Raw genomic sequence first — 72,089 nt, forward strand, 5'->3', positions numbered from 1 at the left:
GTCTGCCGGTGGAGTTTCTGTGTGAAGTTGTGGTGTTGTCTGCTGGGGATGGGAAGTGTGGTTGTCGTGGTGTTGTGTGTCGTGGGGAGACTGGTGAAGTTGTGGTGTTGTCTGCTGGGGAGACTGGTGAAGTTGTGGTTTTTGCTGTAGTAGAAGAGACAGTAGATGCTGAAGTTATACTCCCTTCCTTCAGTGTAGATGTTTGACTTGGTGCTGATTAGACAGTAGATGAAGAAGTTGATCTAGTACTGCTGTTTGTTGTGCTGGTATGCTCTGTGGCGCAGTGGTAAAAGCTTCAATCAAGAATAAAGATTTGGACTTTTAAATTTTAAATCGTATTTGAAATCCTGAACTTACATAACATGATGAATAATATGTAATTGTTTGTGTTTAACCTAACACATGTTGTGTGCAGGTTGAAATGTAGTCAGGACTATACATTTTCAGCAATGAAGATTCATGTATTTCTTCAAATATACATTTTCTACATTTCTTCAATAGAAATCATAATGACCAACCTGTAGCTGCTGAGACTGAGGATGCTGAAGTTGAGAGACCATCTAATTGTGTAGATGTAGTACTGCTGCTGTCTTGGCTAGTTGGCGTAGCAGCAGACATCATGGAGGCTGAGTTTGTAGTAGTGCTGCTTGTTGTGTTGTATGCTATTGGTCAAGAGAATTCCGATGACGGAGATTGGGGGGGGGGGGGGTTCTGTGGGTGTAACTTTACTCGTGCTTGGTGGTGTTGTGTCAAAACCTTTTGGTTGCTGAATTTGTACTGGTATTAAAAATTGTAGTGGTAGTACTGCTATCTGTTGTGCTGGGTCCTGGAGAATTAGTCTATGGATGATGTTGTGCTATTATCTTCTGGTGAGATTGTTAAAGGAACATCATGTAACTTTTCCCACTTCAATCCCCCTACAGGTTCTTTCCTTGGAACTACAGCTTGTGCTACGAAGTTACATGATGTTCCTTTTAGAACTACATTTGCACTTTTTGCACTTCATTTTGCACTTAAAATCTCTAATCCTAAACTGAAATAACAGTGTTTTGGGGTTGGTAGTAGCTCAGTCCGTTGGGAGTTGGGTTGGGAACCAGAGGGTTGCTGGTTTAAGTCCCCATACGGACCAAAGTACAGAGTGTGGATTGGTACATTTCTCCATTTATGCATGAATAGGTCCTTATCATGTGTGTGTATTTCCGGCATGTGTAGTGACTTCTAACGTAAAAGAGTGTAAATTGTAATTTCCCCACTAGGGACCAATACATAGTAAAAATGTAATCATTCCTATTTTTCTGTGTTCACTCTCACTCACGTTGCGTGCAGGTTGAAATGTAGTCATCACAGCAGTCGCCAAATTTCAAGCAGGCCTCATCACAGTAACATTGTCTGGAGCAGGAGTTGTTTTTACCAGAGCAACACAGCACGGGTGGACCTGCACAGCCTGAAGAACACACAGCACAGCTGTATACAAAATCACCACTGTACTCATTTATTACTGTAATTTAATGCATTACATCCAAACCATGAGACTAACTTACTAAGAACTTAAAATGTTTTCTAAAAGATATCACATGTCAGTCAGTCTTTTAGCTTTAAACAGTAGTCACTGTCAGCAGCACCGTAATCACAGAAAAACACTGGTTAAAAAAAGGAAATAAAAAATATTGATTCTAGGAACAATAATCATTTTTTAAAAATTGTTGCAAAAACAAATGACATCGAGCTAAGGAGAAGGTTGGAAAGCATCACTCCAAGTCAGAATGAAAGGGGGTAAAAATGTCTGATGCATCTTAGATGGATGCAGCTGGGAAAAATGAAAGGGATGTTGCTGATTATTGTGGGCTTGAGATGGAGGCAGAATGTGTTCCACTGGTGGAATGGGAGCAGGAAGCACAGTGTATGAGGTGGTGTTGTGGGTATTACCTGTTGGAGCTGCTGGTTGAGCTAGAAATGAAAAAGGACATTGACATTTCATTTGACTGCAGAAAAAACAAATATTTAAGTTAAGCATTTGATATGTGATGGTGGGATCTGTGATTTGTGAATCTGTAACAGTCCCTGATGCAAACAGAAAAATTCAGATTTAAGAAAAAATTGTCAATACACATATGATGCTGGCTTGGATGCCACAGAGAAGTCGTACAGCAAAATTTGGCATTGGTGGTATTAATCTTCCCTGTTAAATGGGTTTCAGAACACTAGATTCAGTTTCATTTACCCTGCAACAGGTAGAGAACGGTCTATTTCCAGGCGCTAGGCCTGTAACAATTAGGAAATAATTGTCTAACCGTAATTTGTTTACAGCGTTTTACTTTGGAGCAAGTACTTTATCAAACCGTATGAATGTGTGGCACAGGATAGGAACTTAACTAACAATGTAACGATCAACAAGCCACTGACACCTGATGATTGATTGAATCAATAAGTTATTATTTTGTGTCACCAGCCATTTTCATGTTATAACAACATTTGCAGCACCCTGAGCCTTCTTGCTAAGGACATTTCAGCCCAGAGTAATTTTATTCACCCTAAAACAGGTTCTGTTTTTTTTGCAACTTTCTCTGTCTCCCGCAATACAAAAGACGTCGCAACTTTTATGCAATTTTCTTTGCTTCCAAAAGCTCCCCCAAAATTAAATATTTTGGTCCGCAACAATCTCAAACAATGCCGCGAAATCCTGGAGGGACTGAAATGCTACAGATAACACGCCACTCAAGTGTTAATTTCGGTAATATTATAGGCTACTTGTAAAATCTTAGTAACGCGAGTTACAGCGCATTTTAACGCAACATTTAGTGGTGTTTAAAAAAAAAAAATGTATTGCATATTTCTTCACATTGAAGCAAGGTGCGGTCTCTAACTGTCTATGGGTGCGGCTGACGCTATGGGCTGACGGATAGCAACATGGCGGAAATTAATGTTTAGGCTTGCTACAAGTAAATACCATTGCATTTTATCAGCTATAACTATACCTGTAGTGGAATGGCTTCGAATGACGAGCAAAAACGCTTGTCTTTAACTGCGACCATTTAGTGTTCAATATGTTACAGTTTAACAAACAACAAAGTGAGCAGACGTTCATGTTTTGCATCTAGCGTCTCACGTTCATCTCAGTAAGCTAGCAAGAGTCAATGGCAAGAGTCCACAACAGACAATTTTTGTGTAGACTGCTTCAAAATAAGTCACTTCCTGTGATGGTTTGCAGTAAAACTAAATTACTGTTAAATAAGGATGTGTACCTTTTCACAGAGCTTTAAGTCAAGTACTGCAAATAATGTAAATAGTGAGTTTTAATTACACTACAATTTACAGTTTCCTTTAGATTACCTTTTATTTTTAAACTGAACAACATTAATTTATTTTTCAAGTGCTTTAAACAAACATTTTACAACAATGCCGTACTTCACTACAACTGTAAGGTCCTTTTAATTGAGATTTTTCATTTTCTTCTACTTGTCTATTGTATGTTCTACATATCTTTTTTTATAGCTTTAGTTACTTTGCATATTCATATACAACATGTTATAAATCTATGATGTATTCATATTGAGAAAGATGATAATTTATTGATCCGGTGGGGAAATTCACACTCTAGCTGCCAAACTTATTTTGGTGGAAGTAACTCAAAAGTAATGGAAAAATTGTGTAACGCATTACAATTCAGAGACCGTAATATTGTAATATAACGTATTACTTTCAAATGACAGTACCTAGTAATCTATAATGTATTACATTTTGGAAGCAACTTGCCCAACACTGGATATTAAATGTGATGTTTCACTCACCATCATAAAGTAGGAACGCCGACAGGAGAGCGAAGTACGATGTAAACCCATCCATGACTCTGTTTGGCTGCTGAGTGTAAAGGCACAGGTTTCTTTATGTAATAATTAAAACTTAATTAGAATGGAGATATTTTAAGACGGCAGTTACCGACACAATACTGGATTTACAGGCAACACAAGTTTGTCTTTGAGAACAGTGAACAGTAGAAAACCTATTAACACACTGGCTTTCAATTACATGTCATTACACATCACAACATTTCTTTCCAACAGTAATCGGATAGTGATGAATTATCCATTTGTAGTCATGCATAGTTAGTCAGTTAGTGCTTCTTGACCTTTGAATTCCACAAGTTTGTATTCTAACCCAGGCCGCTGCAAAGGACTCTGCCTACATGGGGCCCACACTCTACTGAGCCATGCCAGTGCCATGTCTCATCTTTACATCCCTGGTACCATCTGGTTTCATCCGGTCATTGTGTCGGTCATTGTTTATTTCTATTTGACTTACTCAACTTAGCTAAATAGTGTCGTTGTCTTGGAGCAGGGTTTTCTTTTTCATCCCACCACTTAGTAGTAGTGGTGGTTGTTGTTATTGGTGTTGATGTTATTGGCCGCTTGGTCTTGGTGTTGAGACATTTGAAGTTTTTGGGCCTAGGGTTGTTGCTGGCTTTGTGTTTCACAATCAGTTGCGGCAGCTGTTAATGTGGCGGCCATTGTTGTAAAGGTAGTTGATGGTGGCTGGGTTTCGTTGAAGTAGTTTTTTGTGTTTGTGTAGCAGCAGCTCCACTGGCACTACCTCAGGATGTTAAAGAAAAGTCATCTTATCTTCAGGAAGAACTTTTAACTATCAGTCTGGTTTTACAAGGAAGTTCTACTTTAACTACCTTTTTTTTTTGGTTGTGTTTTTCATAATCTGTAAGTGTGATTGTGCAGATGTCGAACTGGCAAAGAGTGTGCTGAAAGTTCTACACCAACTTTCCTTGGCCTGTGTCAGGAGGCTAATTACCTCCTGTGGCGTGTCCTGAAGTAGGCCCAATCATTATAGTAGGAGTGGAACCCCTAGGCCTCAACCAGTCAAAAACATCTGTAACAAGTTGACTCCACTGACGTACAGTACAGGCCAAAAGTTTGGAACCACACAATACTGGATTTACTGGCAACACAAGTTTGTCTTTGAGAACAGTGAACAGTAGAAAACCTATTAACACACTGGCTTTCAATTACATGTCATTACACATCACAACCTTTCTTTCTAACAGTAATTGGATAGTGATGAATTATCCATTTGTAGTCATGCATAGTTAGTCAGTTAGTGCTTCTTGACCTTTGAATTCCACAAGTTTGTATTCTAACCCAGGCCGCTGCAAAGGACTCTGCCTACATGGGGCCCACACTCTACTGAGCCATGCCAGTGCCATGTCTCATCTTTACATCCCTGGTACCATCTGGTTTCATCCGGTCATTGTGTCGGTCAATGTTTTATTTCTATTTGACTTACTCAACCTAGCTAAATAGTGTCATTGTCTTGGAGCAGGTTTTTTTTTTTATCCCACCACTTTGTTACTGGGGTTCATGCCACAAGAACTTTCACCTTTTGTTTATGTATCTTTTTTTATTCTATCAAAAGTACACAAAGGAGACGGGGTGTTGACAACAACACTGTTGGCATTTAAACACCCGGTGTTTAAATGCCAACAGTGTTGTTGTCATTTCTTAGAATTCCTTATGGGGCCAACAGAAACTACACACTATAGCTTTAACTGCCACAGACCCAGCTGTAGTTTGGGGTCCAGTAGTAGTAGTGGTGGTGTTGTTATTGGTGTTGATGTTATTGGCCGCTTGGTCTTGGTGTTGAGACATTTGAAGTTTTTGGGCCTAGGGTTGTTGCTGGCTTTGTGTTTCACAATCAGTTGCGGCAGCTGTTAATGTGGCGGCCATTGTTGTAAAGGTAGTTGATGGTGGCTGGGTTTCGTTGAAGTAGTTTTTTGTGTTTGTGTAGCAGCAGCTCCACTGGCACTACCTCAGGATGTTAAAGAAAAGTCATCTTATCTTCAGGAAGAACTTTTAACTATCAGTCTGGTTTTATAAGGAAGTTCTACTAACAAGTTGACTCCACTGACGTACAGTACAGGCCAAAAGTTTGGAACCACTTTCTCATTCAATGCTCTTTATTTTCATGACTATTTACATTGTCGATTATCACTGAAGGCCTCAAAACTATGAATGAACACATATGAAATTATGTACTTAACTAATTAGTGTAAAAACTAATTACTGAAAACATGTCTTATATCATAGTCTTATATTCTTCAAAGTTGCCACCCTTTGCTTTTTTGATAGTGCTGCAAACCCTTGGTGTTCTCTCAATGAGCTTCATGAGGTAGTCACCTGAAATGGTTTTCACTTCACAGGAATGAGAAGGTTTTTCCTAACTTTTGGCTTGTAGTGTAGATCTTGTTCAAAATTGCAGTTGAGGTGGCATACTGGAAACCAATATCAGACATATTTAGTTAACTGATAATCATAAAACTCCATGTGGAAAACATGAATCATGGGACCCCCATCACCAGGGGAGTACAAGTTCTTCTGCTGTACCTGAATGTGGTGGTGGTCTGTTATCTGGAGCCTCAGTAACATTGTCATTATTAATTAAGTCGGTTGTTGCTTCCACTACGGGAGGTATGGTGACATTTGCAACAGGGGGCTGTTCACACTGTTGTTAAACGTAAATGAAGTAAGCAGTAGTTATAAATTATTTTAGTATTGTAACTTAAAGCCATTGATTGGTTTCCTTAATTTTATTTTTATGAGATGTATAATAATAATATTAATAAAACATTTTATTTGTATTGCACTTTACATTTCAGCAATCTCAAAGTGCTACAGAGCTTATAATTATGCGATTAATAAAAAAGTTAATTATTAAAAGATTAAAAGATCAAATTCAGTACATAGTTAAGAGGAAAACCTATACATTTATTAAAATCTTTTTTGTTTAAAAGCTTCTGTAGACTGTGGGGCCCTCAGGTGTTTAGGGAGGGTGTTCCATAGTATCGGAGCAGCAGATGAAAAGCCCCCATCACCCATGCTGCAGATCTTGGATCTGGGGGCTTGGAGGGTGTTTGAGGGTGCATGAGGAGGTCTGGCGGGTGAGGAGTTCCTGTAGGTAAAGGGGGGGCATGTCTGTGAAGGCACTGGTGGGTGAGGAGGGAGGACTTCTATTCTATTCTGAGTGGGACGGGTAGCCAGGGAAGAGATTTCAGGATGGGGGTGATGTGATCGTACTTGAGCACCCTGCTGGATCCTGGCAGCAGCAAGATGGCACGCCTTGACTCTGACTTCATAGTGAATGTTTTATTCAAGTGTCCAGAACAAAATGCAATGATGTTTGACTCATCATTGCAGAGTGTAAACCAATCCATGACTGATTGGCGAGGGCGTGGCCAACAGTAGCCGACTCTCCTGAACACAATCATTTTAGTGTCTGCCAAAATAAACTATGCTGTTGTTAGAGTTCTTTGATTTTTTCTTTTCATACTGATTTTTTTTACGTAAGCTGACAGATATTGAGTTACATGACAGCCTGTAGATAAGTACTGTGTATATAAATGTTTTTGCAGCTACACTTGACTAACATTGCCAAAAAATGTAGCCACATTGCAGAGATTCCATTACTCAAAGTTGAAAATCTCCAAAGTACAAATATTCAACATATTATGATGAAATGTCATCAATATTTGAATAACCATTAATGGTAACATTATTATACAGTATTGACACATTCAGTTTGTAATCATGATTTAACTCCATTCAGTTTTATTTACATAGCGCTAAATCACAACTACAGTTATCTCTTTGCGCTTTTCATAAAAGAGCAAGTCTAGACCGGACTCTGTGATGTTATTTAAAGAAACCCAACAGTTCCCACCAAGAGCAAGCACTAGGCCACAGAGGCAAGGAAAAACTTCCTTTAAGAGGCAGAAACCTCGAGCAGAACCATGGCTCAGGGTGGGTGGTCATCTGCCTCGACCGGTTGAGGGTGAGAGAGAGAGAGAGATGGAGAGAGATGGAGAGAAAGACGGAGAGACGGAGAACAGTAGCAGAAGGTGTCGAGCAGGAACATGGAGGCAGCAGGTGACTCCAACCACAGATCCAGAGCCAGAAACTCCTGCAGGAAGCGATAGGAGGAGAGAGGAGAGACTCTGGGGGCGAGAGAGCACAAGTCTCCGGGAAAGGGAAGTAGTCGAGTTAGTAACATGCATTAATGGAATGTGGTTGCATACAGATGGAGAGAAGGAGGAAGAGAGAGGTTCTCAGTGCATCATGGGAAGCCCCCCAGCTGTCTAGGCCTATAGCGGCGTAACTAAGCAAGACTTTCCTGAGCCAGCCAACAAGCTCGATATACACATGATGTCATGTGTGTATCCAAGCGCTCATAAAATCGGTGCGTGTGTTGACATCTAAGCACTGCAAAAGAGTTATAACTTCTAAAAGGGCCCCGAACCACTTAATATGCAACTCCACTGAATAACCTATTGCTGACTTACAGTTTGTTTCTACATCAGAGGAAGACATTGTACTACTACATTTACCAAACAGATTCAGATTCAGAATTTAATCACAAAATATTACAAATAAAATGTGGAGTTATCGTCATGGCAGTGTGTTACCCATCCGACCCGTAATGAGAGCTTATCAGCAACAAGCTGCGGTAATCAACCAACAGAAGCAGGCCGAGTACAGAGACGACTCACATTTGACTCAGGGACGCAGTCAGCGGCACTGGACTGTAAGTGTGTTTGTGTTGTTGGGGGTGAAGATGTGACACTACTAGTGTCCAGAGTTTTACCGGTGGATGATGCAGTAGTACTGCTTGTTGTACTGCGTTCTGTTGTTGAAGACACTGCGGATGGTGGAAATGGTGCGCGGGGGGGAATATCTGTGGGTGTAGATGTACTGCTTTTACTTGTTGTGCTTGGTGTGTTGTCAGAAGCTGTGGGTGCTGAAGGTGTATTGGTATTTATAAGTGAAGAGGTAGTACTGCGGTTTGTTCCGGGGGTGCAGGAAAAGGTGGAAGGCAATGCAAATATTGTATAAAATTAATATTTGTTCATCATTTTACGTCAACGATATTGCACGTTGATATTGCCACAGTCAGCGTGTAATGACGCCGGTGTTGTCTTGTCATTATTAACGAATATAACACTTCAGCAGAGGGGTTCATTTCCAAACAGGCTTAGTGGCTTGATGGTTAACTTTGAAGTATGGATATAATTGCGGGGGGGATTTTTCCCAGGGTAATGTTATTATTAGTTATTAGTTACGTACCCAGGGTGGGTCTGATGAAAACTGCGGTCTTCACCCCTGTCAGCTCCGAGGTCGTCTCACATTGTCTGACCTTTCTACTGTAATGGGAAAATTGCTTTTAAGCATGATTTCATATGTTCTATAATATGCATGTGTGATTATTCATATAATTAGTAGTAGGTAGTAGTTTTAATAGGTAATGGTGTTGTTCAGCCCGTTGTCACAGTACAGCTACAGCCACACTGGTGCTCCCATTGGCTGAAACGGGGGCCCTTTCTCAGGTGGGTTTGATGTGTCTGATGGTTGATGAGCAGCCCTCACAGTTCAGCTGGAGAAGGATCTGGGAAATAACCTGTGAGAGAGAAGACACTCACTGATTAGGTAAGCGACAGAGCTACAGTACGTATAATGTTTTTTCTCATACTCTAACTGCACAATGTATACAGTGCTTAGCATAGTGAATACGCCCATGCTAAAGTTGACTAAAAAGTGGAATAAACAATCATCTTTTGGAAATTGATCTTAATGCCTTCATTAAAAAAAAGAGGAAAAATCCAACCTTTAAGGAAACCAGTTTTCTTTGTAAATGAATAATGTATCGTGAATAAATAAATGTTCTTCCTTAAAATACAGGGTGCATAAGTAAGTACACCCCTGTGTTAAATCCCATAGAGGCAGGAAGATTTTTATTTTTTAAAGACCTTAAAGGTTGGATTTTTTCTATTTGTTTTAACTAAGGGATTAAGATCAATTTCCAAAAGAAGATTTTTTTGAATTCGTCTTTTTAGTAGACTTTATCATGGGATGTTTCACTCATGCTAAGCACTGTATGTGAAGGTTGTTTGTGCTTACATTGGATAAAGCCTTAAAAATCACATCTTCAGTGTCCTCATTCTGGCGTAAAACAGAAGCTTTCAGGTGAATAGTCACTGTGTGGGTGTCTGTGGAGATAAAGTTGCAAATAAAAAAATATTTTTTACAATTTAAAATTAAAGCTATAGTGCGTGGTTTCTGCCGACTCGTGACAAAGTAATGACAACAAAACTCTTGAGTTGAGTTGCGTGGATGTATTAGTCCTAATTAGCACTGTAACAACTTATTTGGCAGTGGCTGGAATGTAACAGATGTTCATTAATATCAAAAAGTTACGCACTAGAGCTTTAACTACAGAACAGAAGTACAGAAGTCCATGTCAAGGTTGAATCTGTGTTTTTGTTGAAAAATCCAGATTTTCTCCCACCTGCTGGTGAAGTTGTGACACTACTAGTGTCCAGAGTTGTTCTGGTGTCTCTCAGTGTTGTCCCTGCTATGAGGACAAGGAAACTATTAGTAAGCACGCCCAAGGAGATGAATCTCTAATTCACTCTGATTCAAGCAAAAAATTCAGATTTGACAAAATATTCCCAATACATTTTCAGCAGTGACTATTCAATTCATGTATTTCTTAAAATTTCCATTTTTGACATGGCTTCAGCAGAAATCATAATGACCAACCTGTAGCTGATGAGACTGAGGATGCTGAAGTTGAGAGACCATCTAATTGTATAGATGTAGTACTGCTGCTGTCTTGGCTGGTTGCTGTAGCAGCAGACATCACGGAGGCTGAGTTTGTGCTCACATCTGATGATGATGCAGTAGTGTTACTTGTCGTACTGCGTTCTGTTGTTAAAGACACTGTGGATGGGGGAGCTGGGGGCATATCTGAGGGTGTAGATGTACTGCTTTTATTTTTTGTGCTTGATGGTGTTGTGTCAGAGGCTGTGGGTGCTGAAGATGTACTGGTATTTATAAGTGTAGAGGTAGTACTGCTGTTTGTTTTGCTGGGATTTGGAGAAATCAAGTCTGTAGATGATGTTGTGCTGTTATCTGCTGGGGGGACTGGTGAAGTGGTGCTGGTATTTGCTGCTGGAGGGACTGGTAAAGTTGTGCTGTTAACTGTTGGGGGGACTGGTGAAGTTGTGCTGTTAACTGTTGGGGGGACTGGTGAAGTTGTGCTGTTAACTGTTGGGGGGACTGGTGAAGTTGGCCTGTTAACTGTTGGGGGACTGGTGAAGTTGTGCTGTTAACTGTTGGGGGGACTGATAAAGTTGGCCTGTTATCTGCTGGTGTTGAGCTGCTGCTTGTTTGGCTGGTTGCTATAGCAGCAGAGACAGATGCTGAAGTTATACTTCCTTCCTTCAGTGTAGATGTTTCACTGGGTGCTGACGAGACAGTGGATGAAGAAGTTGATCTAGTACTGCTGTTTGTTGTGCTGGGTATGCTCTTCGGCGTAGTGGTAAAAGCTTCAATCAAGAATAAAGATTTGGACTTTTGAATTTTAAATCATATCTCACATCACATCATGCAGACAAAACCAAATGTATGCTTTTCACAGACCTTCGGAACAGGCCACTGAATGTTCCCTCAGTGGTTACTCTTGATGGACGTGAAATACAGACTGTTACAACTTATAAGTATCTTGGTATTGTTATTGATGACTGCCTGTCATTTAAGCCTCATGTTCACTGTCTAGTGAGAAAGTTGAGACTAAAATTGGGTTTTTACTTTCGAAATAAGCTGTGCTTTTCTTTTACTGTTAAAAAACGGTTAGTGGCATCAACTTTTTTAACTGTGCTGGATTATGGTGATATACTATATATGCATTCATCTGCTCAATGCCTTCAGATGATTGACGCAGCCTATCATGCATCGTTGAGATTTATTACTAATTGTAGAGTTCGTACCCATCACTGTGAGCTGTATTCTCGTGTAGGGTGGTCTGCCTTGGCTACACGGAGGCTTTGTCATTGGTATACATTTATATATAAGGCTATTCTTGGTGCGCTTCCATCTTATTTATGTTCACTTCTTATGGAGAAAAGTACTGGTCATTACTCTCTCCGTTCTCAGGCTGTTGTCTTGTTTTCTGTCCCACGTGTCAGGACTGAGCTGGGTAAAAAGGCCTTTGCTTACTCTGCTCCCTTTACATGGAATTTGCTGCAGAAGAACTTGAAACTTAGTAAATTGGTTCCTTTGAGTATTTTTAAGCTGAAAATGAGAAGCTTTGAGTTGGACTCCCTCACATGTCAATGTTTTAATTGAGATTTTATTGAAAGTGCATATTTGGTTTTCATGTGTGTGTCTTTGTATGTATGTAATGATGTGATGTAATTTTGATGCCTATCTTGGCCAGGTCTCCCTTGCAAAAGAGATTTTTAATCTCAATGGGTATTACCTGGTTAAATAAAGGATAAATAAAATAAAATAAAAATCCTGAAATGACATAACATGATGATGATAATATCAATTTTTTTGTGTTCACCCTCACTCACGTTGCGTGCAGGTTGAAATGTAGTCAGGACAGCAGTCGCGATTTTGCAAGCAGGCCGCATCACAGAAACATTGCCTGAAGCAGGAGTTGTTTGTACCAGAGCAACACAGCACGGGTGGACCTGCACAGCCTGAAGAACACACAGCACAGCTGTATACAAAATCACCACTGTACTCATTTATTACTGTAATTACACTTGTTTTTTCAAGATCATGAGATCATATTCTAAAAACAATACACATGTCAATCAGCCTGTTTTGTTGACTTAGCGATACCATATTAACAGAAAATATTTAGGTCAATCATTGATTAATAAGCAAAAGCAAATTAAGAAATCAAATTTTTCCTCAAGTGTAGATACAATAGTAGTAGTAGTTGTAGCTAAGAATCTCTAGATTCAGGGGTCTGCGAGATATTTGGGTGGTGCCTGGAAGAGCTGTTAGTGCTCAGGGGAAGGTTGGAAAGGATCACTCCAAGTCAGAATGAGGGGTGAAAATGTTTGATGCATGATGAGATGGAAGAAGAGTCTGTTGCACTGGAGGAATGGAAGCAGGAAGCACAGTGCATGAGGTGGTGTTGTGGGTATTACCTGCTGGAGCTGCTGGTTGAGCTAGAAAATGAAAAGGGACAATGGCATTTCACTTTATTTGAATGCAAAAAAAACATATAAGTCACGCATTTGCGTGAGATGAAAGAGGAGGAGTCTGGCTCGGATGTCACAGGGAAGTGATACAGCAAAATTGGGCATTGGTCGTGTTAATCTTCCCTGTAAATTGGTTTTCAGACAACTTGGTTCTGTTACGTTTACCCTGCAACAGGTAGAGAACGGTCTAATTAAGGAATTCCTCAATGGCTTGACAACAATGTTTTCATATAGGCTAAATGTCTGGCAAATCATTTTTTTGCCATTTTTTCACATTGTAGTTTTTTTTTCTAGGGGCGAGGACCCAAATAAATACAACCCTCCCATCAGTGCTCTTTTTTACCATCCATCACGCTCCCAATGCCTTTCTCTTTATACATCCATGGCTTTTCCCCTGTCCTCTGCACAACACAGCTGTTGTTCTGTTGTGTAACCTTGTGCGAACCACTTTTTTTGTTTCCTATTTACAGAGCCAGGGCTGTGTATGAATACCGGATTGTTTTTTTAGCACACACCCAGAACAGTCACCTGGCAGTCCATGAGGAAACACTGTATTTGCTGAATTTGACACCAACATGTATTGGATTACAATCGCTGACTGCACCTTTGGATAAATAGAAGTTTACCTTCTAAAGGTGTCTCTTACTGTCATCAAGACCTTACCAAACCTTTACATAAAACAATTACATACTTCTTTGCCTCTTTTCCTAATTTAAAATTGTAAAGGTACTTTGTGAAGTCAAACGTACTTTATTGTCACATACACATACATGTAGCGAAATTCGTTCTCTGCATTTAACCCATTCCTCTGGACCAACTCCAGATCTGAGCCAGTGAGCCTTGACCAGGGGCTGGAGAACCTAGTACATGTTTTTGGGTGGTGGGGGAAACCAGAGCATGAAAGTGAAGGAGTCTCCCCACGCAAATATGGGGAGAACATACAAACTCCACACAAAACGGCCCGGAACTACCTTGATTTGAACCCAGAACCTTGTTGCTGTGAGGCCACTGTGCTAACCATTTGGCCACCGTGCTAAATACACAACAAAATAAGAGGATTTAATTAGTAATTTGTTATTCGTTTTTGTAGGGGTAACTCTCCCAATGTGGTCAGTACAATAAGCACTGATAAATTACCTCTTACTAACATGTAATATAAGAACAGGTGGCTGCTGATCAACAATTTTAAATGTCTAGGAGTTATGAACCAAGTCAATCGGCTAATAATAAAAGCAAGAACCCAATGCACAATGACCTGATCCACCAGAACCTTAATTTTTTATGGAGCGTACTTGTACTTGTGAGACAATTATATAATTTACGATTATATTTTGGAATAATCTAATCAGCTGAGTCATGTAGTATGGAACATTTGTAATCGTCAGAAATAAATTAGCTTTTTACAATCAGGTAAAAAAACATTCAATTAAATAAATCCAATTAAACTAGCTAGTAAAATAATCAACTACTTTGTAACTGTGTATCCCAAGTTAAACACATTTTTTTTGTATTAAGAGATAAGTATGCCGTGGCTTTACTTTATTACAAGATTTTACATGTAATGATGTTTCACTCACCATCATAAAGTAGGAACGCCAACAAGAGCGAGAAGTACAATGGAAACCGATCCATGACTCTGCGTGGCTGCTGTTTGCAGCAGGCACTCTCTCTTTATACAGACTCTCTCCTGATGAGAATAATGCTATTGTCTTCCAGGGGAAAAAAAATAGTTACCTTGTCTTAAAGAATAATATCATGTTACAGAAGTTCTGTAACACTTCATTGTGTAATAATTGGAACATAGACTGTAGCTATGTCAAGAATGCAGTTAGCTACAGTGACTGGACTGGAAGGATTAGACTGATGGCGACAAAACTCTAACCACAGTGCCTGTTTATTAGAATAATGAACTGAAGAATCAATAGAAAACCCACTAACACACTGGCTTTCAAATACACATTATGACAAGTGCAAGAAACATTTTGTATAACCATTTATTTATTTCCAACAGTCTTGACAGTGATAAATAATCAATTTGTAGTCCTGCATAACCATGAATTTTCATACAGTATATGCACATCTGTAATTGTATGTCTTAAAATAAAAAGTATGCTGTTGGCAATGACACAAACAGTAAATCCTGATACATAGTACAAATATTTTTCGAGAAAGTTATAATGTTAGAGATTTCTTAAAAGTATACATACACAGCTTGATTTGCCACTGATTATGCTTATGCCAAGTCATGTTTGGTAGCTTAGGTTTAGGAGAGGATACCTTGTCTAAGGAAAAAAATGAAATCAGCCTTTATTTTTGTCTGTTCTTATTGTTACGGTGATATGTATTATCACTGCGGAGTTTTCTTGAAGACTGCCATAGTGATGTTTCTACTAGTGGTCAAAACTTCCCCAGAATATTTTTAAGTGCCATGTCACATCTTTACATCCATCTGATATTCACACTCTCCAGCTATCCCCAAACTCTTGAACACTCCGGGCCCTGGTACCATCTGGTTTCATCTGGTCATTGCGTCTGTAACCATCAAAGTTCCCACACAGACCCCCCACCTTCCTTTTATAGATGTGTGGTAGAATGATCTCTGCAGAAACAACACCAACAACACAATGTTATGTAATTCCGTGTATGACTCTCCTTAAGTGAAATTACTACTACTAATAATAATACTAACTAATTCATCAACATGGGCTTGTATGATAAATTGTGATAAAAGACTTGTTTAATGAGGTGGGGATTAGTTACCTGCTCGGCTGTCTCCGTTGAACTCCACTAAGAGGCCAAAGTCGGTCTTCAGGTAGATGCGAGAGGAATGCTCCCAGATCTTTAGACCAGCAGTCGGTGAGGCGGGAGTATTAGTTCTCCTTCCATCCACCTGGAGGGAGACCGAGTGGGGGATGTGTTAATCTAGTGTGCATTCTTCTATGATGATGTATGTTGTGTGCCGGGATTCAAGAAGAGATACATTTTTAGCCATGGTACCACGTGCACTCTTGGGATGGCTGTTCAGACTGAAATATGTCGACAGCTATTTGATGGATTGCCATGGAATCTGCCACAGACATTCATGGTCCACACAAGAGGAATGTTTCTGATTTGGTGATCCCCTCTAGCGCCTCCTATGAGGTTGCATTTCTTTACTTTCTGTGAAATGTCTCCTCAACTATAAGATTAATTGCCATTATATCTGGTAGAGACATTTATACATCTGTCAGGATGAATTATAATAGCTTTAGTAATCACATTTCAACACACCCCTCTCTTTGGGTAAAACTATGTAATTGGTCGTTTCTGACCAAATACCTGCAAAACTAATGGCATTTTAATCAGCCTCAGCTGTTCCTTAGAGTTCCGTAGAGTGTTCATCATGGCTAATGTTATACCATCTCTTCACCAGCATGTGGGCAATAGTGTTGTGAGCATGTTGGCATGCTGACTTTAGCATTTAGCTGAAAGGTCCATTGTAATTATGCCGTGCCGTGCCCTGCTATACCATAGCCTACTACAAACTACTATTTCTAGTCAGTGTTCCATTATTTTCACTGTGACTGTTATTGTCACTATTCATCACCCCCCATTATAGAGTGTGTTCTAGACCTACTCTATCTGTAAAGTGTCTTGAGATAACTTGTTATGAGATACTATAAATAAAATTGAATTGATGACAACATCACAAGGCCACAAGCATGGCTGTAGACTCGCAGTCTAGTTTGACTATTTTATTTAAAATTCTGTGTGTCCGAGTGGTATTTCAAACATAAGTTTCACTTTTAACAAGTAACTGTGACCCTGGTGCATTTTTTTATATGGATCTTCTTTGAAAAAATAATTATGTTCATAATTGTATGAGACATTTAGAAAAGATAAGTTATGGCAATGTTCAAAAATGTGTTACTGCTTTTATACAGTATATGCCTAAGCTTTGGTACCAGTGCTGTTCTTTCAATATCACATGCAATATACCGCCTGCAGTCCTTCTTAAAATGATATGACTTGGACTGCTTGGAGGATCTTAGTGGATACACACATAATAATGTCTGACTGCTTTTTAAAACATTTTCTTTCTCTTTCTCTTGCATCCGCTCATATACACGTGTAAAGTGGCAATAGGAAAATAAGATACTGTAAAAGCATAATTTGACACAGATCATTTGCCGCACTGCTGTGGTAACACTTCACAAAGAAAATATAAAGGAACACTGGTTGTTTCCCTCAGCGCTTTTCCAAATGTCTATGGGTGGTCAAAATATGATGACATTATCCCATGAACAAAATACTATGTCTGCTGGAAAGGAACCACAGGAAAACGAGATGAAAGCAGTTAGCAGTGTGTTGGTAAAAATGCCTTTGATACTCACGACCAGCCTCCGGTTCTTCTTGAACTCCACAGTGTGATCATACACTATGATTTTAAGCTCTTGTAATCTGTAGTGTTTCTTAAACACTTGCAATCTGGGATATTCCTCCGGCTCTTCAATGTCGTCATCATATTTGTTCTCTTCTTCTTCATTATATTCTTCATCGTTATCATTATCTTCATCATTATCTTCATCGCTGACTCTGCGACTGTGGTCTTCTTCACTGCTACTGTCTCCATGATATTGACTGTCTTCGTCATCATTTATGGTATTGATGCCCTCGATGTAAACATGTGGATAGTTATTTGGCAAGTTTTTGGTCCGGACCAGCACATATGACAGCTTACCCTTAAAGCCATGCTTCATTTTGTCAAAGGTTCGGTACTCAGGGTCTCTATTGATTGTGCACTCACTGAATCCTGTGGAGCAACAAGTGTAGAGCAATTTCTAAATGAGTGAACAAGATCTAACAAGGTTTAGATGCATCATAGAGTTAAATGTTGAGATTTACAGCACCTGTATACTTGCAGTAATAACCGCCCTCGTTCTCTTGAAGGCAGATAGCATTTCCATCACACTCGTCTTTGTCCTGGCATTTAATCTTCCCCAGGCCATCTTTTTTCTCACATTTGCATTTCTGACTGCAGTGATTGGTGTACCACACTTCATTAAACTGACGAAAAAAGAGAGAGTCATCATACGGCTAGGACATCAACGTCCACATGGACCATTTTTGCAATAATCCTCTGAGGTCTAATTTCTAAAGGTGGTGCATGCACAAAGCGAGGCCCAAAAAGTGTGTACGCCACTTCCCATGCAAAGGTTGTTATTTAAAAAAAAAAAAAAAAAGCAAATTTGACTGGAGAATGTGTGGTCATCAACGCAAACTCTGACCCATATGTACGCACATTTTAGAGAAGCAGATGTTGTGGTGGTGAACTGAAGTCACACTGCAGAAACTAAATGTTGGAAGAATGATAACTCCATTCATAAAAAAATAATTGTGTGCACATCCCACCTTCTGGCAGGTGTAGGACAAATGAAAAATACTGAAGTGAAAAAAATGTAATGTCCGCAACACTGCTTTAATCTCCAATATTTAATGAAGGCAATGTTTTGACCCTGCTTGGTCTTCTTCAGGCAACATTTTTCATATTAAATATGGGAGTTTAAACCAGTGTTGTGGACATTGCATTCTTTTTCACTTTAAGAAAGATTACTAATATTTTCAAATATTAATGCCTTACACGCATAATTTCACTCCATCCCAAGCTCCACGTTATCATGTAGATTAAATCCAGCAGTGCTGTTTGAGCTTGTGCTGAGTGATAATGGTTCTCAAAACACCTTTAAAAATCCAACTCAAATCTTAGATCAAAATTTGTTCTTTCTTTTTGTGGGGGACATTTTTTGACCTTTTATTTGATAGGACAGCTGAAGACATTAAAAGGGGAGAGGGGATGACGTGTAGCAAAGGGCCACAGGTAAGAGTTGAACCCTGGCCCCCTGTGTCAAGGAGTAAACCTTTATTTATGGGCGCCGTTCTACCAATGGAACTATCTGGGCACCCATTAACATTTGTTCTTAATATTTAATCGGCGCTGTCTCACTGTCACATTGTCCACTACGGGAGCGCAGGAAGAGGAGATTGCCCTACTGACGGCCTTAGATAACTGCAGATCACAGTGTAAATAACTAAATGTCTTTCTTTTATACCGTGCATATATCATCAAATGTCAATGCTGCATGATGGCACTGCTAGAACTGCAGGAGGACTATGACAATGGAAGAATTTTGAGAGTAAGAGACTTCAGCGACCATGATGATGACTTGCTAAAATGCTGATTTAGATTCCCTAAAGCTGTGGTCTTGGATCTATGTTCTGAATTAGATCAAGAAGTGTTTATATAAAGATTCTTTTATATAATATTCTTCTTATTATTATCTTCAACTTCATCACTAAGGCTTGTCTGGATATAATATATACAGTAGTTCTGTTAAATCTTATCATTTAGGTCAGGTATATTGAAGCTGTCCCTGTGTTCCATAATGCCTGCCGTTTTGGAAAATATTACTAATAAATACATACTGATCAGCATTCATGAGGGGCTTTGCTTTGACTATTTATGGTTAAAAATGGGCGTGTGCAGGGTGGGATAAGAAGCTGATTCACGGATGCACACTTGTTTGTCATCTGTGGTTTATAAAGGGAACATTGCTTACAGATGTGCGTATGCACTGTTTTATAAATCGTAATCTTTTTTGGCTTTCGTACACTTTTTTAGTAAGAATCCCACAGTTTATAAATTAGACCCCTGGTAGACCAGGTATTTCATGCTGTATATGACTTGTGTCATTGATGAAGAAGTTTTGTTTTTTTGTCACTCACCTTATATTTAGTGCCGTTCCTGTCCATACATCCACATTGTTGGATAGGCACACACACCCTGAATTTCTGCACAAAGCCTTCATTACATACACACCCCTTCACACAACCATTATTGTCACTGCAGCGGGGTGGACCATTGAGGTATGTACAGGTTGGGCTGCAGGCCGGGATACAAGTAGTGTAATGACTGTTCTGTGGGCAAGGGTGTGCTGGGAAGACAGAGTGGTAGAAACAGAGTTAGTCATACACCTATCTTATCTTACAGGTGAGTTTTGCCACTGATGCCTAATGTGAGGTAAAGTATTCATTATGGGAAACCCACTCCATGTTTATTTTTTATTTAGAGAAATACAAACTTTGCAGTTGGTGTTTGAGGTCTAGATGTTGTTGTAGATTGTGGTGTAGCTGTATTTGTAGGCTAAGGTCTACCTGTTGTTGAATGTGGTTTATTGGTTGTTGTAGGTAGTGGTACGTCTGTTGTTGTCGGTTGTGGTCTCCATGTTGTTGCAGGTGTGGCTGTTGTGGGTTGGGGTTTAATGGTGGTTGGCGGTTGTGGTGTAGCTGTTGTTGGCGGTTGTGGTGTAGCTGTTGTTGATGGTTGTGGTGTAGCTGTTGTTGGCGGTAGCGGTGTAGCCGTTGTTGGCGGTTGTGGTGTAGCGTTGTTGGCGGTTGTGGTGTAGCTGTTGTTGGAGGTTGTGGTGTAGCTGTTGTTGGCGGTAGTGGTGTAGCTGTTGTTGGCGGTTGTGGTGTAGCTGTGGTTGGCGGTTGTGGTGTAGCTGTTGTTGGCGGTTGTGGTGTAGTCGTTGTTGGCGGTCGTGGTGTAGTTGTTGGAGGTTGTGGTGTAGCTGTTGTTGGCGGTTGTGGTGTAGTTGTTGGCAGTCGTGGTGTAGTTGTTGGAGGTTGTGGTGTAGCTGTTGTTGGACGGTTGTGGTGTAGCTGTTGTTGATGGTTGTGGTGTAGCTGCTGTTGGAGGTTGTGGTGTAGCCGTTGTTGGCGGTCGTGGTGTGTTGGTTGTGGGTTGTGCGTGTTGGACGTGTGGTGTTGGAGGTTGTGGTGTAGCTGTTGTGCGGTTGTGGTGAAGCTGTTGTTGGAGGTTGTGGTGTAGCTGGTTGCTCTGAAGTTTCAACTCCTGGGTGCTCTGTTGATGGTGTATGGGGTCCAGCTGTACTTTGGGCTCCAGTTGTGGTGGTTGTTGTTATTGGCGTTGATATTGATGGGATTGGTAGCTGTGGTGTTGTTGTTGGGACATCAGGATTTGAAGTTTGTGGGGTTACGGTTGTTGCTGGCTTTGTAGGGGTTTGTGTATCACAATCCGTTGTGGCTGCGGTTGTTGTGGTGGCCGTTGGAAAGCTAGTTGTTGATGGTGTCCAGGGTTCTGATGAAGTAGATGTTTGTGGTTGTGTAATAGTTGAGCTGTTTGTTGGAGGAAGCTCTGGATCTGCTGTTGCAACTGGATTAAAGGTTGTGGGAGCAGGGGTTGTTGGTCTAGTTTGGTCTGTAAACACATTTCACATTCAAGTTAGTCTCAGTTTCAGAAATTGTGTGTGTGAATGAATGTCAGTAATAGGACAGCATTACCTGTGCAGGGCCCACGATGAAGTGATACATCATCTACAGAAACATCAGACTGATCGTTGGAACCTCTTCGCCCCTCAAATATGATCTAAAATGAAATGCCCTGGTTAAGCACAGTAATCCTGTTACAGCATGCACATTCATTAAGTCCAATTACACTAATTTATAATTGCAGGTGTTACGCTATTAGTGTTTTGCTCTGCAAGTTTCTAACATTAGACAGGTTAGGAGAATAAACATCTCACCTGGAAAGCTCCAGTTGTTGTGATGTCTACCTGAGCCAGGTGCCACATGTTTCCTTGGTCATTTCGCTTCCACCAAACACCTTCAGCCTTTCTATTCTGGTACACGTAGACATTGAGGCCCATTGTATCTGCTGAGCCGTACATATGGTACCAGAACTGCAGACACTGTAGACCAGATTCAGAACACTCAGAACTGATGAGACGAGCCGTGTCTCCATGTGTCGCACTGCTGGCCTCAATGTAAAGATAGTACCCATCTAGAAGAGAGGATTGAAATGATCTAAACTGTCAGATACATTAATAGTGAGTCATGTTTTTTTCCTTACTGTTTACCGTATTTGTCAAAATTAATAATATTACATAGATAAATATTATATTACCCCCAGTGTGGTCAGCAGAGGGCCCAGTCATCAGGGTTGGGGTGGAACCACTTTGCCATGTCCAGTCAAAAGCATCTGTGATCATCTGATTCCAGCTACAAAGGTTGCTGTTGAAGCTACAGTCTATATTGCAGACTAAAACAAAAATTGGGAAAAAATAAATTTAGACAATCAGTAACTTCAGGTACTATCATAAACTGCACATTCACTATACATACTGTAAATGTTAATTTGTAACCACACTTCAGCTTTCTGATACAGAAGTAAGTGACCCATAAAATATAGCTTCCTTTGCACGTACCTGGGAATGAGGGGAAGATCTCCGCAGTTGTTAAAGGAAGTTCAGTTCCGATAACCACGCCAGGGAAACTACCTGAAGGAAGTGATTTTATTTTACAGAATGAGATATCTGATATGGTCATAATTTGAGACACTCATTTATTTGCACTATTTGATAACTATTTTGTGCTCCTTCTTTAGTTAGAGATGAATGTCACCTAAACATGAGCCAAAGTTGATGGAAATGTCATCAATGGCCACATCTGATTGAGCATCTGAGCCTCGAATTCCCTCCACTATGATCTGAAAGAGGTAATAGAAAAATATGTTTCACTATATACAATAAGATCATCTTTTAGGCCCATACATTGTATGTACTGTATATTGTGACTTACTTGGAATGGATCAGACACTGTGATGTCAATATTTCCTAGGTGCCATTCAGGTCCTTGGTTGTTCATCATGGACCAGAGCTTGACAGATTTATTGGCTTTGGTCAGGTAGATATTCAGGGCCATGGCTGTGGCTGAACCATCCATATGGTACCAGAAGTGCAGGCAAAGCGGGCCATTGTAATGGCATGTTGAGCTCCACAGACGAGCTGAATCTCCTTGGGATGCACTATTTCCCTCAATATACATGTAGAAACCAGCTAGAGAGAGAAACGTTAAAAGTAGCACAATAAGCCTGAATAATGAATTACCAGTGCAGCAACACAATAGATGTGATAGTTTGACCAGATGATGGGTTTTACCTCCAGTGGTGTGATCTTGGTTTGGGCCAGTTAGGCTTGATGGCGTGGGTCCTGATGTCTTGTCCAATCAAAACTGTCTTGTATGAGCTGTACCCACCCACACAGATTTTTTTCAAAGTCACAGTTTATGGGACAGACTGTAAGAAAAACAAATAAACACAATGCAATGATAAGTATTATGAGCTAATTATGTTTAGGATTATTAAAGTACATAAAATATATAATTTTAAAACAATATATCCAGAAAAAAGTATTATTTCACCCAGATGTAGATAATTACAATAGGGTCATTCAAATATTGTCAATACATTTATAGATTAAACTTCTGTAAACCTCTTAAAAGCAAACATAGTAATATGTTATATGGTTTTGGTGAAATGTATTTTAAAATACTCATTATTACTTGGATATTATGCCACTGATTATCCAAACCAGTAACAAATGAATAGGGCTGTAACGATACAACAAAGCCAGGATTTGGTTTGTATCACAATTTTTGACCCATAGCCCCCTTGCCCCCCCTACACCCCCCCCCCCCCCCCCCTCCTCCCACTTGCTTTTAATCCGTCTTTACAGTAAGCTAAATTTACCAGAGGAAATGGGGATAAGGCTCTAAAAGGACTAATAGTTAATAGTATTTAAAGATGTGGTGGCACTGGATCTAGACGGGACCTCGCGAGTCGCGGGGTGTGTTGGAAGGGGTGGACCTGAGTGTTGCAATTTCGGTTTCACGTTGCATCGTTACAGCCCTACAAATAAACCTTCCCAACCCTGAATGCTCTTACGAGTCTCATCTGGTGTTGGAGAGGTAGGAGTTGGAGATGCAGTTGCAGTGGTTGTGGGGTCAGCTGAAATGGGGACAACAACAAAACAAAAAGCCAAACAAACAAACAAAAAAAAAAAAAGGAAAAAAAAAAAATTAGTTTACGACCTCAGCCTTTTTGGCTTTTTGGCACCCTAGGAGATATTTATCATTAAGCAAGCCCCTCCACCATCTTAACAACCTACTTTTTCCAACTTTGCTTATATTAATGTACAAACAAAAAAACAAGGGAAAAAAGGATTGACTGAGGCAGGGCTCTAGGCAGTTGGCTAGTTTGCTCATGCAGTGAGCCAGCCCTGTGCCATAGTCGAAACACAATAAAAAGCAGAGTTTTGAAGATATTATTGGGACAGTGAATTAATAAGTAAGAAATACAGGACATGTAAGAGAATGTATTATCATATATTCAGTGCTAATAAATCACCACAGTTTATTGTAAAAAAAAAAAAAAAATAGTTTTTAGTCACAACCCGATATCATTACACACACTCAGAGTATTCACACTGCCATCATCACACACTCACCACAGGCTGTGTCCGTCTCCCATTGGGGAAGCTCCACTCCCTCAACCTGGCATGCTGCTACATAGGACTCAAGAGATTCACATAGGGTGTGTTGGTCACCATTGGTAGCACAGTAATCATACACACAACTATTGAGGTAGGTGCTTGGGTGAATGACTTTATGGCAGGGCTTGAAGACATCCTGTAGTAGGGTCTCACACTCTTTGTAGGCCACATTCTCCTCCTCATAATCACAAAGTCTGGGATTATTTGGATGGGAAATACACCTGGAGGACAAAGTTTAGACAAGTGAATAAGGTTCTAGACTTTAGGCTTTATTGTGCTCCATCAAAATAAGGTTAGGTTAATAAGATGTATTCATAATTAAAAATACTAAAAATGTTGCAAAAAATAACTTCACCTGCAGTTAAAAAATTTTTTTTTCTTCCTTTTGGATGTATTACAATGTCATAACATTCATTTATGTTGTACTAACATTTTGTGCAGATACGTTTTTATAGAATAATGGCTTACTCGTTATTGCCTGGAACCTTCCAGCTGTTACCAAACTCAAATGGCCCAGTAGCGTTTTGGCCTCCTGGTGCTACGAAGTCATCGTCCTGCCGTTCAGAGTACGTGCCACAAAGTCCACACAGTTCATACTTGTAGAGCTCATCCACCTTCAGGAAGAGTCTGTTCTGCGCATCTATCATCATTCTGAGGCCAAAGGTTGTTTCCAAAATAATATAATTTTTCTTCATGTAGACCCACACCGAGCCGTATTTACCACTGGCGGAATAGGGCAGTGAGACATGGCTGTTATTCACCTAAATAGAAGACAATACATTATTTCAAGTTTATGTGGAATGTCTTACAAAAAACGTAGCACTTATGTCTTGTTAGTGCAACCAATTAGCTACCAGCCAGCTTTTTATTGCAAAGTGAACTGGGTCAGCTATTAGTTTTGGTTTTCTTGTAAGCTTCAGATGAGAAATGCGGTACTTCCTCCAATAACCTGACACAGAGTAACGACTGATCCGATAAACATGGGTGTGTTGGTACTAAAGTCATTAACCACAGTCATTAATGAATTACAGCAGATATTACAGGACAATGACACTCCAAATCCAGTAAATGGGCCAGTTGTAGGTCACAAAACACATTTGCAGAACAGCCTCTTTTACATGTACATGCTATAAAGGAGTTTGTTTGGCAAGGAGTTTTCATGCTTACATAGACTTCTCCACTCTGATTCAGGGTGAGGTATAGATCGTCGACCTGGAGAGCCACAGCTTCCAGCTTGGATCGGGTGAAGTTCTGAAGAGGAGGATGCATGTTGTGTCCAATCACAGAGAACTGGACTGAGCTTTCTCCTCCGCACGTTGTAGTCAGTGTGTAACTGCAGCCACCTTGAAAGTCATATGCCAACCCATCAAAGGTGATATAGTGTGGATCACCATACACGCTGCAGGTGGCTGGTTTGAAAGGGAAGCATCCTTTGACCCCATCCTTGACCTTACAAACCTCATTGACGGTGCATTGCATTGTGGTACACTCCAGGCCATTGTTACCCATGCACTGACACTGCTGCTCACACTCTCCCTTTGAGAATATTGCTCCTTTCTGCAGGCAAAAGGGAGTTGTGTCAATACATTCCTGCATTGTGGAAGTGAAAAGGTGAATATGAAATTGTTCCCTGTTCATCTACATGTACCTCACTTACCTCATAGTGTTTATCATTATACCAGCATCCACAGTCCTCTGCTGGGACACACTTCCCCCCACTGAGTTGAAAGCCAGAGTCACACTCGCATCTTTCCTCACAGCTTCCACAGGAGCCAACTATATCCAGACTGGAGCACACTTTGGGACAGCCATCAGCACATGAGTTATAGTGGCTGTTCTTACCACACTGAAGGGCTGAGAGGTGTGCAAGAGAGGGAGAGGAAAGAAGAGAGGGCATGAACTTAACTGTAATTGTATTATTACAGTCATTATTTGCAACCATGTCCCATATTTAAATAATGGGGTAATGAAATTAAAGCAGAAAGCAATTAATCAACATACCGCAGAATGTAGAGTTCCTCCACATGGGTACGCCGACTCCAGCCTCCTGGCAGATGTCAGCGTAGACCTGTAAGGTCTTACACAGCACCGCTGGGTCACCACGAGTAGAGCACATGTCGACCACACAGTCCCTGAAGTAGCTCTTTGCCCCAAGAACTGATAGGCAGTCAGCGAAGGGCCCAGTGCTAGAGATGAGGCCTCCACAGTACAGCTCACCAGCATACTTAGCCTCCTCCATCGGGTCACACTGATGAGGAACTAGAATGGTTTCACAGGAGGAGTTGGTGTGCCCAGTCTGCCAGCTCTCAGCCAAGGCTGTAGCATCTTGCGCATTTGTTCCATCAGGCTTTATGAAGTCATCTCCATTGCGGTAGTTGAAGTTTCCACACATGCCACAGACTTTATCAGAGTATGCGGATGGCAGGGTGACATGGACAGCACCACCGTTGTCCAATGAGACAGAAAGACCAAAACTTGTTTCCAGTTCAACGGCAGCTGGGTTGCTCTTCATGTTGATAGTGCCACCGCTGAGGCTCATTGGAAGCTTCTTCCAGACCCATTAACCTGAAGAACGGTACAAGTTTTAGACTTCCTTATCGGCTGTATCTGAGAGTTTGCATAAACATTCTTGGCATTCTTGAGGTATTTCTTTGGGAATTGATGAGGCAGATAAATCTAGGAAATTGTGCCACTGAGCTGCACTTAACGATGAAACCAGTTTATTAGTAAAATGGGTTGCAGATATGATCCATTAGGTACATTACTTAGCTCAACACTCATTACAGCATAATGCCAAGTTCCCACAAAACTGAATTTGTACAGACAGCACTTTAGTAATTAAAAATACTCCTATTAGCCTCAAATGTTTGACGTCACACAGAGTCACAGCTTAACTGAGTAGACTATAAATAAAGTATTAGAATAAAATTAGTTATTGGCCACGTGGTTCTAATTTCTAAAACGGAAGCTATGAAACATAAGATAACTCTTATTTGGATGTTTAAACATCAGAGGAAACTGGTCTCCCTCTGTATGGCAGAATGACATTTTAGCTTTTTGGGGAGATATGTTTATACTGTATATTGGCAGATGCTACACACAAATCAGCAATCGATAACATATGTGCCTTCCTAAATTTATATCCATTTTAAGGTGACTCACCACAACCCGATGTGTTTTCCTATTCAGCATGGACACCTGAAACTTCCCCACATTCACAATGACCTTCTGAACCGTTGGCAGAGATGAGTTCCCGTTCTGCTTATTGACCACTTCCACACTGAACATGGGCAGGGCCTCAGAGGGTGAACAGGTCTTAGCCAGCATGTAGGTGCAAGGGCCCATGAAGCGGAACAGCACCCCATCAAAAGTGCTGCATTCTGTGTGACGGTGTATTGTGCATGTCCCAGTGGTGGAAATCCCACTGGAACTTCCTGTTTGAGGACCACAAGTTTGACCCTCAGGGCACTGAAAAGGAGAGCAGGTGAGCTGGCCAGCAGAACAGAGGCAGCGGGTGGACTCATCCGTCCAGAACTCTGTGTTCAGTTCACACTGGGGTCCTGCGGGGGATGGGACCGAGTAAACAAACACTTTATAATCACAACACCATCTGGCTAGGAATAACTAAATAGTAACATTGGTTAATTGATTAATTATTATGTGTGTGTATATATATTATGTAAGGACCATTTTTTAAATTATCTCAGTTATCCAACTTAATATTCATGTATGTGACATCGTTATTCAAAAGAATGAAAAACATTCTTGCTACCTTACTAAGATTGTGAACATCTGACAAATAACTTGGATAATGTCTTACATCTTTAAGATTTAGAAGGGTTTTGTGAATCTTTTAGATTTTCACTGACAGTAATCTGGCGGAAGTGTTATGACAGTTATGGTTTATTGCATACACTATGTTTACTGGATATAGTATGATTTTTTTTTTCTTCTTTTTGGTAACACTTCATAAAAAAGCATCATTAATAAAAGGTACTTTGAAGAGGCTGCAACTTCCAGTTGTTTTCATAGTTGATTAATTACATTTTCTTTGATTAATTGATTAGTTTGGTCTATAAAATGTCAGGAAATGGTGAAAAAATGATGATCAGTGTTTTTCAAAGCCCAAGATATTACTGTGATAGAAGAGTGAAGAAACTCAAATATTCACATTTAATAAGATTCAAACCAATTATCAAAATAGTTGCCGAATAATTTGAAAGTTGACAACTAATTGATTAATTGAGTGTTTGTAGCTCTAGTAAATTGATAGTTACTTTTGTTAATTGTTTTACTTTTCAGAAACCATGATGATTAGTAATGTTTACTAATTATTAGTAATGTTACAATGTATGTCTTAATTAGTTTAATGTAATATAATATCTATCTGTAATTAGTATAAATTAAATAGATAGGTAATAGTTTGTCAATGGTTAATACTTCTTTTGCAAAACATCTATTTACATTATTTGGATGGATATTATAAACTTGCAACTAATGATTATAACCATTAGGGAATAATTAATAAGTGGTTAATAAACCAAGCATCTAACAACATTAATTCGGCCCCAAATTGTGTTAAATATATAAATGGGATCATTATTGTTTATATTTGCACTGATAAATGCTATCTAAAGAATATTTATAGATGCTTTACAGAATAAAATCACAATTAAGAAGTTATCATAGCCATCTGTTGAAACTTTGTAACAGCCACCCAAGTAATGTATTGACGGTTTACAATTTATTAAAGATTTACAAATCATTGGGTAATCATTACCAACTACTTAATATACATATCAAATGGTATGTTTTGCACAACGCAATGTTAAATAACATAAATTATAACAATAATTATTAAACATTATTAATCATTTTATTGTTAACAGTAACATAACTATTAACTTAAGTTTAAATAACTATCAATTTACCATTTATTAGTGATGGTTATTATAAAGTAAGTAGGCTTTAGTAAATCTAGAGTATGAAAGAATATTTACCACATGAGCCTCTTCTTACGCCTATCCGGTTAAATATGAACTGCCCTCCCTCCATGGACACTGCTTCGACAACAACCTGATAAAAACACATATCATTTATTAAAATATAAACAATATGATATTTTAATTCCCCAATACAGTTAATTATAGGTATGTGGTTATATGCCTTTATACCTGAGACGTTGGTTCAATGACGTTCAAGGGGACGAACACTTGTCTCCAAACATCCCTGGGGAGGGCAGGTACGGTCCTGATTTCCATCAGACCAACACTGCTTTTAAGCAGAATGCGAAGTTCTGACCTATTAGCTGCAACCGGCGATAAATACCAAATCTCTAGACAGGCCTTTCCCTCGAGCTCCAGTGGACCACTTTCTAAAGTAGTCATTACAAAATCGTCTGTAGGTGAAAAGGACAACAAGAAAATCTTAAATGCTTTCATCCAAATATTCAAAAGTGAGCAAACTTATGTCTTAAATACATGTAGCTTCAATGTAACATCTCTTAAGGACAAATTCAACAGCAATGACCACTCTATTATGTTTAATCCCACAATATAAAAGCTGTAACAAATCTTTCAAGTGGTATCATAACTGTAATCACATCAGAAATGGCAAACATTCACTCATCATTGTTATTGTAATAAAAGAGTTATGGTGTGGTGCAATTATCATTAAATGCAAAATAGCAGTTTAGAGTGTTTTGTGGTGTATTTGAACCTGAAGAGCAGGCCCTCTACTTTGATTGCCCCAGGAAGAACACTAGGCTATAAAAGATTATTAGCCTGCTTTAGATCAATTAGTGATATGCAGCATCAGGAAGGCACACAGTCACAGCCTGCCTGTAGATTAAAACACTACTGTGGACCAATGTTCATAATCCCCATCAAATGGGTGGGACAAAATTAAAGGTTCCTACAGGCATGTTATCTCTTAACCCGTTTTCACACATGATCTCCGGACTATGTCCAAGGAATCAGCTACCGATATTTTCCGGAGTTTCCCTTTCACTCTACCACACAGCAGGAGATTGACCGTGTCAGATGCTATTCCACTAGAGTGCGGGTACCCGAACCGAGCCCGATGGTACCCGACAGGCCGGGCCGGGATCAGACGGATATTTAGAAATGATGTTTGGGTTCAGGTCGGGCTCGGTCCCATCAGCGCAATAAGGCATTTGCTGTAAAATGGGGCTGCGGCTCCTTTAAGAGAGGTGTGAGGAGAGAGAGAGAGAGAGGGAGAGAGGGAGAGAGGGAGAGAGGGAGGATGCAACTGGAGCAGAGTTGGTGGAGTTTTTATTCATTTGCTCACCAGAAACCGGATTTTAGCCCCTACAGTATTCATTTCATAACGTGGGCCCTGTCGTCCTGGTTTTCTGACGACGGTAGGAAACGAAGCAATCAGGAAAGATTAACAAATTGAACATTTTAAATTAAACCGCTTATTAACGTGCACTTCTTTCCCCGTGTGCGCTGATAGGAATGCCTTCCTACAGTTGCCTAACAAAAACAGGCTTTCCACACAATAACGTACATGTGTCATAAGTAGGAAAAGAAAATGAGATTAAAACTTTGTCAGGCTCAGACGTAAATATGTTAATGTCTGTTGGGCTCGGGTCGTGTTCGGTTACTGGTCTGTTGGACGTGGGCTGATGTTGATTACACTGCATCACAGAGCCATTTGGATTTTGGCGTTTCTTCAGTTTGTCTGGGGATTTTGGTACCGGCCCTTGTCTACAAAAGTTCCCCAATCTCGTTGTCTCTCCAGTTAGACATTTTTGGTGCTATCTTCATGTCAAGGTAGCCATACCTCTTCTATACCTCTGATGTTTGTTTTCTTCATCAACGCCTACTCACTTGCTGTAAATTATCACATTTTTGACTTAATCAGAGATTACACAGACTAGGGAGAAGACAGTGTAAAGAGTGGTTGATATCCAATCCAAGTGATTAGGTCATTGGTGTTCTCAAATACAGCTTTGCCAAATAATGTCTAGATAACGTTAGGTTTGCAGTGCATGTGTGAAAGGGGCTGTAGTGTCAAAGTGAATTCTAACTGAACAAAACTGTAACCTGGCTTGATGCCTTTAAAAACATATATTTGGCTTTCAATTTCATCATTAGACAATAAAATCCATTGCTGTGCTTTTTTGCAGTAATAACCTGTACCTGTTATTTGTTGGTTCCAGTCACAGATCCGATTGTTGTGTCTGTCGTAGAAACACTTGTTAACATATTCTACGAAAGAAAAGAAAGGGGTCAAATATAGTAATATGTAGAGCAGTGATACTCAAACTTTTTTCAATAATGTACCCCTTTTGATTGTTTCTTTAAGCCAAGTACCCCCTGACCAGCGCTAATCATTTTTGGTAGGAACAGAAGTCTACATAAAGAACAGTACAGCGCTGTCTGCGACAGATTTACTAAACAGCCTTGTAACTGATAAAAACAAACATTTAAATGCTAATGAGAAAAGGACTAAAAAAGACGAAACCTTGGAAAAAGATGGTAGGAAGAAGGAAGTGAAGCAGTAATTAGAGATTTTCCGATACTGCCTAAAACGCTGGTATCGGTATCGGGAAGTTTACACTAATCCTATATCACGTGAAAAAAAAAAACTAAAGAAAATGTACGTTAAGGCAGTTAATAGATGTTCTTTTTCTGTTATGACTGACTGTCAAAATGGATAATAAAAGAAAGTTCTGTGGTGTTCATTGTTTGTTTAACCTGAGCTAGACCGACATCACCTATAGAAATCATATCCCATTCATACAGGGAGAGTAGGATACAGTTATATTAAATATATGACACACTGGTATTGGATCAGTACTCGGTAACGGCTGATACGCAAGTTCAGGTATCAGAAATGGTATCAGACCATCTCTAGCAATAATAGGTTGAAAATAGTATCAAAAACTTCAAAAACAGTGACATAAAATCAGAAGGAAGGCAAGAATAGGTCCAAAGAAGGCGACACAAATGTCATATTTTTTGTCTACATAAAGAGGATCAATGTTCTGGACAACAACCTTGTAACCATTAAACATTTTGTTTAATATCTCATGTACCCCCTGCAGTCTTCCAGAGTACCCCTAGGAGTACACGTACTACATTTGAGAAGTACTGATGTAGAGTATTCATGTACATTCTCTCTGTCTAGTTGTGTAACCCTTGTGTTGTCTTCCCGGAGACTGTGAAGTTGTTGTCCTTCCGGGTTTTTCTACGCTTTTTGAAACATTTTTGTCACTTTTTTAATAATACCTGTTTTTTGGGGGAAATTAAGGATTATTTGGACTCATAGTTCAGAGGAGGTTGAGTGGATCACAGTTTGTTTCAAATGCTATAAAATTGAAAACAAACAAACGCCCACAGTTCAATGAAAGCGATCATTCATTTTACGTGGCCTCCATACATCCACACGTTATTTTGGGGCAATTTGGTTCAAAGAACCTCATAATTCTAATATAAAAAATGGTGAAATTTGACCCAAGGACAACACAAGTGTTAAATCTTGTGGTTGTAACAAATGGAATATCTACCAGTCGTATTAATTGTAAAACATCCTACCTAAATTTGGCATCCAATCTGGTAAAGGAACTAATGAAAAGTCATTTTCAGCCCTGGAACAGATAAACAAATATCACAGATTCCTTTCAATTGTTTTAGCCACAAATTAACAAAATATCTGATTGACTTAACAACAAAACTTTAACACAAATTAAAAAAAAACGTTCACTTTCCACTTATTAAAAGTGTTACAATCAGTAAAATACTATTTAAAACAACACATCAGCTAACATTGACTAGTTAAAAGCTGAATTATCTCGACACCCACCTGCACTGAGTCCATGTCTGAGTTAGAAAGAGTAGAGTCACTGTGACCACCAAATCTGTGTGGATGCTCTGAAGCATGGCTGATCCCTCACCGGCAGCTTCTCAGCTGCTCTCCCGTTGCTAATACTCTCCCTCTCTTTGATGAGTTGAAGAATGAATGAATGATGAGCAGTAACTGTTGTGGAGCCTCTCTGTGGAAACGCAGCTCATGTGACCCTTCAACTGCCAGCACAGAGGTGTGGGACCCTCTTGTGTTGTTCTCAGAACAGAGAGGCGGGTTTTAAAGCATTCCTTAGCCCCACCAACTGACCAGGTAACCTCAGCAGTGGGTGGAGAAAGCGCACTGGTGGACAGAAAGACGGGAAAGGGGTTGGACTGGATCCGTGGTGTAAAAATAGTCTTAGAGCAATCGCAGTTACAGTAAATATTGATAGGCAAGGTCTGCGTTTAGTGTTGCTAGGTCGTAAAAAGCACTGAGATCATTGTAAACTTCTCCACACACAAATGCTTGAAAAAATAAAGGAATTGGTAATAAAGTGATGGATGAGAAACATTTCTGACTAAGCAATTGAACGGCTTTTATGGACTTTTATGGACTCGTTATTATGAGAGTTCTACTGCTATAAAGGTTTGATCGATGATAATGTTTTGATGGTTGAAACGACAAATGGTAAAAATGAAGACTGCAATTTAGAACTAGTCAAATTTTACACAGGGTACAAAAAGGTAGAAAGACAGAAAAATATGGGGTTGTATTTTGACCATAACATACCAAACCATACATGTATATAATCTCTTTAGTAATATATTATGAACTAAATGTAGTTTGGATTTTATGATAAGAAAAACCGAAATGTTGCAACTCCCCTCTGCTGTTCTTACATATCACCATACTTATGCCATGATACGATACATGATATTGCGATTTTAAACCAATTGCCTATTCTGCAATATATTGTAATTTATTACCTTTTTCCAACTTCTAATTTTTTACAATTTCAAATGATGTCCCCAAAAGGAAACTTTGTCAACATCTGTTTCATCTAAAAAGATACATTTCTCTGTTTGTTCATATTACTTCAATTTTATTGCTGCAAAATGGGATTGTCAAGCAGACAAACTGACCAACGCATATATACATATATACATATATATATATATATAATAAAAGATTGATACTTGGCGTCTGTGTATGGATACAGTATTGTCACTGAAAATATCGCAATACAATGCTGTAGTGATCCCCCCCCCACTCCTACTATTGTACACACTTACTGTACACTAAGCTATTTCTCAAACACTAGAGGTTCAAAGGCATGCTTGCATTATAAGAAGAGGGTAACTATTCAAACAGAAATAATATTTAAAATGCATGCATATAAGTCGCTATTATAGCCTAACCGATAACCCAAAACACTGTTTATTCTTAAAGAATTAGCTTCAAACAAGTTTGTCTTGAGACATTACTTGGGTAACTTTTTTACACAGAGGTATTTGATAGTGTGTTCTGTTCAGACAATCATGCAGTAAAATGTAGAAAAAGATAAGTCCCCTACTCCTCACACTTAGCAAAGATAAGACAAAAAGATGAGACATTGTGTCAATTTATGCAATCCATAATCTTGAAAGCACAAAAGGCATGCGTACATTGTGACCTGATAACATTGTTGTAAAAAAATATACAGGCTTCGAAAAGGGTCTGCTAGAGTATACTCAGTGGATGTCAGCTGGAGAGCAGCTCACGCAGTTAGAACAGTGATAAGAAAGACACTTTGTATGCGAGATGCTGTTTGATCAACCTATTATGACGAGCCCTATTGGTATGCGTCAATAGAGAGTGTGGCCCAAAACAAATATCAGCGCTCTTTCAAACAGTCCAAGCTAAAAGAAGGTCTTTGTTGTGGATCGGTTACACAATGTTACACATGTTGGCAAAGAGTGGGAAACTCAGCAACTATCTTAACTTTAGAGATAATCTACAGTAAAAAGACACCAGCCTGATTTCTAACAGATAGGGTTTATCGCCGTGTGTCTCGGGTTTATAGGGCAAAACCAACTTATCAAATAGTAGTAAAACATCAGTAACACTGTAGTGGGGGAGATGGAGCATTTAGGGGGACATCGCTCATGTGCCCATGCTTAGAACTGGGACTGTTCATTATACTGTAATTCATTTGTTTATTTGGGGATGCATATACAGATATTTCCTAATTTTAGCAGACAAGTATTTGCATTGCAAAAGGCAATATATAACTGAATGAAGTCAAGCATATTAGCTGCCTTGGAGTGCATTTCTACAGATTTTTGACTAGACATTGCCGAGCCAAACCTTTATGGGTCAATCTTTAAGTAACTCACTTCCTGTGCCATTCATCACACTCGCTGGGTCTCACACATCATCACACACCTCAGGTATCTAAGGTGTGTGATGACATGTAGACGGCTGTCACTTTTCGGACCAGTAAACCTGTTTACCGCCTGCCTGCTCTCGTTAAAATTACTACAGGCTTATGGAACAATGTATGTGTTGGTTCAAAGCTTTAGATAGAAAAAACACACAAGAGTCCACATTGTGGTTTACAGTTCTAAAGAACACTCATATTAATACTAGGCGTTGGTGCCCAACCAATATCTCTAATGCCCCCCCCCCATTAAAAAGCAGCTAAAGTTGAGCCTGATAATGAATGACATATTTTAGGATGGCCATGATAATTACTGGAATGGAGTTGTGTGTCTTATGATTAGACCCACCTTGAGGTCCAATGCGTTAATGTCTCTTTATCAAGATTCATACCCAGCTCTGAGGAAACCAACATCATGCATCTTATCGGTAACCAAGACGGTCACCAATGTAGCAACCAATCTGCCACACCAAAATCCAAAATAGGTAAAATACAATTATATACTTCATGATAACCTTATCAATATACCCTTGTAAATTAAAACTGAAAGATGACATAATCAGAAAATGCTGCTCAATTACATACCTATAAATCCATAAATCTGTACTTGTCCTCATACTTCACCTCCTGCATGTCTTCAGTCAACAAATAAAAAAGGTCATTAATAATCAACCTCGCCCACAGTAAGTGGGAGAAAGAGCAACAAGGGGCCAAGACCAAGTGCAAAGCAATATACCGTGGGCTTTTACAATGATGTCACACATGTCCTGATCCAGGATTAACCATTAAAAAGCCGGTTTGCTCCTTGAATCTGCTAACTTTACTGTTTTATAGGTAAAAATAGAACTTGAATGTGATGTCTTTTTTTTCTCAAGGGGATATAGAGACTTTCTGCAGAGTGTTCTGTTTAACCCTTGTGTTGTCCTCAAAACTTTACTTTACAAAACCTTTATTTGACGCCACTTTACTTCAGTCTACCTTCTTCTCATAGTCTACTGTTTGCCTGTTTTTCTTGTATTTACTTGTTTGGTTGTTTGTTTTTTTGCTGTTATGGTTGAGAATGCTACTGTAACAAAGGAATTTTCCCGCTGTGGGATGAATAAAGTAGTATCATATCTTATCTTAAAATGTCAAATTTTTGTCTGTCAAAAATGGACAAAATTTTGACATTTTTGTCCCTTTTGCAGACTTTTTTTCCCCCCCACTAAGACCACCTTACTACCACTAGTTTTACACTACCTTTTGGAATTTATGGTCAATAACCCTCATTTATATAGAATTATACCTAATACTCGAGTTAAAAAGCAGAAATTATGAATTATTTTGACTAATAGTTAAGATCAGAGGAATGAAAGTGATTAATTGTATTTGCAAAGAGCATTGTAAGGAATTCATTCTATTTTTTGGTGGAGATTTGGTTAAAAAAAAACATATTTGAGATATAGACATTTTTTAAAGGGGTCAAATTTGACCTGAGGACAACAGGAGGGTTAAATTTAGATCCACAAAATCCAAAAGTTGCATGGTCAACGGGAAGACAAAACAAGGGTTAAGAGAGCAAGTGCAGCATTACATATTGCCTAATTCAAAAAGTGAATAGGCAAGAGTCAAGTTACATATTTTAAAGAGCGGCTTCATGTACAACAATCTGTAAAATCTCACTTGGGATGTTCCACTTGCACTAACAAGATTATCATGAACAGTCTTATTTTGGGGACAGCTATAGAGTGAATGTGTCAGTGGGTGGGAGTTAAGGGGCCAGTATGCTTCAACAGAAGTGCTTGTCAGATGGTCAAACCGCTTTCCTAATTCCTTTTTTTTAGTCCTAATTAATGTCTGCATTTAAAAAATAGTTATATTATAGTTAGTTTTTATTATTAAAAGGATGAAGAAAGGTCTTTGGGGGAATATCAGAAATGCTCCTTTTCACCTCAGCCTCAGCTGGAGGAAAGTGCAGGGGCGTCGGACTGGGGTGGAAAAGGGGACTGAGTACCCAGGGCCCGGGATTTTTTAAATGCTTTAAGCAATTATTTAATACGTTAGAAACTTTGAACACAATACACAGTGAAATACAGTCAGATAGTATGGGCTAGACATAAAGTCAGACTCACTGCTGAAGCAGAGGGATGTGCTGCAGCTGAGCAGCCAATTAGCTATCTAGCCTGCCAACTGACATTAGCGCTTTTCTACAGTGAACGTTTTTTTTTCAGTCGCTTGTTTAACAAGCTAAGGTGCAGGACAAGACGTGTGTTCATGTCTGTGTTAGATAAGAAGGAGACTTTAGCAGGGAAGCGTATGTGGTTGTTGTTCAAAGTCTGTGGCTCTTGTGTTGTGTAGCTCTGCTTTTTTACATACTGCTTTTGATAGAGCCAATCAAAATTTGTTTAGCTGTATCAAATAAGGCTCGATCTATGTAGACAAATACTATGCATTATACATTCATGTACATTTTCAAAGGAGAACATATGACATGGGATTTGCAGAGCAGATTTGAATGCTTCAGAAGAGACACAAAAAACATGCAATTTAATTTCAATTGGAAACAACTATTTCTGTCATGTAAAGAAGTTCAACGCAAGACATGGCTTTCAGGAGAGACTAAAAATGTGCATTGAAACCACTGTATTCCAATTGTTATGCCCGCATCTCTACAATGTCTGGCCTCTGAACTCACACATGCACTGACTCCACTCCACAACCTCCCCCCGGCCCCAGGACTTTCTTCTTCCCTCCTACGGTGCAATACTGTTATATAAAACCTTAAAGGACACTGGAATCTGTGCAATTTCATACAGTCCAATATTTAATATTTAACCATCTCCTTTCATTACTGTGCAATATTTATTTATTTATTTATTATTTAGTACTCAACCATTTCATTTCATTACTGTGCAATATTTATTTATTTGATAATACTTATCTACTACTCTACACAATGTGTCTTTAGATCTATTTTATATATGTATATAGTTGCTCTCAGGACTCAGGACTGTGCACCAGGTCTCCCTCCCCCCTCTTTTTTCTCTGCACTACCTATACTTTCTATTTTATATTCTTACATTTTATGTTTTTATATTTCGTGTCAACACTGTAAAGGGGTTGCTTCAATCTCATTGCACAGGTACTGCACTTGTGTATAATGACAAAGGCATTCTATTCTATCCTCTAACCCTGACGTTGTGTGGGGACGTGGGACACATGGCCCCAAGCCTGTTAGACCCTCGGAAAACCTTTGCCCCTTAATCTTGGAAAATTGTCCCCCACCCTGTCCCTTCAAGCATTTCTCTGACCTTTGGTCAGAGTTCAGTTTATACCAGGCTGGCACCTAAAGGTCAACCCTGCTGAAAAACACAAAAATCAATCAACAATGCAGCCTGTCATCTACCAGTAGGCCAGACAATGGCATATTCAAATCTTCCTCCTAGTTTGCTTGTGTCTTCACGGTCTGCAGTCCCTAGAGATGTCCTCAGCAGGTCAGAGTCCCGGTTGATAGATAACATGGAATAAGACAGGGCAGATGCCAAGCACTTCCTCATCTCAGAACTTTAGCACTTATTCTTTTTTTCTCTCATTCATGTATTCGCTCCCTTTTCTTAGATGTGAGAATTAAACGAGGTCAGCTAGGATCACAATGCGTCTTCTTTTTGTCGTCTGAGGCAACGTCCAATGATTCAGTGCAGGGTCAAGGCCATCAAAGATGGAGACCAATGGGGAAGCAGGCCATACAATGGGCCAATCTCATTCGTCTCTCCAGATTGAACAGAAATGTTGGAACTTTTTGTTGATGCCCTATTTTTGCAAACTAAAGAATATATATATAATATATAGCATTTTTCCCAGCATTGTGTGTATGGACATTTTGGCACATGATTTCTTTTCTACTCCTTTCAAAGTTTATAGATCATAATGTATGGCCTTCAAAGCACTGCAGAACAATGATTGCTTGTAAACTTGAATAATATACTGTTTATATATGCAGTAAATATACTTTATAATTATAGTGTCAGTATATATATATATATATATAGTCAGTACATGAATTTTGATTACATACGTAACTGTTTAAGTGGGTCTAAAACATCGATTTTTAAATCCCCTGACTAGTTATGGGCATTTCTCTTTTCACAGGAGCAGCCATTTATAGTCTGTCTGCTGGAAAATGACCTATTTTGAAAGAGGTTCTTAAAATGAAGAGTTCCCACTGAAGGGTGAAAGAAAGCAGCGAAAGGAATGCAAAGTAGGTAAGCTATAGGCTACAGTCTTCCAAAAAACAAATATGTCTATCAAAACAAATTTAGAATCTCAATATATGCAGGGTGTGTTTAATATGCATTGAATCCTTTGACTTGCCAAAGCATTTCTTAATTTCACAGGGACGAGTCAAACTTGTTAACAATTAACCCCCAAGCCCCAAAAGTGAACACATGTTTAAAAAGCTATGAAGCAATAAATAACCTCTGTCTCATTCCAATTATTATTACAATTACCACACCCAATTTGCTGGTTTTTGTTTATGGTTTTGGTTTGTTTGTTTCTTCCCCGTTTTCCTTTCTCATCAGACAAGGTCATGAGCTGTCCCCGACTTCCATCTCTGTTGCTTCCCTGCGTCACACGTCATTGAAAGGTTTCCGTGGGATCTTGCAGGTGTTTCTCGGCCTCGGCCTGTGGCGCTTTGTTTCGCAAACAGAGCTTGACTTCTCTTTCCGCCGCATGGCTGCTAAACAGGTTGTTTAATGAATACAGGTGCTGTGGTTCTGCTCTGCCTATCAGGGAGACATGATCAATACTGTAGGCAAGCTGCGTTTAATTGTCTTTTGTCAACACTCTGTGTGAGGAGATGAGAACACCCCCCTCCTACCCGCCCCACACACCACCACCACCACTATACCCCTTCCGCACATCTGCCCAAACCAGAGTATTTATTTCAGTCTCGATCCTTTAGCAGGCTTTATAATACATGCGTACACACATAAAACAAAAACTCCAGTCACGAAAAAAAAGGTTTTCATTGTTGTTGGTGTGTGTAAGGGCTACTAGAGAGAGGAAATGCTCAATATTAGCATCATAAGTCATTTAATCCATGTTGTGCACACTATCACTATCACTATGTTTTCTCTAGGAGTACACCTTAGAACAAGCTGTTTTAAATAACAACAACCAGGATTCTGTCATTTTTACACACTTGTTTTTTTTTTATTGCTGGTTCAAGCACTCATGTGCTTTGCTTTTATATGAGCTATTGTAACCCTCCTAAGGCTGTTGTTTTTTAATTGCCAAGCTCAATTTCTACAAGCCATATTCATGAGGAGCAGAGCACTTACATCGCCAGAAGGGGGCACTCTATCGCCTTTTAAAAAATATTGTCAGAGCCATGACTGTGAAGTTTCTAAAGGTTTACCAGCCAGACCATGTTATAAAAACAACATCTTTGATTTTCTACCACTGATGGAAATGCACAATGTTAAACGGACTTTTTGCACTTAAGGGAAGGCCCTGGAATACATATTTTAAAAATAATAAAACTGTAATGTAAACGGATTTGGACATGGACTGGCTGTAACATTTAGTCTGAATGGGTCTCTGCTGTCACGCCCATAAACCTGACCCAGAACCAGATGAAAAGAGTAGGAATTTAATTACAGTAACAATTGATCTCGCTATGTAGTCTGTTAAAGCAAGATAATTCCCATTTGTGAGGTCTGATAAGGATTTTTTTTTTCTTCTAGGATCAGTGATTCTCTCACTGATAAACCCTGCGCCCAACCACAATACTCGGGCAGACAGTCCAGTGTCCTATCTCCCCTCAATTAACTTCAAACTGCTCTCCATTACACGCTACAATGAGACACGCAATTTCATTACCTCACACAGGCCCATCAGTGCTACTAATTGTTTTTCTTTCCATTTTCAGCATCCCGCCAACTCCCTGGGAGTAGGTGTGAAAATATCCCATGTTCAGAAAGACAGATTGATACAGAAGGGAGATACAAAGGGAAAGAGTGTGAGACAGACAGATTCTACTCGTCCTGTGTACTTGCTGTTTATTGGTCCAGGGGTGAACAGAGTTAGTCTGTATAACCTTCAAAGGCCAGGAACCTGAAGCACTCACTGCTACTTAATTCACAATCAGCAAAAGGTCAACACACCACACACACACACACACACACACACACACACACACACACACAACACACACACACACACACACACACACACACACACACACACACACACACACACACACACACACACAGAGTAGCTGTATACTGAGCTAACTGGCCAATGTCAGTATGGCCCGACTTTCTCTCCTCAAAACCAACAAATCACCAGCTCTGCTAGAAGTTAGAAGCTAGCTTGCACCAAAAGCAATGTCCGGTATACTTGTGTGATACAAAACACTTATTTCCTTTGATTTGAGTTTGATTGCTTATCCATTTTGCCATGTACACAATTGGTACCCACCACCAATTTTGTACTGGGAAACTCTGGAAGACAAACCTGGAAGAGCAATCTTCTAAATACCATAGTAACTAATGTGTATGCTAGTAGTATTCAGCGATGTTGATACGTTTTCACTGTACTGTAGTAAGGGCTGTAACTAATGATTATCTTCTCGTCAATTATTTTCTTGATTATTTGTTTGGTCCATAAAATGTCAAAGATAAGGTCCTCAAATGTTTAGTTGTGTCCACAACTCAAAGTTATGGACCAAGAAACTAGAAAATATTCACAGTGAAGAAGCTGTAATCAGATCATTTTTACTTTTCAAACCGATGGATTATTAAGATAGTTGTTGATTAATTTAATAGTATAGCATAGACCTTCCTCCACAGTGCTGCAGAGGGGGGTCTGGCTAGTCCACACAGCATTTCGGGATGGGAGAAAAACGTGCTCTGGTTTATTGGCATTTCTTTAAACCAATCACAATCGTCATGGGTGGCGTGAAACACCGGGCAAAGCAATGGTGCCTCTGCAACATTACCACGGGAAGGAACTTGTTTTGGTGGAACGTGTGTACGTTCCAAAGTTGTCAGTCATGCAACAGAAAACTCCGATTGGCCAGATAGTCTAGCTAGCTGTCAGGATTTACCCTGCAAAGTTCTGCAGAGCAGTTAACCATGGTCCTCAGATATCAACCAGAGTTGAAAATTTCAAAGTGGAAGGTAACAGACATCCCACCGTAAAGAAGGACATTCGGCGTAATTTCCGGCTGGAACTGAGCAATCCCGGAAGTGGAACATCGTGGATATAAACCACACTGGCTTGTCATCCTCCCCAGCTCCCCCCTCTCGTCAAAAAATCATCACATCCAGTTGCAAAAAAAGAAGATGACGACGCACGTATGCCAAACTCAATGCGTCAAAACGGCAGTGACATCAGGGATGCTACGTCCACTAGTTTTACAGTCACTAGTCAGTATTGAGTCAACTGTGTCCTTTTGGATTTTAATGTTTCATGGACAGGGTGTACATCGCTACATAACTCTGGATTGGGAGTATCTGGACATTTTTAAGCTTCAGCACAAGTAAGGTCAATCAAATCAATATTTAATTATATGCTTGTCAAAAAACAGCTATTTTCTTCTCCAGCAGACATAAATCATACTCAAGAAAAGATAACAATTTTTGTTTCTAAGACACTTAGCCCAGTTGAACAAACAGCTGCCATTGTCTGGGCTTCACTGTCCTGACCACCAGGCAATTAAATCCCATTTTCTACTATGAGCCAGTGAACAAAAAGCACCCCATTGGAGTAATGATCCCCCCCCCCCCCCCTCCAATTAAAAAAAAAAAAAAAAAAAGAAAAGAATTCACAATTTTATATTTCTCAATTTTGATTCAGTGGACAATATCCGCTATATTTTGAATGTGATTAAGGGTTTCATAAAAATAATACTACTTCATTTGCTTCTTTTTTTTTTTTAAATCGCTCTCATCAGCAAAGAACCGTTAAGTTGGAGAGACGGGACAACAAAGCTCGTTTTGCTCATTACAACCGAAATGAGCTGAATTCATAATTTAGAGCAAAAGCTGAGTTCCTAATTCAAAAACCTCGAGAACATCATTATTTTAATGGTAGGAGGACCTCATATCAGTTAGCCCTTCGGCTCTGTCCTAATGAGTGACAGGCAATCGGGAATGGATCTCTGCAATAACAATCCCCAGGCTGCCATGTAACCACTGGAATAAATTCAGCCTCCTCGTGTTTTTATAAGGAACTTTACAACTCTGAAATTACTTTAAGTAAGGATTTTCACTGATTTCAGTGCCTGAAAACCATTTTTCATACTTGGGGGATTCACCCCTTAATTGCTTCACTTAGGGGGGATTTATACACTTTGTGCGGGCTAATATCTGTGAGCTTACCAACAGGTCTTACTTATCCTTATTTTTTTTTACGTTGGATTGCATTTTGTCACTGTCCTCGAACTTAAGGCTTCTCTGAACCATCTACATTACTGTAATTTGTGTCTATTTCTCCTTCTCTCTTAGGGGTCATCAGTATTGGGCAAGTTACTTCCAAAATGTAATACAGTATATAGATTACTAGTTACTTTCATTTGAGAATAATTAGTTAAGTACAATATTACTGTCTCTGAATTGTAATGTGTTACACTACTTTTGCATTACTTTTGAGTCACCAAAATAACAGCGGGAGTTTGGCACGTAGCTTGAGAATTTTCACCACTGGCTCAGTGAAGTCTCATCTTTATCAACTTTAATACATCATTGATTATTTATAATATTTTGTGTAATTAATGTGAATATGCAAATTAACTAAAGCTTTAAAAATAGAAGTAAAACACACAATAAGCAAGAAGAAAATAAAATGAAAATACTCAATTAAAAGTACCTTACAGTTGTATTGAAGTACGGCATTCCGACTTTTCCTCAGATCTGAAGAAAACTAATTTTGAATCACTTTTTCACTGATGTGCTACCACTACAAAGAGGACTACAGATGCAGAGGCGAGGGCAGCATTCAATGGGCGAGGTGCGGCAGGGACGGCTCGGTGCTTGGAGCAGCAGACCATGTAGGAAAGTCCATTTCAATGACTTAGCCAAATTAAGGAAATGAGACACTGAGACCCAATGAGATCCGAGCATTCAGAGTTGTGCAGAGCTAACCCAAGCTGTCTTCAAGGCTAACGTCTACCTCATTATTTGACACTTTGGTATTGTTTAACATGACTCTACAGTATTAAAACAACATTTATAGGTCAGAAAAGACGAAAAAGAATTAAAGGTCCTCTGGACTGCTCAGTTAATAAAAGAATTTAGTTTAGGACGCGGGTGAGGGGTTAAAACTACAAATTGTAGAAATTTAGGTGTTTTAGTTTTTTTTTAAATTAAGGTGTTCACACACAGGGAAGTGCAGCAGCAAAAACACATGCAAAAGATTACAAATAAAAATGTTACGGTGCAAATCCGCCATCATAATAGCAATTTTTCTGGCATTTAAAGGGAATGGGAGATGACACTGATTGGTTTATTGCATGTAATGGCTAAAACACACCTATGAATTAATGAAGACATCAAGTACAGCCCTTTTTTCACACGTCAAAGTGGATTTGGACACACCCTGAACGCACCTGCTCCATGCGCTTCACGCCGTGCGCTTAGATTGTTAAAATAGGGCCCTATGTCTCTTATATCTCCTTTTAGCTATAATTTGCTCTCCACCAGCTTCTGAGGGAAACATGGCGCTTATTATGTGCGTAATACTCCACTTTCTTCACCAGCTAGCTGCTAACATTGTCTGTTTGATGTTTGGTGCTGAGCAAGTACCTAATAGCATAGACATAATAAAGAGGAGATGCCACATTGGATGCTGGGCGTAAGAAATGCGTCCGCCATCTTGGACCGCTCATGCTCTTAGTTGCGTAGCAGCAGAAGAAACAAGATGCCAGAGCATTGTGCAGGATTTTCCTGCCAGCGAATTTTACTCAAGAGACACAGACTGTCTTATCAATGTTGGGCAGGCGCTACTTAGCCTGCCCTACTAGCTTAGCTAGTAACTTAGTATTTTGGTGGTAGCTTCACTATTTCCTGAATTTCCTGAAGTAACTTTTCAGTAGCTTAACTCCTTTATTTATCAAGTAGCTTGGCCACACAAGCTACAATTTTCATTGTCATGTGAAATTAGTGCAACTTAAAGTGTCTTTCTATGTAGTGGACTAGCCTACTGCAGTGTTTGTGTGACTTAGCTTGCTACATGTGAGTGGGTGGTGGCTTTTGTGTAGCGAAGCGTTATTCATGGCACACTACAATTTCCAAGTAGCTTGGTCCACACTGTGTATTATTAACATGTAATTCACCCTAACAAAAGTAAGATACCTCTCATGTCTCATACCAACCCCACTTACTTAAAATAAACAGAACATCTGACTGTAGAATGGATTTCAAACAAGCTGAATGTTTTTGTATGTTTTTTGAAATGTTTTTGTGTAGACTCTAAGAAATCTTCCATTTTCATTTTAAAGGTTTTCCAAGGACATAGAACTCTCTTCAACTGCAAAAAAGGATCTGCGAAACAGTTCTCTTTAGGTGTGTATGTGTGTGTGTGTGTGTGTGTGTGTGTGTGTGTGTGTATTTGTTGGAAGGGGGGGCTGCTAAATGTCAAGGGATGCAGAAGAACATGGTACTGTGTGTGTGGTACTGTGTGTGTGTGTGTGTGTGACACACAGAGAGACTCTAATATAATATAATCATATATTGTTTCCGCAACTTATTAAAATATCTGACTTTACTGCCACTATCTGTTTCTGCTTCTGTATCATACTTATAGTGTGTGATTTGCAAAATACCTATCATATATCACAGGGTGACCAGACGTCCCCGGTTTCAAGGGACAGTCCCTGTTTTTGGTTGTCTGTCCAGGCTAAACACAGAAAAAAACTACCTCTGTCCCCGTTTTGTTTTTGAAGACACATTAGGTTTTTCTGTCAGATTGATAATCAAACTGGAAATGTACCAGTTGTTCCCCCTTTTCTGAGATTATGTTCCCAGTTTTGATCTCGGATGTCTGGTCACTTTTTATCATATCAGAATATTCTATTACTGTCAAGCCCACTATGAATATTAAAATACTACAAACCATGTGACCTGTATCATAGCTATATGTATAACCTTTGCAGCAAAAGAAACGTGTGAAAATCAGGTCGGTATTCAGTGAGCTATGATTAATTAAATGCTCTGACCGCTCTTTGCACCTGCCAAACAGATTACACTGAGTGGAGCGGGTGACCAATCCAAGATGGCGGCTCGTCAGCGCCAGTAGGCAGTAGCGGTCGATGCTACGCTTCATGATTTCTATGCCTAAAAGTGGGTTTTTACAGTTGTTTTTTGTTGTTGTTGTTGCTGAAAACAGCCACCAGCTATGGCTGGAAATGAGACAATGATCTTCAACCTTAGCCTGCAGCTAGGGAGAGTGCCCACCCTTTGGAAGACATCCTGCATCGTTCCAGTTCCCAAGAAGAACAGGCCCAGCGAGCTGAATGACTTCCGACCGGTGGCGCTCACTTCACACCTGATGAAGACGTTGGAGCGGCTCTTCCTCAGCCTCCTCAGACCCCAGGTACAGCACGCCCAGGACCTCCTGCAGTTTGCGTACCAGCCAGATGTTGGTGTGGAGGACGCCATCCTCTACCTGTTACACCGGGTCCACTCCCATCTGGATAAGGGGAATGGCACAGTGAGGGTCCTCTTCTTGGACTTCTCCAGTGCCTTTAATACCATCCGGCCCCCTATACTCCAGGACAAATTGATCAGGATGGGAGTGGACCCCTATCTGGTAGACTGGATCAGAGACTACCCCACCGACAGGCCACAGTACGTCAGGCTAAAGGAAATCATGTCTGACACTGTAGTCAGCAGCACTGGAGCCCCCCAGGGCACAGTGCTGGCCCCTCTTCTCTTCACCCTGTACACCTCGGACTTCTGTTACAACTCAGAGCTGTGTCACATACAGAAGTACGCAGATGACACAGCCATCGTTGGGTGTATCAGGGGTGACAGGGAGGAGGAGTATCGGAGTCTGGTGGGGGACTTTGCTCTCTGGTGTCGCACTAACTGCCTACAGCTCAACACCTCTAAGACAAAGGAGCTGGTTGTTGATTTTGGGAGGTCCAGACCAAAACCGCGACCAGTCCTGTTGGAGGGAGTTGAGTTGGAGGCAGTTCAATCATACAAATACCTCGGGCTGTGGCTGGACAACAAACTGGACTGGACAACAAACAGCAGCCACCTATACAGGAAGACACAGAGCCGGCTGTACTTCCTGAGGAGGCTGCGCTCCTTTAACATCTGCAGCAAACTGCTGTGGATGTTCTACCAGTCTGTGGTCACCAGTGTCCTCTTCTACACTGTGGTGTGCTGGGGGGGCAGCATATCAAAGAAGGACACCCACAAACTGGACAAACTGATCAGGCGGGCCGGCTCTGTGGTCGGCATGAAGCTGGACTCACTGGTGACGGTGGCAGAGAGGAGGACATTGGACAAACTGCTGGACATTACTGAAAATGCCAGCCACCCCCTGCACACCGTCATCAGCACCCAGAGGAGCCGGTTCAGTGGAAGGCTGCTCCTTCCCAAGTGCCGGACCAACAGACTCAAGGACTCCTTTGTCCCTCATGCCATTAGTCTATACAACTCCTCACTAGGGGGGAGGAGGAAATAGGGCAGAGAGGACAATACATACATACACAGTACACATACATACATACATACATACATGCACACCTGGACTTAAATTCACACCTAGTCACTTTATAACTTTATCACTTCAATACTGGACACAACACTGACACTTTAATAATAATTTATGGTCTTTTGTTTGTTTATTTGACAAATGTTCTTATTGTTGTTATTATCATTATTATTGTTATTGTGTTGTCTTTATACTGTCTTTTTTATCTTTTTTAATTTCTTTTTTCTTGCTAACACTGCTGCTGGAATTTTCAATTTCCTTACGGGAGTCATCCCAAAAGGATCAATGAAGAGAAGTCTAAGTCTAAGTCTAATGAGAGTGTTGAGAGTGAACCAAAGCAGAAAAGTCGAGGGCAGTAAAACCTAAACAACGAGTTGAAAGACGCTGAAATGCTTCTTAAAGCTTCTCTGTGGGTTTTTCATTACGAGCGGAGAAACCTCTTTCACATAGACAAACTGTAGTGTGTAATAAAATGTTCATTATAGAAGCTTTAAATACTATTTGAATCATTTGTTAGTGTTAGAATGTTTCTTTATTTTTCTGCTCCAGTGCACTAGCTAGACCTAGTGATGTAAGTATGACATCAGCAGCTCTGAGATGAGGGAGAAATGAGCCGTTATGACTTAACTGCCACTTAACCACTCAGAGGAAAGAGGTCTCCTAATTAATAATGCATAAAAAAAGTGCATATGAGTAGTTGTAGTGATGTTATACAATGGGTTTCCTGCATTGGTAAGAGTGATAGAATGACTCATTCTGCCTTAGAACTTAAATGAATAAATCACGTTGCCAGTTATAGAAGCATGAAGAATGTGTTTAAGGCTGGACTCTGTTTTGTGCTTACGCAGCACGCAGACAGAATGTTTTTTTCACAACACTGCAAATGTAGACCGTTGCATTTATTATTCATTGTCTCTGTGGAGTTGATTGTGTGTGAACCTAAGTTCTTTGGTATTAACATTTAAAGACAAGATGTGGAAGAGACCATTGACTCTCAGAAACATTTAAAAGAGAGGATACCATAGATTTAATTCCATATGTTTCAATGTCTCTCTCAAGCGCGTGGGTTGTAACCTCAGTTAAAAAGCTGAAACAGTGAAAAGACAAAACCTTTGGCATTCTAATTACTTAGTAATCTGCATGTATTCAAACAGCAGCGTTGTAGAGCCTCTACACCCTGAAAGGAAGAAAAATAGTATTTTTCTCCTTTTCTGTAAAGGCACAGAGACGCCCCGGCACACCCTCATTATGTTTTGAAGCTCCGTCTTCGCCTGCAGCACCCCACCTATGCACCTTTTCGCTCAACCTAGCTGAAACCGATAACAGTGAGCAGCGGGCCGCCAACCAGGTAGAAAGGACCCCATTTGAATGTCAACCGTCAAATATCAGAGGAGAAGCAACAAATGGCACAGCAACGTTGTCAGATCGTAAAGACACACATTATCTCAACATGGAGCAACTCTGATAAGGTGAATAAAAGCCATGGGAATTTTAATCATGATATTGGGGATTAGATTTGGGAACTGAATGGCATTAATTTGAAGTTGCCTAATGCAGCCCTGAATGCAAAATTATAGCAATTCACAAGAGCTGCATAAAGAATAGGCAAGGCAGGAGGTATGTTTTAATAATCGATGCGCTGCTTTATTTATGCAAATACTAGCTAATTTGTAATTATCTGAGTGGGTGCATGTTTGGAATCTTTTATAATCATCGCCTCACTGTGTAACTAACACCACCCATCTATAGCTGCTGATGGTAATGAGGTAACTAGAGAGTAAAGTACCTCAGTGGGTAAGATCTACTTAAATTATTAATAAATTCTTGTTAATAGAAAAAGAAGTATCTTTTAGTGGACCGATCACCATACAGGCTTTTTACAATGGTTTGGTCTATGCTTCCATAAGGTTGACTGCATGGGCAGAGAAAGATTGGTTTTTCTTTTCCTTCTTTTGAGGGATACCTGTGTGTGTTTACTCTATTAGTTCACCATGTACGTATGTGTTTGCATTACTGGTGAAAGTTGTCTGACCCTTACATCTCTGATGCAACTCGTGTATTGATTCACAGATGAACAGTTTGCAGTTGTCTCCAGAGGACTCGGACACTGACAGAGGGCTACTGGCGCATGCTCACCTAGTCGATAAACAATCTGAGCACCACAAAGGAACAATAGCCACCATTCTATTGTCCATCCAGCAAAACACGTCCTTTTGAAATGTCAAATGAAAAAGCTGTTGCAAGGGTGCAGTGTTCTATTGATTCAAAATGGGCTCATCATTTGACCACCATGCCCAATTTAAGGACTGCCTTCCATCTTGGATACAATTGGTGGGGATAGGCCTAAGGTTATTTAAGAAATGGCAGAATAACACAAAAAATCTTTAAAGTCATCCTTGCAGTGTGTCAGAAGTGATAACGGAAACTAAAATAGGACTTTAAAAATGTGCAATTTATGAAAAGTGTGGACAGAGCTACGGAGGCTACGAGAGGCTTAAATGAAACACTCTCGGGGCAATTCAAAAATAATGGATTGGGGCCGCTGATAGCACCATGAATTGCGCTTTACTTCCAACCGCTAGCTGCCCCCGTCTCAAGGTCCGATTAAAAAGAAAGAAAACAAAACTAGATATTGTGCTAACAACATTACAGCGGAAACACCCATGAAATTTTGGCAATATTGTATTAAATGCCAAACCACAATCTCAAATTTGTCATCGTTAGTTTCCATTGTACTTTAACTAGCACACTTCTTACTTCATTGGTACTGAAAAAAAGCATAATGAATATTCAAAAAACCTTGAAGGACATGAGCTCCTTTTTTATATACTATTCATACTGTATGATGTGTTATATCGACCTGTGTCTGCAATAAGTTTTATTTATTGGGTTGTTTTTGTTATAAGGATAATTATTTTGTGATATCTAGTTGCTCATCAAGCATTATAACTGCCCCTACTCTGGGCTAATTTTTAAAAAAAATTGCCCTCCCGCCTTTTCTGGAAGGATACTTTCAACAGTACAATATCAATGTTAAAAGGATTTCTAATGGCAAGTAATTTGTATTACAGACATGTTTTAAAATTGTACAGCAGTGGTATAACCTCTCAGTAATAAATCAGAGTAGTAAAACAATACACACGGTACTGCATCTGCTGTCTAGCTCATTCAATAAATAACTGTTGTGCAAATATATGGAATTGCATTAACACCATTGTCCTGCAGTAATAATTCCATTTGGAAAGGCATGTTGGAGAAGCTTTTATCCCCAACTGACATGCTTTGTGACATGGCGACAGTGATGGAATATTCTAGTAGTGGATTTCCCTGGCAAAGGTAATGGAATGTCTTAAGCATGGGATATTTTTTGGTGATCCTTACATTGCCTCGTTTGTAGGAACAAGGAATGGAGGGAAATATCACAATGCTCAGAGTGCACATGGGAGTCTAATCTTCTGAAAAGCTTGGTCCAGTTATGAACATGTTCTCAATAATGATATCTGGGACTCATGACCGGAAATGATGGAGGAGACTGCACACATGACTAGTCCAATAAATTTAGATTAAATTCAAATTTTATGCAATTATTGAACAAGGAAGATAACCGTGGTTACACACACACCCACACGTGTGTACCCAAAGTGTCACTCAGAACATCAATATAACTCTTCTTTTATGCTTTTTTTCTTGTCCTCACACATGTCAGTGTATCTCTTTCTGTGATACAGTGTTGCCTTCAAACCACTCCTTATTTGTAAGACACTTCTAATAGATAGATGAAATACAGTTGAAAACCTCCATGCTTAAATATTCCACCTAGCAATAATATTATGCAAAGCTGTCCTTTACAATAGAAAATACCCTCAAAGTAACCAATTGCCTCTCATGGATAATCAAGGAATCAAAGGAGTCTGCTAATTTTGTCTACGAGTGTTTTGTTGAGTTAGAAAAATCCATCTCTTTTCTGTGGCAGATGTTGTTCCTGCCACAGCTGCAAAGCAATTTGATCAATATAGACATTAAAATAATAGTTGTGTTCATGCTGTTTCTATTGCGGTTTATCAAGCTTTTAATTATCTTAAATAGTGGATACAATTGCAATGACAAATTTGGGTTTTTCTATTGCAAACAAAATATAGTGGAACTATCTTTGACTGCACCATGCAGGGATGAACTAGAAGTTGAAGCTAAAAAACAACACAATAAAACATAATCATGGACTCCAACCATACTCTGTGTAGTCTTATTATTGTAGCTACACTACAGCTACTGTATGGTGGAACCCTGTATGTACTGTACCTTACAGAAGGGGCAGAAACAGAATTTTGCCTTTATCTATCAGTAATCCTTATGTACCTTTCTCTCATTGCCGAAATCTGTGAAAAGACTTCAATACTAAGCTTTTGTCTGTTTGTGTGATATATATATGTGTGATGCTGTCCTACGTGGTGTGTTCTTCAGGCCTCAATAGCTCTGTGATGAATCCTTATGGCCCAGCAGGCATCTGCCTGTATTACAGCTGGGCCTGACTAATGAACTGGACCCAGGCACAGTCATAATCAGATTAATGACTTTGTTCAGGTATAAAATGACCAAAATCAATGGGGAGAAAGCGAGATAGAGGGAGAGTGGAGCCAATCCATGGCTAAAGGATGATTAGACACTGTGGGCAAGGAGCCAAGGTCAGAGACCAGCCAGGCGATTCTAGGTCAGAAGAAGCTTCTACGCTAGGGAGCAAAATAAATATAAAAGGTAACCAGGTAGTCAGAGGCCTGCAACGTTCTGTCGGCCTGCTGTTGATGCCATATGGAAAATGACACTGAATGAATGCAGATCACTTATATTTTTGAGAGGCATATGGTGATAAAGGTCAGGGCCATTTCTCTTTTGCTGCCCCGGTCACAATAACGGTAATAACAGTTGTACTCATGGCATAGACTGTAAGAAAGAATAGCAATCGCACTGTGACCGACTACAATTTAAATTACAAGATTTGGGCATTAACATTCTACAATATGTTGCACAAGAGCAAAGAATTCACTCATACTAGCTAGATCATAAGACATAGATGGCTTCCCCATATTAAAGTTATATATGGGATTCAACAAATTCCAAAGAATGGAGAGGAGAATGAAATATTTGATTTGTAGTGTGTCATCTTGGCCAATTGAGGGTAAGCAAAGAGACTAAGGTGAACATTTTTTCAGCCCATCTATTTATTGTCTTACCAAGTACAACAACATGACAGAAAAGCAGTAGCATTTTCCAGCCAAGCAGCATTTACTAATGCCACTCACAGCCAGCACTTAGCAGTGACGGCAGTAATTGGAGTGTACTACATGGCCGGAGGGGGAGCTCAGACTAAACTTGGGATTGGGAGTCAAGACTAAAAAAAAAAAGCTCCTGGAAGTACTTTAACCCAGGGAGAGTTTAAAGAGATAATTTAAAAGATGTTATCTTTATGTTCTGTTGGCTTACATGGTAACATAATTATCTCATGTTTCAGTAGCTTCCCAACAGATTGGCTTCACTTTGCTTTAAAGAGGGTAGCTCATAACAACTGATTGCCATTTGGCCACGTTCTGTTGGAGAGGTGTCAGTGGATTCCACACAGCCCAGTCCACACTTCATCTAACCTGGCTGGGGGTCATAGTGGGCGTACAGCTACCCTCCAGCCAGGAGGCAACGCTCTGTGCCTGGGAGTGGAGCTTAGCTCTGCCAGTCTTTGTGTTCGGGTATCAGAGCCCGGACACGTGACGATAATCCAACTTGGTCAGGCATATCAATCAACTAAATGCCAATTCAATCTTTATCTTTATTGTCCCTTAAAGGGATGTGTTGTGTGCAGCCTTTCTATCAGGCAAAGGCCTCACAAGTATAGTGAGACACAGTATTAAACAGGTGAGTTCTCTGGAGACAAGCATCTTTCTTGAGGCCGGGTTGAGCTTTTTTTCATGAACAAAAGCAAATCCTTATAAGTTATCTTTTTCAGAATGATCTGAAATATGGGGACTTTAGTGTAAACATGGGCAGCAAGTTTCTGTAGCCTGTCGCGAGTTGAGTATAAATGCATACAGATCCAAATAATTAATAGTATTGTATCAATAACACCTTCAATGGAAATCATAATATTCCACCATAGGATCAAATTAGGAAGGTGTGCAGTTATCTTTTTGTGGTGGATTTTTTAATTTATTTTACATTTTAAATACTAGATTAGTACAGTACCAATACAGTCGCGCCAATGTATCCCCCCTATCCCAGAATTGATACTCAGGCCATACTCGGGGGTTTTGAAATTAATCATTACATCGAATGCATCGCAATGCGGACGTGGACAATTCTACATTGATGCAGCGAAAGACCATGATCGATTATTCCCTACTGATGTTATTTGTTCTTTAAACTTTATTTCAGACCCAGGGGATCCATATCACAAAAAAAACATACACAAAGATACAAAATACAAAGCCTTCCACAATGTTCAGTGACTAATGTACTGATACGTTCGCCAATGGTTCCACGGTCCGGAAGAAAATCTGACAGAACTGCGTACAGGGTTAGCCAAAAAAGTGATTAAGTCATTTTCAGACTCAGATACCCTACACATACATCTACACATCAGGTTGTGTAAACCAGCAGAGCAGGTAGGTGCCCCGACACTGACAAACACATGGCTTGCACTGAAGCTTCTTGGAGCTCTCAGCAGCAGCCTCATGCTGTCGTTATAAGCCACTATGAGTTTTCTAACGCTGCCTTGCTTATAACAACACCACAGGTAGGCCGTATACAAAGGTGTGGAGAGTGTAAAGAGTGAGATTTTCACAGTTACAAAGCACATGCTAAACTTATGACACAGCATGTTCGCTTGAGCATACAGCTTCTGACGCTGCCTATATAGATATCTTTGTCATCAGAAAGGTAATTTGCAATAACATGGCCCAAATATGTAATCCCACTGCACACCATAAGTGCAGTGCCACACAGACAAAAGTCAGGGAAGGCAGGCTGACTGTCTTCTCTACTTCTGATAATCATGATCTTACTCTTTTTAGCATTGTATTTTATATCAAAATTGACACCATACTGTCATCTCAAAAGATGTTGGAGACCAGCACTATATTGGCTAATGAAGACCAAATCATCTGCGTACATAAGGTGATTAATAAGTAAGTAGCCAACCCTGCAGCCTGTACCACATGCATTTAAAATCAAAGACAACTCATTCATATACATATTAAAAAGAAAAGGAGACAGAATTCCTCCCTGGCGAACACCATTGGTCACTTGGAAGGGAACAGATGTTAAATTCCCCCATCTCACTTTCAACGTCTGATGTGAGTGACATTACACCAAGATTCTAATTATAAAACCAGGGACCCCACTTTTAGACAATTTTAAAAATAATTTCTCATGGTTAACACGATCGAATACTTTAGAAGCATCAATGAAGCACAAGAACATTGTGGAATTTTGCGTCCTTGTTGACTTTCCTGTCGCTGCTTTTTTGTTTGTTTTTGCCCTTGGTCTGCGGTGTTTCTACGGAAGTGTCTTTTTTTTTAGAACAGATACAATAAAAAGGATTGTTCATATACTGTATGTCTGACTGATGCTAAACATGATCTGCTCACATGCACTATCAGAGAAAAGATAAAATAGATAAAATTAAGCATACACCATGGTGTAGAAGTCATTAACAAATTCCAAGTCCAACTGAAATGAAATAGCGTTTTATTGGTCTGCTACAGCATAAATATATCTGTAATTCATTTGTCCTGTGTTCTCCTTTGAGAAAAAAAAATCAGAAACCATGATGGAGATATTCCTGGTTTTATGATGATGCCCCTTTTTAAAAAAAAAATTTGACGAAATACCTTTCCGGTATCTATCTAGATAAAGAATTGATTTTAATGCAGCCAATCAAATTCTTCATAAAGCAGTACCGTTCATTAATAGGCAGAGCAGATGGTCACACTGAGCCAGACAGCAGCCTGCTGCACAACACAAGAGCCACAGACTTTTAACAACAACCCACAGTAGCTTTCCTGCTAAAGTCTCCTTCTTATCTAACTTACAGACATGAACACACATCTTGTTCTGCGCCTTAGCTCGTTGAACGAGTCGACAAACATTCATACATTTGGGATAGGTGCGCTGCCAACGTCAGCTTTCAGGCTAGATAGCTAATTAGCAGCTGCAGCACATTAAACAGCATGTAAACGTACCCGCAAATCTTCACTTCTCTCTGGTTAGATGCTGCTGTACATCTCTTCCATACCACTGACAACACGCTGTGTTCATTTTATACATTGATTTGATTTGAAAGAACAAAGAAGTGTTGAAATAGTAAATTCTTTGCTCTGTGAAATGAAAGCTAAAGCGCTAGTTTCTTCATTATAGGAATTGGCATGTGCTACCCCTAATTAGAAGCCAGAGAGCTATAGAATGCACTATGATGTTGATGACATATGTATATAGCGAGCCAGATCCAGATTTCTTTGTCATGGCTTTCTTCAGCCTGTCTTGTTGCTCACCATGTGCAGGAGTTCTGTGAGAGACAATACATGCGACTGCACAAGATGCAGCGGAGGGAGCCTGCTGTCAGTCAGATGAAACGGCTACAAATTACTGCAACAAACAAAACCAACACCCTCAAATGTCAACGTTTCAAACCATGGTGTGAGTGTGTATGATTACAGACAATTGTGGGAGTCTGATGTTAAATGCCTTGTCTTTTACAGTAATGAAAGTAGTGCAATAATTATTGAAACTGGATGCCGTAATTTGATTGGATCACACTGATTTGCATTATTTTCCAAATGAGTGAAAATGGTTTACTTGTTAATTATGTGGTAATCAATTTATCCTACGATCAGCCTATTGCTGACCAAGCCAGACATTATACGATGTGTGTCTGATACAAATCTTTCACCGATGAAGTCTTCAGTGGAGGTGTGTTAAGCTCACTGCGTAGCCGTGCTCCTTGGAGAATAATCAAGGCAGGAGAAAGTGTTTCATTTTGGCTCATTTGATTCTAAAAGATTTGTGATTTAGTCATTTAGTGCCTGGGCTAATCTAATTTAAATTGCAGTTATATTTTTCCTTTGGTTTTAGTGTTATTCCATTTCTTTTCTAGTTAGGCCTAATTGAGGTAACCCTACTTATGTCTGATTAGCCTGTGGGTGTGTCTCAATTTAGATTTTTGTTTGTCTATATTCTCGTCTTTGGAAACAACATTATCAGCTCACAAATGGCCTTCTATTCTCATCCTTACAATAAAATGTACTGAAAGTCCTAGTTCATGTGGAAACATTTTTGACAGTTTCCCTTCGCCTGGATAGTGATAGAATAAACTGAAAACAGATTTATTGCTCACTGGTGCTGACTTGAGTAGATTAGCCTGTAATTGTTTGGCAAGAGGCAGCTTATAGCAGGTGATCAGTGTAGGTATGGATAGCTTCACTACAACAGGCTGCTGCTCTCATCACATATTCAGAAGGAATCATTTGCCTCCATTAAGTGGTAGTCAAAGCTCGCAAAAAGTCTCTTTAATGATCCCCTCTACACAAGACTTATGAATAAAGCACACCAAGATCGATGAATTATTGACTATGTGTCATCGAGGAAACCCCTAAAGAAAAACTGATATCAATCCAGGCTGTAGTGCAGTGTATTCAAACAAAATCCATTTACTTATATAAAGGCCACTAATCAAAGGAATTATTGCCCTGACCAAATATAAATGTAACTTGGGCAAAAAGAAAAGAAAAACAACAACAAAGAAATCATCTTTATAGTGCACTTATTCTTCATTCTACAGCAGCCTTTTAGATTCTGAGAAACTGGGATATTCTTTTTTTTTTTTTTAAAGCAACCCTAAATGTGTGTAGCTTTAAAGCCTTTGGATGGTGAGAAAAGAATCAATACTTAATCACGGGGGTGATTACGATATCGTTAAAATACCCCCCCAAAAACATATCATTTTCCTCTACATACTGTATGTCTACCTGAGTGTTGTGCAAATTTCAGCATAAAGACTGCCTGTGAGTCAGTAATTGACCGTGCCCTTGAATAAGAACCATGTTTTTCCCCCCACACATCTCAAATGTATAACACCCAAGTGCACATTTCCATGCAAATAGGCTAGAATTGCATCACAAAATATTTAAAATACTCACATTATCAGTCTCTGCCTGTGTCTGCTGTCTAAAAGCTAAACAGTGAAGTGGTTCTGACTGTCTATTTCAAAAGAGCGGTGAGGCATGCGCCCATTTTCTGTCTTTCGCTGACAGTCCTGTGATGTGTACAAAGCCCCCATTCCTCAGCTGGGAAATCAACCTTACTACAGCCTCGTCACAAACAATCAGCACTCATTACCCACTACACAGCACTACATTCTACCCCATTTACTTGCAATGTCTAGGGTGTGTGCTTTTGTATCAATGTATATTGGTGTGCACAGCTCATGATGATTTTGCTTGTGCACAATGAATTGTGAGTTTTGGGTGAATTGCTGCCTGGCTTTTCAGTCGCTTAGTGAATGAACTCCACATTCGGACATCATGTTGATGTTATCGAGGCCCTCTAACCTTGCATTGAGTAGACCAACTGTCAAATTCAGAGAGGGGCTTTTATCGGCCTGGTGCATTGCCCCGACGCTGAGCACTCAACCAATTACCTCGGCGTCAAGCATAAACATGCGTGCCGTGTTGTTACTCTCTCTGCCTATGCCACTTTGAAGGACGGGATGATCACAACGAACCTGGTGTCAGGGAGAGAGCCATTCCACCAATTGTGAGTGTAATTGGTGAGGAGAAGTGTGAGCTGGTTGCTCTGTGTGTAAGAAGATTATAGGCTGGCATAGATGAGACCCCCTCAGGGCGCCACAACATGGCTGTTGGTACGGGGTGTGTGTGTGTAAAAACAAGCATGTCACCCGTGAATTATGCACGGGAGAATGCCCAGCTATAAAATAGGGAAAGCAGAGAAAACAAGGAAATATATGGAGGTATAAAATAGGAGAACGACTGAAAGAGAAAGCGGGTGAGACTACGCTTCATGACAATTAAACAGAAAACAGGTGTTGCCAACCCCCAAGAAGCCAGCCGGAATTTGCTGAAAGCCGGCAGCTCCAGCGCTGCCACCATTTTGCATTGTTCGCAGTGCATTGTTGCTGTTTTGTGTACTTACCCTGCTGCTAACAATGAGCTTGTTTTGTATAGTCCAAATCGTTGTTTGTCATGATTGCCAAAGAAGGGCTTCTTTATGCACACGCTTTTGTTCTCTCTTGGAAGTGTGTTGTCTTTAGGATAAGTCTCTTTCATCATTCTAAATAGGTCCCTTTTGGACTATTAAGCTTCTCCTCAGCACACATGCTTCACTGCTTATTCAAAGAGAACAACATACTCCTACATACACAACTCAAAATATTATTTGACAAATAGACTGGGTTTTTGTACAAATGAGTTGCCATCACACCTGTGTAACCCCCAGCAGTAACGTACACATGCGGAAACACGATCTGATTCTTCAGATTCAGTAAAACTCTTGTGTTGTCTTCTCGTCAAAATTGAAAATCAACACTTTTGTTGATGCTTTTCATCAATGTTTTTAACTTTTTCTTAAGTTTTTGTCCTTTTTTCAACACTTTTGACATTTTTTTTCAACGTTTGTCACTTTTCTTTTTTTTTTACGTTTGACACTATATAACACTGACTTATTAACTCTAGTTTTACAGTTATTTTTGGAATTTATGGTCAATAAACCTCATTTATTGGAAATTATACCTAATGTTTGAGTTAGAAAAGCAGAAATTAGAAATTATTTAGACTAAAGTTAAAGGAATGGATGTTGATGGATAATCACAGACCGGAATATGTCAACTTTTACTCAAATACTATTTTAAAACCACTTCAGTTTGGTTTTTAAATGCTATAAAATTGAATTAAACACCCCAAAATTAATGAAAGTAGAGCTGTGTAGTTGCCAAAGATCGTTGAGTGGAATCAATCATGTTATTTTGGGTAATTACAATTGGATAGTTAAAAAGAACATTGATATAGGAAAACAGGTTAATTTGACCCGAGGACAACATGAGGGTTAAGGCTAGTATCAATGTTGTTTAATCCGTTGTTATTCCGTGTTCTCTACCTCTGTGAAAAGTGAATGCTTTTGGATAAATTTCATTATTTCGAATTAGAATTAGATAATTATTTTTGCCACAGTGAGAGCAGGGACTACTTTTTGAGAAGATAATTTATCCCACCCTGGGCCTTCATCTGCATATTTGCATCCGTTCAGTTGATCCGCAATTTCTTATCTGAATTGCTCTGCACTCGAGTTGTGGCATAGGCAAGCACGCGTCATAGCTTCACATTACGACAGAGAAACTGTGATGTTCATTTGTTTTGTGAATTCACTTTTTGCTTCATTGTTGTCAGCGTGCTTTGTTGTGTGTGCTGTCTTCCGACAGGTTTGATGCTTGTTAGGAACCAAAGATAGTAACTCAGTCATATTCACTTTGAGTCACAGATCTTCAAGACTGCTGTTGTAATTGAGTCTGGTATAAAACGGAAATAGAATGTATAGTTAAATATGGTACTCATTATAAGCTAGGAGATGCTTTTGGAAAAGAAAAAAATGCAGCAGACGTTCTATATTTCTCTCTTTTTCAGAGATGCCGTACAGTATAGTCAGTGTGTGGGCAGAATTACCAACCTGTGACTGTGATAGAAGGTCATTAAATATGCATGGACATTAGTCCCTGAACAAGGTGCTTCAGGAAAAAATACAAAAATACATCCGGAGCATAATCTCAGCAGTCCGAAGTATTTTGAGTGCCAATGTGGCATGTTCATTTTATCATTTCATTTACTTCGCAGTCATCAATGAAAAGGAACAAAATGGCTTATCTCTGTCATGTTATTTTTACCAACATTACACGGCCGCTGCACTGCAGGACCCAACCAGTAGAACATCAGCCGAACATCGGCCAATTGAGAGCGTCACAGTTAATAATTATGCTCATTTCAAGACGCGTGACAAAACAAAGTCAGCATGTAGAAGCGCTGCCTCAGATCGAGATTGTCCAGAAATGAGCATCAGCTTTCGCAACCCAAATCACCTCTCTCCTGTGCTTTGCATTAGGATGCGGCAGAGAGAGAAAAAAAAACTTGATAATGGTTTTCATTTACCCCCCAGCCAGACTAATCACACCAGCATTGGTTCCACTCACTACTCTGGCTTATGCATTGGAAATACTACAGTCCAGCACTGTAGGTGGCAGTGGAGCAGGTTGATGCGCACAGTGCCAGCTTTCACAACTCAACCTCAGGGCAAGAGCACCAAGGATCTTGGCAGATTGGTCACAGCACATACAAAACACTCATACAGTTTATCACGTGCCATGAGAGTTCATTGGGAGTGCTTTTGCACTCTCACCTGTGCGGACTCATCACCAGGGGCCAGATGAATTAACATTGCGCACATAAAAAAACATGCACACTCCCCTTTTGTGATATTTATAAATAGAGCTGCAAAGATTACTCAATTCATTGTCAACTGTTAAATTATTTGCCAACTAGTTTGATTATTGATTAATCGGTTTGAGTAATTTTTTATGAACACAACTACAACTTTTATGATTACAGCTTCTTAAACATTACTATTTTATAGTTTTTTTTCACTCTATGCCAGTAAACTGAATATATTTGAGTTGTGGACATATTAAGACATTTTATGTTGGCTTGGAAGAACACCAAACAACGTTTTTCACCATTTCTGGCATTTTATTGACCAAACAACTCATCGATTAATTGAGAAAATAATCGACAGATTAAACAATAATGAACATAATTGTTAGTTGCAGCCCATTTATAAGACAAGCGAATACATGCCCTTCAGACCCTGCGTACACACTCTTATAGAGCGAGCAGAGTGGGATACGGTGAAGGGTAAATGAAAAAAAAAAACAATGTGAAAAAACTGAATCTAATATGCATATGTTATAATTTTAGGCAGATTTAAGAGTGCCTAGATGTTTTGGAATCTACACTGACAATAATTTAAATTATGCGCATTATAAATCTCATTTTTAGGGCTGTTGTGTTCTCCATTTTTTGTAATCTTTCTGCTTTTTGGTTCTTTTTTGACAAAGAAAAGACTCATAGAGCTTATGCATATTTCTACCTTTTGTTCATACAAAGATTTTAGTCTGGAACTCCAGTTCTGGGCTGTAAAGTTACATTCCTTCCTACTTCTGTAGCACTTCTGAGTATTTGCTGAGTGTGTGGTGGGTGTGGACAGCTTGTGTGCCTCTCTCTCTACGTGCATCATCACTGTCTGTACAGTGTGTGTGGTGCAGCACTGTTGATAGCACAGAAGTCCTTTAGCTGCAGGGAAACACCGCTCACACAATGTTATTAACTCAGGCATTTAAAATACACTGAATTATCAAAGATACTGTACATTTGACAGTAGATTATACTTTATACTTTATTCATCCCACAGCAGGGAAATTTCCTTGTTATACCTTACAACAGTATCAGTGATACCTGATGATATTAATGATACCTGTGCATGTAAAGCGGTATGAATCATTCATCCTTATTTTTATTCCTCCATAAATATCCGTGGCAGTCAACATTCAGAGAATTAGATAACTTGCTAATAATGTGAGTCAATTCTTTCTGCAATCAGGCCCAACCACACCCTGGCCTGAGTCTCGGTTTGCTTCTGCAAGTTGGGTTAAATATATAATATATAAATATTGTATAAAGTGGTCATTGTTAGGAATGGGTCACACCGTTAGCGAGACCGCTACCCTGACATCAATATTGGTTCCTGAGTGATACTTTTTTTGATACCAATTTTATAAAATCCATTTTAAGAAAAAAAACTGTGGTACAAATCTTTTTTTTTTGCAAGATCCTTTACATATATGTGACTGTAGTCAAGCCACTTAAAATACAACAACACACAAGTGAAGCTTGTCCTTGTGTTACGTAGCATTTTTTCTGCATATCTCTACGACATAGACGTAGACAGCCAATCAGCATCTTTTTTAGATCTTGGTAGAAGCATGCTGCGTGCTTATTGGCTCATTGACGCTGATGAGATTTAGTCTTTGGATATTACAATTTGGCATTGAATGACAAGGCATTTTTTGATACTATTCACTTGGTCAATGCCATATGGTATCATCATATGGTAACATCTTTTTTAATTGTCTCGCTGATTTATCCGGCCGGTTGCCATGCATATTCTGTACTTGATACAGAAACAGCCGAGAACCTCCACCAGGCTTTTGAGAATTAATCATTCAGAGCTGAAGGTTCCATTTGTGGAGATCGTGTCCATTTGCCCCATGGTTGAATATCTGAATAAGTCAACAGCAACAATGTGAGAGAATTTGTTCTTGGCTTAGCCATCTCTCAAAATAACTCTCTTGAGGCTGAAATTGAGACGATGATAAAGTAAGAGGAAATGGGGAGGCCAAATGCACGCTGACACTGTGCCCTGCCATACTTGCTTCGGCTGCCTATGAAATAATAAAGATGGGATGCTGAGGTCATAATTTATTCAGAGTAAAAGCCTCTTGTGTTTTTGTTGTGTTGAAAAACTAATAATAAACCCGTCAAGGTCCGTTTCTGATTTGGTCTCCTCACAACATCGCCATAATAACATCAAGTTGAGTCAGTCGTCTGTGCTGTTCCAACACTTAAAGCTATAGTGCGTAGTGTCTGCTGCCCCCTTGTGGAATTCTAAGTAACGGCAACAAAACTTTCATTAAATCCACATGACACAAGCCTTCCGTGACCGTGCACAGCCCCCAGCCCTCCCCTACGCAGTTGCTGGTAGCCACGGATGACACGGAGGATTAGAAAAACATGATGGCCTCTTCAGAAGAGGTAAATAATCACTTGAGTTTCTGTGTGGGAAAGTCACCGGAATCTAAAAAATTAAAGCTATAAGTAAAACAGAAGAAAGGCAGAAAATTACAAGACAAGGATATGCGGCTTTACTTATATGCAAGGTGTTACACAGACCGGCCTCATCACCATATTAGAGTGTTTTCAGAATTCATAAATGTACCAGGAAATGAGGATGCTGTTGCTTGGACAAAATGCTTAAGAGCCCCAGTGTGTAACAGGTTTTTGTAGTTTATTTTCAAAATCGGTGTTGCCCGTTCACAAACCTGTTTCATGAATATTGACCACCACCATCAATTCCAAGTATTCCTTTTGGCTTGAAATTTTACATTTGCGCTTGCATGAACTGCGGTAGATGCTTCATATTCATGTGCCATCTTGAAATGCATTAGCCGGTAAGGGACATACAGGACATACTGCTCTGCCTTTTGCACTTTCGCTGTCACATGATAAACGCACAGGTGCTGCTAATGCTGCAAATGGGTATTGTTGCTTCCTGGCCCCGAGCAAGTTTGAAGAAGGAAACATGGAGGACCACACTTTCTCTTAATACATCCATGCACGTATTTAAAATCCAAATTTCAGGAACAGGAGTCTTCTTCTACGCCCAGAAAAAGGATATTGGAAAGAGCAAAAGACTGGCTTTTTGAAGCGTGAAGGCTACTGTAGCTGCAATACGTACTTTAAACTGCGTGGTGCGAGAGAGTTGATTGCGATATACGCCTGATGGGAGAAATTCCTACACATTGGACTTTTAAATTAACATCATGCGTTGATTTCCTACACAGATCTTGGAAGTTTTCCCTTTTTTGCTGTGACAATTAGCTGCGATTTTAGGCATAGGGATTTACTGCAATTCTAATTACAACACTGATGCAATAACATATTATCTTATTCTTTGCTGTGATGGTTGATTAGGTAGATGCACTCATTAAACAACATTCTCCTGCATAATTTGCAAGATTCTGACAATTCAATTTAACAAAGATGATTATGAATTAACACTTGAAGACCCAGACAGTGGGATCAAATTTCAGTGCTAAAATAGCTTCACTTTCTAATGGGCCCTTTGTAACTTTCCCTGCTGTTTGAATATTTTACATATCAAATGTGGTGACGACAGTCATAATATTATTTACTCATTTAAAATAATGGCTTCCCTGACACCTATTGATTGACCAGGCAAGTGGTAAGAGGAAGTGCAATCAAACTATTAATATTCTTCAGGGAATATATGCTAGAAAGATGAAAAGAAATAAAGGAAATATGAGTTCAAGTGCCATTTGGTACTGTCTGTTGTACTGTATATTAGTGGCCATTACTATAAAGGCAATCAAGCATTGTGACATTTGAAGAGACGTTTGTCTTAAACCCTTTTACAATAATAATTTAAATACTTTAGAGTGCCATCCAAAATCTAATTAAAGGCTTTTTGTCCATCACAAATTACAGAATAATTCAATTTTTATGTTCCCCTCCCCCCCCCCCCACCACACACACAAAATGAATTGCTTGAGATCGATTAACCTACAGCCTAATGCAAAGTGTATTTTGTCAATGTATCTTACACATTGAACATGTTGGGAAAGGAGCGCTATTTTGAAAATAGTTTAAAATCACTATATAAAGTTTATGTTCACATTTTCTGTGTATGCACCATGCGTGTGTGTGAATGTGTGTTTGTGTGTGTGTGTGTGGTGTGTGTGTGTGTGTGTGTGTGTGTGTGTGTGTGTGTGTTAGAGAGAGAAAGAGAGAGAGATTGTGCTCTGCTTGAATGCTACTTCACTCCACCCGCCACTGATGTGCCCTGTCAGGGAGCAGCAACACGGGTCTCTGACCTGTCACATTGCGGCATGGCATTGTTTGATGATAAGAGAGTGCTGAAGACACTTCGCAGCCTTTGGGGTGATCAAGTGCTGTGGCGGTGCAGCAATACTGCCTCAAATTTGTCTCGGGTTGTGGCCGAGGCTGTCACAGGGTGATGTTTTCTTCCTAACTCTCATTTTATCCTTTACTCTGCCTGCTCTTTTTTTTCCATTTGAGTGGTTTGACCCTTTGTCCTCTCTTAAGTTCCACTAAATGGATTCATGCCTTCATCCATTGTATTCAGTGTCAGAAAATACTAAGGCATAAACTTGTGCATGCTGGCTTGTGTTCTTATCTTTCTTAAAGCTCTCATACCCAAAGGTGTTTTTTTTTTCTTTCTTTCCCTGTTTGTCGGCTTAATTTATTTAACAGCATTGAGCTCACTTTGCACTTGACTCTCAGTTCATCTTAACATCATTTGATTCACACTTCCTAACAATGATTTATGAACAACCACGGAAATTAATTTCGTTGAAAGAAACAGACCGACTGCAGGAGCAAAAATTGTTTTGATTTTTAAATTCCTCCCTTTTGCTATTTAAGACATCACATTGTGAGCCTGCCAGCCACATGTGTGAGGCATTGAAATGAATCAACACACAGCAGAGTGTGTTGGTTGCAGCATGGCCTTCAGTCTTTGTACCATACACTGGGTTCAGAGACCTCAAAGCCCTTTGGCTAAACAGGAGAACTACATCATGGGTGAGAATGTGTGTGGGGGGGGGGCAAAAGACTCCAAGAAGATCCAACTTAAGGGTGTAGAAAACACATGAAGACAGGCCTGTGTTTTTAGTTGCTCCGCTAGCCTTGAGCTAAGCCCAGTGCTGTTCTTTCTGTAGTGTCCGACGGGCTGGCTGCTTGTTAACTGTATTCAGTGCTTCACCATTGATTTGGACCACTCAGGTATGGCAACGGAAAGTTTTTCCAAAGACAGAAAGGAGGCTATTTAAGTTTCTATGTTGGGATGCTACTTCTGTTTCAACATGTATTTTCCTGTTTATTGTAGCATACTGGTATGAAATATGACATAAGACAAGACTCCATTTAATTGCGTTTTTGTTTTGTTTTAGTGATGCTGTGAAGTCAATAACTATGGTTCCTATTCCCCAATTAATTGCTCATGTAAATTCATTTTTGTCAGTGAAATAACAAGAAATAGCAATGTTGTTATTATTGCCCAGAGACATGACTAGGACATTTGGTGACTTACTAGTCTTGAATTGCCAGACCTATAGCTCCATAGCGCTGTGGAGTAAGGTCTGGCTACATCACACATACATTCTGTGATAGGAGAAAAAAAAATTCTCTGGGTTGTTTGCATTTCTTTAAACCAATCACAATCGTGTTGGGCGGCGCTAAGCTCCAGACGCAGCGACGGTGGCTCTGTAAAATCGTCTCAGGAAGGAACTTGTTCTGGTGGAACATTTGAATCCCACGAAAGAAAACGCCACATACAGTATTTAATGAAGTTAACTGTTTACATGATACAGTTACATTAGCTATTTAATTGACCTAGATACGTGGTTAAACGTCATTTGCTCTTACCAGTTTATGTCTGTCTGTAATTTGTCCACAACATTCCCTTCCAATCAGTCTCAAAACGTCCCAGTTAGGGAGAGTAAATTCCATAAACATATTACTTTGTAAATCTTTACAATCATTCCCCAAAGAACCAAGCAGGCCTGCCTTGTTGCATGATCTAAATTACATAATGTCTCTTATAGTAAATCACGATGCCACAAGCTGTAGTCTTTATTTTCCAAGAATCTCAGTCGGCATAACATTTTCTCAGAAGATCAGTAATTTAGTTGTTTATTTGAATCACCTCTTAACAAAGTTAACAAATCAGAGCATTTCTTGTACTTGCTGTTATCATTTATTCTTGACAAGTGTTTTATTTGGAGACACAATGAGGCATAAAGGCATGCCTCTCGTCTGGTCAACAATACGCACGGGTGATTCTTTAAAAGGTGTCTTCACTGCCGTTTAGATCCCCTTTGCCTCCTCCCTTCTCTGAATTCAACAGTATCTCCCCTCCCTCCATATCCTTTCTATCTTTTCTGCCCTCTCTCTGATAATATGCTGTATGAAAGCTAAACCCTTTTGCCTGCACCACTACTGATTTTCATCAAAATTGCATGCATCACTCAATCTCTCTGCTGCCTTCTATCCATCTGTAAGGTAATATGTGTTCAGGAAGAAGAGAGTGAAAGGCGGGCTGGGTGGCCATGACGATAATGTTTATGTTTTGGACGGATCAGAATTTTTTTTTTGCCATAGAACAAATGGCAGAAAATACTATGTGTTGAGTACACAGTAAAGTACATAAATAAATATGTATAAAAGAAAAGTAGATGAATACATCTAAAAATAAAATGTAATTAACTAGTTTGTAAACATTTAAAGAAATCGTGTGTGTGTGTATGTATATATATTATATATATATATTATATACTTTTATTAGGAACCTCTGCTTAAGATGAATAAAAAGAGGAATAAAAAAATATTTATAATTTATATTAAAAAATTAGGAAAAATCCAACCTTTAAAGACACCAATTTTCTTTGTGAATGAATAATGTATTTAAATAAATAAATAGTCTTCCTTAAAATACAGGGGGCATAAGTATACACCCCCCTGTGTTGAATTCCCATAGAGGCAAGCAGACTTTTATTTTTAAAGGCCAGTTATTTCATGGATCCAGGATACTATGCATCCTGATAAAGTTCCCTTGGCCTTTGAAATTAAAATAGTCCCACATCATCACACACCCTCATCATAAAGACTGGCATGGTTTTATTTCAGTTAGTTGATTAGCTGGTTTGATTTGCATTGAGAGATGATCTTATGGAAAGTTCCCAATGCCTATCTCTAGGTATGGTGAAGGGTATGTGATGATGTGGAGCTATTTAAATTCCAAAGGCCAAGGGAACTTTATCTGGATGCATAGTATCGGTCAATGAAGTTTGAACTAAAAAACAATGACATTGCATTGTAATATTAGTAGCACTGAATGACCTTACTACATGAACACCCTGTGTATTTGCCAGTGTTGGCTTTGCACTTTTCCTTGCCATAATTACGTGATCTTGCTGTCTTTACCTTTTTAACAAAGGACTCCTGAAAGGCATGGGTATCTACAGTCTTTATCGCTAATAGACTTGCTTGTGAAGCATGATACCTTATTGAGATAGACTACAGATGTGACTATTGCTGCAGTGTTTTTCTCAATTACCTCAGCACATACAGTAGAACATTGCTGAATCAGCAAGGTTCATATGGACTCGATCCTCAGAGCTGGGAACGTTAACTGCTTAAAAATTCCCATTAGTCGGACATGATCTTCTGAGATTTAAGCAAGAAAACCTACAGTATATTAGAGGATTGCTTATTTTTAAACCTATAAAGGGTTATATATATATATATATATATATATATATATATATAATATATGTGTGTAATTTAAAAAGTATCATCTTTGCAGTTATCACTCAAAGTCAGACAGACAGAATATGAGAGAGCACAGTAATAACATCAGAAAGAAAAAGAGAAGAGAAGTTAGAAAGAAAGACAGAGAAATGAAGAGAAACAGGTTAGTTTCGAGCCACAGCTCTTGCCTGCATATGTGTGTCTCCATATTTAGAAATGTCTCCAAGCATCTCGGATTGAATCAGCATGATATCAAATTTGGTGAAGACGTGGTGTGCTGTCAGCCAACATAGAGCTGTCACCATGCACCAAGACACGCCGAGTGTGAATTGCGAAAGCGGCCTCATCTAGCGAATGCCCTCTGGTCTCTGTGGACTGCCACTGGTTTTGTTTGGCTTTTTTCCTAATGTTGATTTTTTTTGTTTTGTTTTTGTGACACTTAGTCATGGATCTCCAAGGACACGAACAACATGTTGGGCAAATGTGTTGCCTCTTCAGCCAACGTACATGATGTTGCTGCACATACAGCCGTGTTGATTCTGCACCCCTCTCAGGAAACATTGCCAGAACACATTGGTTCAAAGTGTGCTGTTTGTAAAGCCACACTGCATTTTCTCCATGAAGAACAGGGAGAAAATCTTCGACGGCTGATTTCCCATGGAAACCGTGCGTTGGTCCTGTAAAAATATGATAGCTACAATAGCTTGGACAATAGTGTTATATGCTCTGAATAATATGCTCGATGAAATTGCTGTTGATCAGAGATAAGATCTGTATTTGCTGTTGATCTTAGATAAGACAAGGAGCTAGCGCACCCTACGGTCCGTCTGTCTCGCACCCCGCCGCAGGAGACGTTGTTTTCACGTGACACGCTGTATTCAAGCGACACAACACGCTTCATGTGACTCGACACGCTGTATTCACGCAAAACCTGTATTAATTTTTCTGTTTAAAAACATTTTACAGGTTAGTGGGGATGCATAGCGCTCAAAACCAACATAAAAAAAACATTGTAATGTTCCCTTAGAGCAAATTGTTTAATTGCTTAATTTTATTGAAATGTGCGGTTTCATTAAATTACCTGTTTCCTAAGGGGCCGTCTATGTGCTGGATTTTCTTTCCTTATTGGTGGTTGGCTAGCAATTAAGCTCACTGACAGCAGCTCCATTGTTCATATTTTGGCACATTGTATGTAAATTGACCAAGTCATATTTTCATTGTCAATAGCCTTGTACAGTGCGTGATTGTTCAAATTGATTCAGTTTGGGCTTGTGAAGCTACAATTCTAATGTTATCCTAATTGTGGTCAAGAAAAAGCAAAGGCTGAGTTTACATGATATCACTAGTTTATGTTGCTTCTAAGATTATTACCATGTTGAATGTATTTAAAATATGAACTCACCTGCTCATGTCAAGTATAAGCCAGAAGCTCTGCTCGTGTAATGTGTTGTGATGACAAACCAGTGGTCACAGTGAACCAAAGCGTGATCTGCGATGCACATTGCAAAATTAGTCATGAAACTGGAATAGTTCATCAGTTATGTGTGATATCTGCAAGCTAAATGGACTTACAGTAGTAAAACTGAAATAGAACTCTTTCTCTGTTAAATGACACAATATCCTTGAATGTAATTGTCAAAAGACATATGGGCCCTATCGTGCACCCGGCGCCGTGCAAAGACCGACACAACTGTCTTTGCTATTTTAAGGCCGACGCAGTTGTTAATTTCCCATCCTGCGCCCACTTTGTTTAAATTGTACCTTAAATAGCACCTGCTCCCATCTTTGCGCCCATGGGCGTGCTAGTCTTACAGGGAGCTGGGTTCAGCTGAATTCTTGGCGTATTGCTATCTTGTGGCAGCAAAAAGTGATCTCGCCATTGACCAACGAAAAATGGTCTAAAGTCAAGATTGCAGCATTTCATTGTTATTTTAACAGCACATCAGTAAAATGCATGTGTAGTGAGTTGTTGTCTATGTAAAAAGATTGATAATGCAAAAAAGCTGCTGGGTTCTAAAAGTAAAAAAAGAAAGAAGGAGATGTCATGTGATGCAACAGGAGTTAAATAAGTGGATGGGGAAAGGCAACAGGTAGGATGTAAAGTGTGATGTCTGTGCTTGGAGGCTTGCTAATATTCATGTTAACAGACTAGCTAACATTTTCTAACACTGGGAATGTAGCAGCCAAATGGGGGTTTACTGCTAGCTTAGACTATGCAACACCGAGGTTTCTGAGCTGAAAACTGGAAAAGATAAGGTAGCATGTACAATAAATGACAAGAAACTGGAAAACATAACTAATGCAATAACTCTGGTTTTCCATTGCATAGATTTGCTAACAAACTTGGAGGCGTGGGCTCGTGCCTAGCAGTGCCGACCGGGATTTGTACTCTATGCGATTAACTACAGGTCTCCGATGGACTTTGAGCATCAGAATACTGCACACGGAGCAAGAGCACCATGTAAGCTGCAGGAAGCACTGACCCC

General features: G+C 39.6%; 1 protein-coding gene and 1 long non-coding RNA gene across 2 annotated transcripts; both read right to left on the minus strand.

Annotated features, from left to right (window-relative positions):
• Positions 1-1,320: 1,320 nt before the first annotated feature.
• LOC116698805 (uncharacterized) lies at positions 1,321-3,865 on the minus strand. Its single transcript, XR_004334301.1, has 3 exons — positions 3,789-3,865; positions 1,927-1,947; positions 1,321-1,444 (listed from the first exon to the last, which is right to left on the minus strand). It is a non-coding gene; the product is annotated as an uncharacterized LOC116698805 (long non-coding RNA).
• Positions 3,866-14,929: 11,064 nt separating this feature from the next.
• Positions 14,930-29,699, minus strand: LOC116699271 (zonadhesin). Its single transcript, XM_032531778.1, is given in 25 exon segments — positions 14,930-15,650; positions 15,812-15,941; positions 17,425-17,843; positions 17,941-18,097; positions 19,814-20,022; positions 20,243-20,661; positions 20,663-21,308; positions 21,392-21,476; positions 21,634-21,890; positions 22,014-22,148; positions 22,315-22,386; positions 22,511-22,595; positions 22,688-22,944; positions 23,047-23,100; positions 23,103-23,183; positions 23,365-23,489; positions 23,804-23,894; positions 24,394-24,659; positions 24,907-25,199; positions 25,606-25,995; positions 26,096-26,292; positions 26,440-26,998; positions 27,601-27,998; positions 29,439-29,514; positions 29,613-29,699. Coding segments are annotated over 25 exon segments (5,631 nt in total). The 3' UTR covers positions 14,930-15,507.
• Between the last annotated feature and the right edge of the window lie 42,390 nt (positions 29,700-72,089).

This window comes from Etheostoma spectabile, chromosome 12 (assembly GCF_008692095.1).
Source record: "Etheostoma spectabile isolate EspeVRDwgs_2016 chromosome 12, UIUC_Espe_1.0, whole genome shotgun sequence".
Lineage (NCBI taxonomy): Eukaryota > Metazoa > Chordata > Actinopteri > Perciformes > Percidae > Etheostoma > Etheostoma spectabile.